This window comes from Cryptomeria japonica, chromosome 1, assembly GCF_030272615.1.
Source record: "Cryptomeria japonica chromosome 1, Sugi_1.0, whole genome shotgun sequence".
In the NCBI taxonomy this organism is placed as follows: domain Eukaryota; kingdom Viridiplantae; phylum Streptophyta; class Pinopsida; order Cupressales; family Cupressaceae; genus Cryptomeria; species Cryptomeria japonica.
In genome coordinates, this window is record NC_081405.1 from 455,783,892 (window position 1) to 455,855,980 (window position 72,089).

The 72,089-nt window shown below is 34.8% G+C and overlaps 1 protein-coding gene across 2 annotated transcripts; it reads right to left on the bottom strand.

The window, feature by feature from the left end:
• Nucleotides 1-37,291: 37,291 nt before the first annotated feature.
• On the bottom strand, nt 37,292-41,605 carry LOC131064431 (cellulose synthase A catalytic subunit 4 [UDP-forming]). Of its 2 annotated transcripts, none has more exons than XM_057998576.2 (9): nt 41,134-41,605; nt 40,690-41,014; nt 40,464-40,592; nt 40,264-40,383; nt 39,938-40,150; nt 38,667-38,748; nt 38,409-38,572; nt 37,971-38,324; nt 37,292-37,874 (listed from the first exon to the last, which is right to left on the bottom strand). In XM_057998576.2, the coding sequence occupies exons 1-9, from the start codon at nt 41,403-41,405 to the stop codon at nt 37,329-37,331; spliced, it is 2,205 nt and encodes a 734-aa protein (XP_057854559.2). In that variant the 5' UTR covers nt 41,406-41,605; the 3' UTR covers nt 37,292-37,328. The 2 variants fall into 2 exon arrangements, with proteins under 2 accessions (XP_057854559.2, XP_057854563.2); XM_057998580.2 differs by having other exon boundaries at nt 40,690-41,025; nt 41,134-41,233.
• Between the last annotated feature and the right edge of the window lie 30,484 nt (nt 41,606-72,089).

Here is a 72,089-nt window from a genome sequence, read left to right on the forward strand (position 1 = left end):
TTGACTACATGCTCAAGGTTGAATATTGCCGAAATGCTTGAGAGACTAAGAGGCAAGGGTTTGATTTTTGTTGGGGATTCCATTAATAGAAATCAATGGAAATCATTGCTATGCATCTTCTCAATAGTAGTGTCTCCTAATAGAAAGAGTTTTGGCCAGATATCACCTCTTTCCACCTCCTTTGTAGCTTAGGCAAGCTTTGTATATTATTTTAATTTTTGAGTTTTTCATTGGTAAATGTTTCATTGAATTTCTCTAAACTAAACTGTTTCAAATCCATGTTATATCTAGACTCTAGAGAAATTGCCGGTCCAATATGTGAACTAATTTGAGAAGGTATTGTATTTTATATTATAAATGTGAAAGCATGCAAAAGATGCAATCTTATAGACTATAATCCTTGTCATATGCGGGGTAAATATTTTTGAAAAAGCCTTGGTTATTTTTTAAGTGTTGCACTTGGAAAGAGTTAAGTCAAATACTATCAACCTTTTCCAAAGATTTGAGGATCTACTCGATAGTAGGTCTTATGAAGGAAGCAGAGGAATATGGATACTCCTTTGCTTTGAACAATCTTGGAATTGTTCATGACCAATCTTCTTTAGCAATTATGCTGGCCTCTTTTCTCTTTTTGGGAATAGATGTGACTAGTGTTCCCACATTTTAGTTGTTATATCTTGTTTGACTTACAACATGCAGGAATTTTGTAGTGAAGACAATTTTCTTTGTTCTTTCTTTGTGGTAAGAGTTTTAGGCCTGACTAAAGATTTTTGTTTAAATCTCTTATTTGAATAGAATCTTTGGTCTGGACTTCAACTCTTATATGCTACAAATTTCAACTCTTATATGCTACAAATTTGGTATTAGGTGTTTCTCTGAGTTAAATATTCAGCCATCTCCTTTGGAAGGCAGGCATAACAGCGATGCATACTATCTTCTCTTTTGTTTTATTGAAGTAATAATGCAAACCTTTCTTTTTATTTGTTAATGGAAAAATAAAAAACTAAGTATGGTAATGGAAGAATGATTGCTCTGTGAGGCTTATTCAATGTGTGTATTCATTCAAGATTTGCTCAAGAAATTGCGGTGGGAAAGAAGTGCAGTGGTAATAGGGGTGAAAGATGAAATCTTATAGGTTGGGGAAGTGTGCACGAGTTTCATTATCCAAGGTATTCTAAGGTGGACTATGAGTCAATGGCGGGAAGCTCGATATTCTGCTTCGTGAGTATGGTCTAGATGGCAGAGGTGATGTGGAATACAAGCGCTAGTTCTAAGAAATATATTTTTGGCTCTTTACCCTAAATTTTTTTTAGATTTTTACTAATTTTGAGTATGAGTTTGTGGTTTGAGTGTGCAGTTTAGATATAGGTAAGTCAATTTTTAGCCTCGGTGGTGTTGAATTTTTGCCTATAGTTTATTTTAATCATCCTATTGCTATAGATAAAATTTCTATTATAGAAATATTCGATGTGTTTCTCGTTAAAAAAATAAATGTAGGAGGAGAAACAACTACCCACAAATTTCATTATTAAGAAAAAGCAATAGGATAAATCATAACATTAATGAGTACAAATGCACATGTCAGATTACTATGGTTTTTCTCTCTTTTTTTATGGTTCCATAATTACTTGATTTCAATTTGGAATTATTTTTTAGTTTCAATTTAGGAAAACTTGATGTGCTACCGGTCATAATAAAACAACCAATACATGAGTTTGTGTCTTGGTAGTGAGTTCAATTAATTTTTTTTCTAAATGATTTGATCAAATATACTTTTATTCAAACCCACTTAGCATGTCTTCATGACAACCTTTTCTTCTTGTTTCCACTAATTAAATATGATTTGATTAAAGAGACCCCTCCATTAAAGCTATTAAGGCCAACCAAAGAAAAAAAAATTAATGTAGACCAAGAGAAATCAATGCAGAGCGCAAAAAAATTCTTAATTTTCTGTACTTTTTAGTTGAGTCTATTAAGTAAGAAGTCGCCATGGACCTGCAAGATTCATGGAGAACTAAGCTTATTTATAATATTGTTTGTTCTCTTATACCTTTCATTGTTCAGTCAATTTTGATTTTTTGCTCTTTTTTGTGCTATACTGGAGAAAATAAGTTCATGATTGGCCCTTTGAAAACCCCAAGATATGGTTTTTCCAAAGCTCAAATACCTTCAACACCTATTTCTATCAAACCACACAAATTTTTAGAGTGTGACTTACATCGAGGAAAATGGGTTCATGATGATTCATACCGACTTTATCGTAATGGAGAATGCACTTATATGAGCCAAGATTTTAATTGCAGAGCCAATGGTTGTAATGATTCAGACTACACAAAATGAAGAGTGACTTACCAAGGTATTCTAAAGCTTGTTTAGCTAACATGTAATTGATTGTGCTCAAGGTCGAATCTTGTTGAAATGCTTGAGAGATATTTCAGGGGAGAGAGGTTGATGTGTGTAGGGGACTCCATCAATAGAAATCAATGGGAATCATTGCTACGCAACTTCTCAACAATAGTGCCTCCAAATAAAAAGAGTTCTGACCAGACATCACCTTTTTCCACCTCCTTTGTAGCTCAGACAAGTTCTATATAGTATTTTAATTTTCAGTTTTTCACTAGTAGATATTTCATTGAATAAATAAATATATATAAAAGATTACAATCTGAACAAAAAACCAAAGATGTGCATTGCAATGGCATTACCCAAAGAACTACCAATTGAATAAATAGAGCTTAGAATGTTTTATATAAATAACCAAACAAAATCTACTTACCTTATTAGCTTAAATATCATGATTAGATGGATGAACTTGTGGGACACAATCTCCTTAACTACGAAGACCCATAATTGTTTGATAGAATAAATACCTTAAAGATTAGTAGTTTCTTGTACGATGCACTTCCTCCTCTTTTTCTTTCAAACTCATTCCAAGGGCGTAACAAAAGACTCCCCCCTTGTTGCCATCACCAAAGGGTCCCCTTAAGGCCTACTTCTTCCTCTATTTAACATGCACATGACAAAGGGAAACATATACTTTTTCCATGCATCTCTATTAATGCGTTTGTGTTGAGTTCCTTTTCTATAACTACCACTTCTTTCTCGATTCAGTAGTGAAAAGTGGTGATAATTCACATTATACTTTCATTTCCAACTAACTTACTCTCTTGGAACCCTCTCTTTTGAGTGTTTACTTTTCTTAGCTTTTAGTCGTAACTTTATTTAAGACTATTTTTTTCTCATGGTAAACTCAATCTATACTTACATGGAAAATAGGGAAGTACTTTTCTTTTACTCCTTTTTTCATTATTCAATAGTTTTTAAAATATTTCCATTTTATATTAAAACAGGAAGTCAACTAAGTTCTAATTTAAGACAGTAGGAATTTTATATTATTTTATATTTGAAAGCTCTTTAAATTTTTTTAAAAAAATTTACATAATATGAATAAAGTAACTTTTATTTAAATTCATAATATATGAATTACTTTTTCTTTTTATTTGAAATATTTAATCTTTGTAAATGTAGTAGAGTTGTGTCCAAATCAAGAATTCTTTATTTTGTTAGCAAGCAAAGACTCTAAACTTATTTTATATGATATCAGAAGTTGTAAAGAGCCCTTTCACAAGCTTGAGGGACATGTAGATCAAATATAAGAGATGTTTTCAAATTTATAGGTCAACATTTGTTGTCAATGGGATGATAGTTGCCACATGATGGTAGAGATCAAGGTACATCTTTTTATACAAAACAAATAGTGGAAGGGATCTAAGCAGGGGGGGGGGGTTTCTAGGATATGATGATAACTTGGTTAAGTCAATTGATGTAAATGTTATTCTGGATATAGAAAATGAGATCCTTGATTTAAAGGACAAGCTTCTTACTTCAATCTTTAGGGATCATGAGCTCTATGAGAAAGAAGGGGAGTTGGAAGGTTGTAAAACTTACAATGCAAGTTACAATAAAACCTAGGTCCTATATTGATACCATCACTAACCCTATTAATTCTTTGCAAATGTGGTGACTAACATGATTTTGGAACTTGTTTAAACATCCATGATGATTTCATCGCTAAATTTTTCATTCATGACATGCATTTACTTCCGAAAATAAAGCATTAAAAAATAAAAATACAAAACAAAATTGATTTGTTCTAACATACTTGCTTTAGCTGAATGATTTGGTTATGATATAGGCAATCCAACATGATGTTGTAGATGTTGTTGGAAGAGTGCTATTAAAGTTGTCAATTGTAGGAATGCATAAAAGCTATAGTATTTGTGAGGCAAGTGTGTTCAACTAATGCATTGGAATGGAAATTAAACAGTAAAATATAAAAATATAGAGCATAATTGATTTATTCTTTAAACATACCTGCTTTAAATGAATAATTGTAGATTCAATTTTAAAACCTATTTCTTTTAGCTTGAACAAAGAATACATGCTAAATGAATACATATAGAATTCTTTTCTAAAAAAAGCAATTTGCGGCCTTCAAGGAACAAATAGATTACTAAACTTAACAAACTAAATATTGAAATTTATTTATTTAATTTATTTAGTATTATGGGAAACGAGTTTAAATGGCAAGCACTTAATTTAAGTTATTTAATTTATTAACAGCAACATGAGTATATAATGACAGATGATACTTTCAAGTTGCTTGGTCATTTAATATCGTTTTGAATACATGGTGAATATAAATAAATTCTGTTTAAATTTGTTTTTTGAACATATCAATATTGTTAGTGTGATTTCAAATGAACCATCTAAACATGTCCTGTTTGAACTTACTTGTGCGTACCATCATCAATGGGCAGCTCATACTTGCAGACTGGACAGAAATTACCAACCCTCAACCACTTCACAATACAAACCCTATGAAACATATGCTCACAAGGTAACCTGTTCATTGACTCACCCTCTGTCATTATGTTTTGACATATACAGCACAATGCATCACTACTTCCTTCCATCTCTACTGCTGCTAAATTCTCTACTGCACTAAGAGCTGCTGGTGGAGGGGCTCTGGGAAGACTATTCTCAGCTTCAAACAGTTGATTAGCATATCTTTCAAATTGTTGGTCATCAACATAGTCCCCACCTTCATCATTATCCTCCACCTGGAATCGTTGATTATTAGGAGGAGAATCAAGAGAATAAAAATGCCACACTAAATTGGCAGAATCAGACTCCACAGCTTCAACTATGCCTTGCCACTCTATATCTTGGCCTATAATTTCCAGTTCTGATTGGGAGCACTTGTTCAAGAAACACCTTAAACGAAGATGAAGTGTATGATCTATAGAAACTACATTGTTTTCATGGTTTCTCTTCCCTTTTTCTCCTTCACTGCTATCTCTGAGATCATTTTCATTTTGCCTCCAATTCCCACTAATGACTGAAGCATAATTGGAAAAGCAATTGTTTGTACATATGAAAACTCCATTCACTGAGAAGTTCATATATGCAAAAACTTCATTCTCAGTTCTCCATTCACAAGGTGTATCTTCCCTCATTTGTGATGGGTTTGGAACATTTTCTTTGATGCAGGTCTTGACAAGATGCAAAAACTGGTTTTTATAGAAACCCATTAACTTTCCATCTTGTTTATTCACAATGGCTGTCTCATAACAGTCACAGTCTCCAGATGCAATATTAACAAATTTATCACACTTGAAGCACCTTAGAACTGGACTCCACATCCATGAATAAAAATGCCATGCCAAATGTAGCCCATTTCTGTCCATCTCTTGTTCTATCCATTGCCACTCTAAACCCTCCCCAACTATTTCAACTCTTGAATAAGGAAAAACCCTATTCCAATCTTGTACTAGGCGGACATGAAGAGTAGGATCTTGTTTCTCTTCATTCTCTGATTCCCCATTGCAGAATGTTTCAGGGGAGTTCTGGTTGGATTTTGATGTTTCAGAATGCAGATTGCTCTTCATATTAGAACTTTCAAGATCTACAACTCTGTCTCTGTATTTCTCAAACCTTGTGTTTAATTCAATCTGAACGCCATTCTTTGCATAAAACATGTCACAAATCCTTCTGGGTTCATCCCTAGCAAACTTATTATAGGCATTTCTTTCTAAGTTATCACAAGACATATGTTGGGTTAGTTGTGATGGATTTGGAACACCTATTTGTATCAAATATTTGATGAGATGAAGGAACTGTTGTCGATACAAGTCCAGATAAGTTTGCTGTTCTTCATTTCTTCTGGTAAGAATAAAGGCCTCTTGGCATCCACATATAGCAGAAGTAGTAATGTACTTGCCACAACCCTCGCAACTTAATCCTCTCTGTGTTTCCATACTTCGCTCTGATTGATAAAATAATAATAATGAGAATAAGCGTATATATACAATGATAAAAACCAGGAGGACCGACGCGGAATTTAAGTACATAAAATCTCCAGCTCATGACTTCATCTATCTAACATTATAAGCCGACAACCATCATTAGTATACCCTTCAATATGGCAGATTCTATCAATTTACAGTTATTTTAAAAATATTATTTTTAATATTAAATTTTATTATTTTGATATGTAAATGGTTGTTAAATTTAACGTAAAAGGTAAGAGTTTATACGTTTATGTAATTATACTCCACCTCTTGTTATCATTGTAGAATGTCTCTTGACATTAACAATTAAATAAATGTGTTCAAGAATTGTTGCCTTACCAACAATTTACAAATGGTAAAGATGAAGAGACGTATGTTCAATGATACAAGATTGTGTCCTCCTCTCTATAGGTTAAAAATTCCCACCATCCGACCATGTTTCAGTTCTTTCCAATGGAATAATTGCAACCACATAGTTTTTAATGGGCTATTAATCTTCACATTTACAACCAATTAGCAATTGGTGTTATTGTGAGTAAAATAGAAGAACGATGTTTTTGTTGGTTAATTGTACCAATTTTTTGCAAAATATTAATAAGATGGTTCTTTCTACTTTACATCATTAGACTTTATTATAGTTAGCATGGTGTCAACATAGATTAGTATTATTCACAAAAATTTTGAGGTAAGGTCAAATATTTAGATTTTTAATGTCTCCTTACACTTATTGGCTATTCTGATTGGCTATTCTGAATGTTGGAGCCTTATTTTACATGCCTAAAAATGCAAAAGAATTATATCCTTGCCCTTTTTAATTTAGTTGCCTTGTTTTAGTCCATCATTCATAATGGATCTAAGAGAGTTTAAGTGGGTCTCCATCTGCCATAATTGTCTAAGTGTTGTTCATTGTCATATCCCATATGCCTATTCATTTAGAGGCATGAAACCTATTTACAATTGCAAAGATGTAAAAAAGATATGTATCTACAAGAGAAACTAGGGAAGAACTCTTTAAATGAACATCAATAGTCTTTTTATTCATCTAGAGGGAAAGAGAAAAGATAAGACATATGGTTGGAAGAAGAAACCATAACAAATCTATTAAAAAATCCTAGATTTGTTGGCATGGAAATTCCCCTTCCATACTTGGATTGATAACCTCTAAATTTGAATGCAGGAAGGATGAATATTTCATACAAAATTTACAATCAAGAATGAGGATTTGACAAAAGAGGTGCCTGTAGGTAATAAATGAATTTTATGGACACTAAATCCCCTCCTCAAATCTATGCCATAAGCATTTAAGACCTTTCTATAGCTCCTAAGTACCAAGATTATGTGGTTGGAGGAGCCATTAGGCATTAATGGTGTTTATTCAGGTGGAAAATACACTTTCAAAGCCATCATTAGATTATCAATCTCAGGCCTACCATCATGCCAACAATAAAAACGTCCTCAAAAAACTATTTCCTATCAAGACTTGGGTCAATTATGTATCACCTATCATCATTTATTGAAGGAGAACATATTCACTTGTGATGCCCCAATGAGGCAATCTTTTGTTGAGAATTAGGAATCAATCGTGATGCTTGCTCGAGGGGAGGGATAGGTATGCCAAAAGTGTGATGAGTGGACTTAGAAGGATTGAAAAAGAGAAGGTGTTACGCCTACCATATATCACTTATTGAAATGGGAATAAGATTTAAAAAAGAAGCTCGAAGGTCGAAGGCCGAAGGCCGAAGGATAAGAAAATGAGTTAGGGGAAAAGTGAAGGGAAGATGTTGGGTGTTAGAAATTGGCAATCGTGCTTAATTCAAGCTAAAGAGTCCGATAAAGATAAGGGGGAATCATAAAGGCCAAAATTCGGTAGAAAGACTTGAGCATTTTTATTTATAGAAGGGCTTCAGGGATCGAGACAATAGAGGAATGAGGAATTGTAAGTGTTATATAATTTCAAATCATTAGATCAATAGAACCTAATTATTCATTTCTTTATTCGTGGTATCCTTACTCTTGAAGGTTCTAATGCATTATTGTCTTTGTAGATAGTGATTATTGTTAAAATACCAATATTTATAAAATCATATGTCAAGATAACTAGTCATATTGATAAGGTTAAAAAAACTTCTAATCCTTTTGTACGCAAGCATGTGTTATCATATTTTATCCCCATTAATGAGATTCATACTTATGTCTAACACCTCAACTTAATTGATTCAAAGATAGTAAATTAATTTTAACTAAATTGTCCAATTTGCACTTATTGACCTTCAAACACTACATATTCTTATGTAAAGGTAATTGTATATCATAATTGATATGAAATAATATCAACCATATAAGGCATATTCATGACAAAGCTTAGAATATAATAATTATATACAAGGTTTTGATAACTAAACCTATAACTACACCCTAGTATAAGATATTAAGTAAATCACTAATTCTCGTGTTCTAAAACATGCATGGAGTGGGTTGAATCAAACTTACTTAATGTTACACTTTTCAAGATTGTTTTCTATATATGTTTACTCCTCCAATTCCTACAAGGTTGTAAGGCTAATAAGATTAGATGAATATCTCATATTTCTTTTAATACTCTTATTCAAGAAGTCCAAACTCAAGCTTTTTGTTTAATAAGTTTAGCTCGCGTACTAATGTGCAAACACTTAACTAATACACTCAAATAGGTACGGATATCATTGACATCATTCATATATATATATATATATATATATAAAACACTTTTTTATTTATTTATTGTCTATTTACTTGTTATATTTGTGATTCAAGTTTATAGTATAACACTTAGAATCCTTTAGAATTTTTTGAGGAAACATCGTGTAATGATGGGAAGATGGGGTTGATCTCTACTAGGGTTTCAAGCAATGGTTCCGAGGAAGGCAGACTGGAGGAGGGTGGCCATGATGAAGCAGACGAAGCGGATGGGGTATAAATTTTGCCCCTGCTTGTTGGGATTTGGTTTGATGCCTTTTTCTCTACCATCCTGCTACGAGTTTGGATTGGTGTGCTTTGCAAGTGGTGTCGGTGTTGTCAAGGCTAAATTTGTACGCTTTTGGCATTTCCCAAGAGCATTTGGTGTTGGTAATTCCCTATGGTTGAATAGGATTTTTGCATGTAGATTGGAGCTTACTACTTGTGCCCTATTCCTCGACATCATGCTAGGGGTGCATTTGTCTAAGGATCCCATCCTATTGATGGTTTCTCCTTCCATCTGCTGGTGGGTTTTGTTTGATACCCCTAACCTTTGTGGTGCTTTATCTGCCACCCATTTATGGGTTGTGTTTGTTAGCCTTTGCCTTGTGATTGTTGATGCTAAGGAGTTAGTTTCTATCATCATTTTCCTCCTCAGTGTTGGGGTTTCGAACCTTGTGTTTTCTTTTGATAGTATGAGCTTAAGGGTTGATTTTTCTACGCTCTTCTCAGAGGAAGATAACATCCCTTCAGGAGTTGGACCTTTGATGTCAATTATAGGTTGGCTTTTGAGGCATGTTGAGGGCTAGTTACCCTATGGGCGATTAAATAGAGAGGACTCTACTTCTGATGTGCTCGTTTATGTGGTAATTATGGCTTCCTATGGATGGTGTTGTGTTCTTCTTGGGTCTTTGTGGTTGCCCCTTTCTCCTCTCGTCCTCCTATGTATCCTCTTGTGTTTCCTTTTTTGGGGATGTCCTCTGGGCCAACCCCTTTGGAGATGGGGAAGGATTACTCTAAGATTTGGGGTTTTAAAGACTTCTTCAGGGCTTGTGGTTTTTAGTGATACTACTGATAGCAAACCTATTGAGGTGGTCATTGACATTCTATCTTCAGTGATTTTCATTAGCAAAAGGTTTAGGGTTGCTTTTCTGTTATCCTTAATTTTGGCTTGCTCAAATTGTGGGATAACCCCTACAAATTTTGTCCAATTTGTCACCCATGTGTTCTAAGCACATTGATTGAGGTAAAATTCCTTTGTCTTTGTTCGTGACTTGGCCCTCAAGAAATTATCTCGATTTAAAGTCTTAAGTTGTCAATTTGACAGATTGAACAAAAGGCCTTTTAGGAGTTAGTTATATTTCATCTTTATTGAGTTTGGTGTCAAATCGGATCTTAAACCCGATTTTGCACTTGTGTTGTTAGTTTTGGTGTAAATCGGGCCTGTAGATTTGAAATGCACCTAACTATGCAAACCGGGTCTACGAACCCAAACAACACCATCACCATGATTTTCCCTAGTATATGTCGGGTTCATAGACCCGACCTACACTATCACATTATATCATTCGAAGTGTAAGTTGGGCCTATAATAACCCACTTATCTTAACCCAAAATTTCAACTAATTTTTTTTTTTTGATATATAAATATTAATTTCTTATTCTTTCTTATTCTTAATTGTGTTTGATTCAATCACATACTCAGGTACATCTATCCAAACAGGATAGGCATCCATCCAACCAGGATGGGCATCTAACCATGTGAGTTAGGCATCTAACCATATGGGTTAGCCATCTATCTATACGGGACTAGGCATCTAACCATACGGGTTAGGCTTCTAACCATACGGGTTAGGCTTCTAACCATACGGGTTAGGCATTTGTCCATACGGGACAAGAGGTTTCATCTATCTAATCTAGGATAGGCATCTACCCAAACAGGGTAGGCATTTATTCATAAGAATAGGGTATGCTCTAGCCAGAGACTTTAGACTCATCGGGACAATCTGGGTCCTGAGCCACTCTCTAAAGACTACACTCCCCTACTAGCAGTGCACTGAGGTCGTTGTCTTTAAGAGTATATAAAAATAATTATATAACAAGCTTGAGTTCCACCTCAAAATTCAGCCTAAAGCCTCGAGAAGTCAAGTGAATCCATACAGGATTCCTTTTGAGTATGCATTGAATTAATTTTAACCTTTCAATTAGTATTTGCACCATTTATTAAAATACCAAGGAGCTTCGAGAAACAACTACTCACCCAAAACCAAATCCTAATCCCCATCCTCGAATGCCTAAGTACAAGAGACAACTATGTTCCTAGACTGCCTACATACCCGTTTCAATACGGGATCAAGGCTTAAAGTATGTAGTTCTAGTTTCTAACTATGGTTTAATGTAAACTATTTTGGTGGGTACGCAACCCTTTCTAGGGTCAATGTCCCAGACAGTTTCACTACGGTTGCCACCCATGATGGTAGCTCTATAGAAAGAAGGCTTGAGATGGCCTTCTGCTTGTGACCTAAAACAACTAAGTCCTATTTCCTTTTAAATACGACACCCTTAATCCATTATCATCCGCTGAAATCATCAAGATAAAATAAATTCCAAAATCATCACACACATCCAAACCCTAATGGGGTTTTCTAAAGTTTAACTGATCGGATGTAAATTCATTTAAAATTTATCTTTTTAGATTATCGATCCAAGGGGGATTACCCGCCCCTTGGATTCTAACTTCCAAAGGACCCTTATTTCTCCTTGGCGATTTATAGGGATGATACCATAGACGTCGTTATTGCAGCTTTATTAGGCATTAATTGCACAATAGTTCAACATGAAGACATTACCCGTAAGCGTGACCCAAAGGCACCATAGATATCGAACACTGCTAATTTTTTGTTTCAACTCCTCTTGTTTAGTAGCCTAACTAGGAATTTAACTTTGAATTCATGAATCTTAAATGAAGCAATATACCGATACAATTATGAAAAAGAACCTATTATATTCAAGGAATTATGCTTGAAATTAAAAACTAAGGTATAAATTTTATGTAATTGAAAAGAACATAAACAAATCAACTACTTGGAAAAAGTGTTTTCTTTGAAGGAAAAACTATGATAATAATTGGAACTTGAACTAAATGCATGAAAGTATTAATTGCTTGGAAACTATGATACTTGTAAAGATAACTTATGAAAAATGATTCGAATTACTTGGGAGATATAATTATTTAGGAACAAAGCCATTACACTTTATGTATGAATCCTAACACTTGAAAGGTACTAAATTGCTTGAAAGAAAATTAAATGATTAAATAGGACTTTGGAAATGAATTAAACACTTACTTGTTTGAAGGAAACAAAAAAAACTATTAATAATAAGCTCAACTAATTCTTCCATTTGAAGTAACATAAATTTAGTCTTTAATTATCTTTACAAATGATAACCTTACTTTAAATATGAATCATAATACGTGAATGAAAATTAAATGATTAAATAGCAAGATGAATTTAATGCTTACTTGTTTGAAGGGAAAAATTATTTAATAATAAGCTTCAAAATAACCACATTGCTTTTAATTACCAATGTTTGAAAATAAGATTAGAATAGAGTCTAATTACTTGCGAATTAGCCAATATAAATAAAGCTCCTAAATAATTGTAATCAATCTTCTTCTAGCTGCTTTAGAACTAATGCCAAATCCTTTGCAAGATTATAAGGAGATAACTAACTATTCCTTCCACTTGAAGCAATGTTAACTCTACTCGTGGGTATTTCTACAAATAATCACCTTATCAATTTTCAACTCTTAGAAGAGAGCTAAGATTTGCTCCTAGATTTTTCCTCAATTAAAAATTGTTGTTTAGTTTTCTAATAGGTTTCTCAAAAACTCATATTAAGGTAAGAATCCAATAATAACAAATTATAGCTTATTTCATCTTCAAAGCTAAGTTTCATTAGACATTCACAAATGATGAGTACTAAATTTGAGATTCCGTAAGATAAGGTCAAGTTTAACAATATCTTGCAAAAATGATAACAATTTTGGTTCCATTTCCATTTGCTAAAAGCTATGTTGATTACAAATACAATTTATTTATATCCTAATTAATACAAGTGTTCTCCAAAATAGATTATTCCATTTAGGTTGTATTTAACTGTGAAATTATCCTCTAAGTTTAAATATTAATAAATCCATTGCTTTGTAATATAGATGTGATTACTTATTTTTACTAGTCTTAAGTGATTCTAAAGCTTGTCTACTTTCAATAGCCTTGTATACTCTATATCTTGAAAGCTAACCTGCGTAAAGACAAATTCAAATGTTCAACTTTTTGAATTGAGAAAATCTAAACATTTATTTCAAATTGGTTAAATTACATAAAAAGGGTATCACTTTTACTTAGAAGATAAATTCTTTTAATCTTAATACTTGCACTTATTGAAGTATACAAAAAAGAGCATTGTTTCATGTCAAATAAATAAGGAACCTAAATATTTGAGATGTATAGAATGTCTTGAAGGGAATCTATTTAACATTAGAATCTATTTGAGACTAACTAGTGATACTTGACGAAAAGGAACTGTTACTATGGAATGAGTGTATCAATGCTACAATATCATATCCCATTTCTTTCATTTTCTTAAGTCAACTAATTTTTTTATAAGGAAATTTAACTATGATATCTATATCCTAAAATAAATTATTTCAAGGAAATGGTTTTCTCAATGTTCAATTAACTATTTGAATTCCACATGTGTTATTTGACCCTTTTGCCATATGCATTATTTATCCTTTCAAAATCCAAAGGGCTTTTCCCATCATTGAGGAGATAATTAAACTATATAAAAAATAAAATATATGTTAAAGAGAAAAATAATCAAGATTTTTAAAACTTAAATTAAGACTCCATTAAGAAGACCATTAACTTGAGTTAGACCATTATACTTCTCCCTAAAGGATTAATTACCACAATAGTTTTTTCTCTAATATTCTAATTATCTAGTTATTATGTAGTAAAGAAAACATTTTATTAAAATACCTTCCCTTAGATTATGAAATTTTTTCAATGATTTAACAAATTTCAATACTAAAATCATAGATTAATTCTAATGCTATAAAATATCCATTAACTATGAAATGTAGAAATTAATCTTAATAATACAAATAAATTTTAATTATTTAAAATATGAATAAATTCAACTTTTGAATAAATTCTAAATATAAATTCTACAGTACCCTTTTTTTCACTCGGAAAATAACTTTTTAAAAATCATAACATTGAAACTAATAAAATAAATTTTATTTGTTTAAAAGAAAATTTTATTAGCTTAAATAAAATATATTTTATTACAAATAGGTATATTATGGGGAGGGATTTTTTCCTTTTAATTATTTAAATATTATATTTATTAGTTTATTAATTTGAAAAAAAAAAAATTGTTTTAATATTCTATTTTTAAATTTTGTTTAACTATTTTATTTATTTATTTTTCTCTTATTTAATTAATTCTATATCTATAGGATACATATATATATATAACCTAAAAAAAAAGTAAATGATATTCATGATATGGATTTTTCCTAGATAAACAAATAGAGATATGCATTCACAAATATAAATATGATCTTTTGGAGAATTTTTTTTTTTTTTTCCACAGAGATAATCAAACACAGGACTTTGTTTTATTCACAGAGATAAATGCATGTGATTTTTTTTTGTTTCTCTATCCTGGGTTTTTTTTTTTTTATTGCTAAAGAAGTATATGCTTATGTTATTCAATTCTTAAAAATCTAATTTTTCTTTTGATTACTTCAACAAAAGAAAATAATTTGTTCCTAATATTTTTTTATTTTTTTTTGTAAATCTAATTTTTTTTAAGAAGAAATAGATCAAAGTGAAGGAAATAAAAGAATTTAAATGCTATTCACATCTGAAATGAAGTCTATATAATCTATTCTACACAAATTTACGATGGAAAATGCATGCAAGTGAATAAAATTCTCTTTCCTTCAACTACATAAAATCTAAAGAAAATACATGCATGCAAGTAAGAAGAAAAAAAAAGGTTCGTACAATTTTTCTACCATCATAAAAATCCCCTTCCCTTTTCCATTTGAAAGAAAACAAGCGAGTAGACAAGATGGGAACCTAGATTTGAACGAAGAATTTGTTGTTGAATCCTCTCCAATTCTCCCAACTAACCTTCTTCAATCCTCCCTTGTAGCTTGGTAAGATCTCCTCAAAAAGCTTGAAAAAAAACCTATCTCCTACAATACAATTGTCTACAAAATCTTCCTACTGCTAACATGTTTTTGAAAGAATTCAAGGAGTTACTTTTCATCAAAAGCAATGCACTCCCCTATTTCAAAAATCTAGTGTACAATATATAGAAAAGAGAATCATTTCCCACAACCAAAAGAATTAATTGATTTTGAGATTCTTTTCCAAAATTAATTCCATGCAAAATGATTAATTGTCATAGTGGGGGTTACATGCAAAAAATTGAATTGAGATTCTCTTCTAGAACCTTCTCATTTCCTCCTACAACATGTGCTAAATTGTCATATTGAGAAAATAAGAAATTTCAATAATAATTTCATGCAAAAATGATTCTTGGGGGTTACACTTGACCATGCATTCGAAATTTAAATTTGAGATTCTTTTCCCCCAAAAAAGAATATATTTTCATGCAAGACATATTCCTTACAACTTGTCATAGTGGCGGTTACATTTGACGATGCATTTAAAATCTGAATTTGAATTTTCCTCCATTTTATCATAAATAAATTTTGTAACTCCTTTGTCATAAAAAAAACCATGAATAGAATTATCCTTGTCATAGAATAATTTTTTTACAACTCTCATGTCATGTATTTGCTAAATATAATATTATTCCTTAATATTTTGAATTTAAAATTTTATCTTCTAGAATCCTCTTATTTCTCCTACACCATGTGCTCAATTAGAATATTGAAGAAATAAATAGTTTCCAAGTAAATTATGACCTCACGAGTGTGTCACCGCTATTTAATATTTATTTTTTAAAAACTAATTCAATTTTCATCTCCAACTAACATTGGTCATAAAATTAATATCAATATTAATAATACTAGTAAAAACGATAATAATAATAATAATAATAACTGTAGTAGTAGTAGTAGTAGTAGTAGTAGTAGTAGTAGTAGTAGTAAATACACCGCCTTGGTTTCGTCTGGGTCCACAGACCTAAACTACACCAAGAGATTGGTAGTAGTAGTAGTAGTAGTAGTAGTAGTAGTAAATACACCGCCTTGGTTTCGTCTGGGTCCACAGACCTAAACTACACCAAGAGATTGGTGTCGTTTGGGCCTGTGAACCTGAAACACGCTACCTTTGGCTTTGCCCTGGTGTAGGTTGGTTTCATGAACCCGTACTACACCGTTGTTACCTGCAACCTTTTTGTGGTGTAAATTGGGCCCATGGACCCGATTTACACAAGCCCTTCCCCAATCTTTGAGGTGCAAATTGGGCCTAAAGACTCAACTTGCACTTAGAATTGATTTACCCTTGCAGGTGTCAATCAAGTCTATAGACCCGATTTGCACCATCCATGAGTTCTACCTTGGGTGTAGGCCTACAAACTCGATTGACACCTGCACTTAGATTTTTTAAGTGTGAAAAATGTTAGACACAAATTTTACTTATAATTTTTCTAAGTATGAAGAGGAAATTTTTACTCATGGAGGACTTTTGAAGGCATCTTGTACAAGGCCTTTTTAGTCTTCTTGTTCCAATGAAGATTTTTTGTGCATGAAGATGTATGGGCTAATTTGAAATTTTTTCTCAAATATATTGTAGTCAAAGTTTCTACCAGATATCATCACCCTCTTCAAGTTAGAAAAAGATGAAGTTCAAGAAGAAAGACTCCTATCCGATCTTCCCACCATCCTCAATGGCATCAAACATTGCAAACACCAAATGATTCTAAAATACGGGCTACCTGGCAACAATATGAATATTTTTTGAAGAAGGATGATCATAATAAAGATGTGTCTCCAAACAGTTAGTCATTTTTATGCATATCTAGTGTACTGGCATTTTGTAATTTCAATTGACACTTCAAGTGTCATTTTGTATGCATAGTTTTGTATGTAGGAGTGTACAAGTCCTAAGTCAAATCAAACTCTACTTTTGACTTAGTCATAGTTAGTCGAGTTTTTCCTATTTTTGCTCATTGCATCTCCTCTATATATGAGGTGCTTATTGCAATTATCTATCTTTAATTTTATGCAATGAAACTCTGCCGAAGTGAAGAGAAAAGTGAGACTTTGTGTTCATATTGTTATTTTTCAAATTTGATCAAATAAGAAGACATGTTTGGCATTCAGACTTTGTGTTGAATATATTGTGTTTTATGGTGAGAGTGTTCTTATGTCATTCTTGTTATAAAATCTTGTTTTGATCAAGTAAAAGCAATGTGAGGAAGTATTATTAAAGAGTGGATAAAATTTTGTCTTGTAAATTTATGTTACATTTTAGCGTTTGTGAAATAGAATTAGTACAAGAGATAGCTATTTGAAGACTTTGAACTTCATCTTGTTATTTCAAGAAAAGAATGTTAAAATTGTAATTAGATATCAATATGAAGACTTTGGGCTTTGTCTTGTTATCTTGAGAAAGTACATTGGGTTAAATATGTTATTTATCAAAGGTTGATAAGATTATAATATTTTGAAGACTTTGTGCTTAAGTACTATTTCCCGTCCCAGGGAAGCAACAAAAGACTTTGTGCTTTCATGAAAACTTTGCTTCTTGTTATTTGTATTGTTCATTAGCATACTTTAAGTTATTCTATAGTAAATTCAAAGTTGTATTAATCATAACTACTTTAAATTGTAATTTATTTTCTAAAAAAAGAGAAAAGAATAACATCTATTCTATAAGAGAGAATAAGATGATGTACTACCCAAGTTTAGATTAGAATTCATAGTTAGAGTTTTGTTCTATGTGGAGAAGAGTAGTAAGAAAAGGGGAGCCTTCCCTTATAATTAGGAGATATTTAATCTCTCTTATTGTGGCTGAAACCACAATTTTGTGAACTTCCCCAGTTTACAAAATTTTCACCCAACACTTTCAAAATCTTTTGCATTTTTTTGTGCTAGTCCTTTCTTTGAGCATATTGTTTGGTGTTTTTTCTAGAATGGCTAGGTGATTCAATTGTCACAAGGTTTTTGGGTGTCTCCAAAACCTTGTTGTCTCCCTCCTTGACTAAGATAGTCTATTTTCAAGGTGGTCCCTCAGGTAAAAGGTTGCAGCAAGCCTTTCAAAATCCATTGTTAGTTTCGTGTGTTCCTTGGATTATTTATTTTTAGTGCAAGGGTTTTTATCGAAAAGATGGTTTGGGGTTCTATCCTAAACCCCATTGTCCTAATTATGTATTTTGGGGTTGGGACCCTTGTTCCCACCAATTGGTTGCTTTGGTCAAAAGCCTCATTTAAAAAAGGGTCTACCCTTTTATTTTTGTGGTTTTGGGGGTCTCACTACTTGTGAGTTCCTCCCTTTCGTGTGCCTGTGTGGTGGTTTTGTAATGATTTGGGCCTATCTCGGATTTATCTAATCATAACATCATGTAATGATGTCCAAAATGAAATTAAATAATTTATGAACTTAATAATGTCATTATTGATTTATTTTAATTGACATATTAATACACTTTTCAAGGAGGATATAATCTTTTATGCTAATCATAACTTGAGACAACTACCATGGTTAAAACATGTGAAACCATATCTTAACATACTTAGATCTTTTATATATAGGGTAATACTTCCTTATTACGCTGGAGGTGTATTATACTCACATGTGGATGCAAAAATGTTCATCAATAAAAACTAAAAGCATTTAATTTGACATGTTTGTGACACTTAAATGCATGAAAAAAAAATTTTAAAAAAATTATTATTATTTTTTAATTTTCTATTATTTAATCTTCACTTTCACCTCTCAACTCCCACTCACTCTAAGTTTAACTGATCAATCAATTTTGTCTATCTTCATCATACAATAAGTTAACTTCATAATTATCTCAATCGATTCATCTAAAGATATAATGATGATGATGATGATGATGATGATGATGATGATGATGATGATGATGATGATGATGACGATGACGATGACGATGACGATGATGACGATGACGATGACGATGACGATGACGATGACGATGACAATGATGACGACGACGACGATGATGATGATGACGACAATGATGATGATGACGATGATGATGACGATGATGATGACGACGATGATGATGACGATGACGATGACGATGACGATGACGATGACGATGACGATGACGATGACGATGACGATGACGATGACAATGGCGATGACGATGATGATGATGATGATGATGATGATGATGATGGTGATGATGATGATGATGATGATGATGATGATGATGATGATGATGATGATGATGATGTTGTTGTTGATGGTGATGGTGATGGTGATGGTGATGATGATGATGATGATGATGATGATGATGGTGATGCTGATGCTGATGCTGATGCTGATGCTGATGCTGATGCTGATGCTGATGTTGATGCTGATGCTGATGCTGATGCTGATGCTGATGCTAATGCTGATGGTGATGCTGATGTTGATGCTGATGATGATGTTGATGATGATGCTGACGATGATGATGGTGATGATGGTGATGATGATGATGATGATGATGATGATGATGATGATGATGATGATGATGATGATGATGATGATGATGATGATGATGCTGATGCTGATGCTGATGCTGATGCTGGTGCTGATGTTGATGCTGATGATGATGATGATGATGATGTTGACGGTGATGCTGATGTTGATGCTGATGCTGATGTTGATGCTGATGCTGATGTTGATGCTGATGCTGATGCTGATGCTGATGCTGATGCTGATGCTGATGCTGATGCTGATGCTGATGCTGATGATGGTGATGGTGATGGTGATAGTGATGCTAATGCTAATGCTGATGCTGATGCTGATGCTGATGCTGATGGTGATGGTGATGGTGATGGTGATGGTGATGGTGAGTTGATGTTATGTTTCTTAAGAAGATTAGTTAACTCATCAACTTGATTTGTGTGGCATCGATGCTCATCATGACCATACTTCTTGCAATATGCACAAGTTGGTTTATCCTTCTTAGGTGGTGTCCCCTTCTTGGAAGAGGATGAAAAATCGCCTTGTGATGGAGAGGATGATTGTCCTTTTTCCTTGTGTGGCTTAGACTTAGGGTGCTTCTTCTTCTTGTTGGAATCTTTGCCTTGACTTCCTTGATTCCCTTGATTTGCCACCAAAGCCTTGGACTTTGAAGACTTGAGAAGCCCCATGTTCAACAACTTAGATTGTTCCAATATCAACATTTCTGTGAAAGCATCAAATGAAGGCATAACATAGGAACTCCCCACTATCAAACGATGAGTTTGGAAGCTAGACACAAATGTTGCATATTCTGGTGCAAGCTTGTCCAACAAGTTGAATATCAACTGAGCATCCTTTTTGTCAATTCCACAATCCTTAAGCTTTGCTCTTATCATTTGCTTTGGTGACATAATCTTGGATTGTATCAAAACTCTTGGGATCCAAGTTGGTGAACTCATTGTCAATCTTATAGCCTCTGATTTCATCAACTTGACCATATAATTTCTGAAACATATCTCAGGCCTCTTTGATTGTTGTACACTTCTCAATGTGAAAAATGAGGTCATCTGATACATACTTGCGCAAAGTTCCAAGAGCCATGCAATTCTTTGTGAGCCATTCTAACTGAGCATTTGGATCAGCCTTAGGATTAGGTGGTGCTGCTATTGTTCCATCTATGTAATGTGTGAGACCCTTTTCCATTAATTTACTCGATACTTTAATTTTCCATGATGCATAATTATGTGGAGTTAAAGGTGGAAATTTATGAGGACTCATTGCAACAAAAATGGAAAGAGCACAAAGAGAGGCACAATCACACAAGACACCCCCCCAAATTCACTCAATCAAAGAACCCCCCCCAAAAGTGATGATTTGGCACTTTATACTTAGTGCGTATACAATGGGCCACTTGCAAAAAATGGCAAAGTGGACTTCTGATTACAATTTTTCAACTAACTCAATAAGGCCAAAAGAGACTCAAACTGATAATGCAAGAGATCTAAACTAATATCCAAGCACTTTACAAGTACCTAATAGGCCAAATAAGACCAATATCTGAAAGTACAATTTCCACTCAAAATCTCTAAAATCTGATCATAGATTATGAAAGTAGACAAAAAAAATTGCACTTTCAAAAAAAACGGCACCTGAAAAGGAGGTCGTATGAGCTCAAACGAGGCCTTTGAAGTTGCAAAATTGAGGATTGGACAGGTATAGCTGAGAGAATCCAAAAATTCTGAAAAACCTATGCACCAAAATTAGAAAATAACCACACCACTACGAAGATCATGAAATTTTAGCCCATTTCAAAAAAAATTGCACTAAAAAAGGAGCAAAAATGAGCAAAATATGGCCTTTCAAAGTTGGACTGCAAAATTGAAAAGGTCAATGGAGAGGGGGTCAAAAAATTTCAAAAGTCTGCTGATGTGGCGCTGATGTTAGCAATTTACAAGCTTAAATTTGATGGCTATATGACCGTCATGAAAACTTCACTGCCCTACTGACTGAGCGTCCGTACAGTATGGACTGCTGACTGGGCGTACAAACTGCTAACGTGGCACGGTGACTGGGCATACGGTTGTTGACCGCGGGCCAGTGGCCACTTGCCACGTGGCGGGCGTGGGTCCATCAGTTTTCTTGCTGACAGGGCCCTCGGATTTGGCTGAGGTGGCGGGAGCTCTACCGGCGGCGAAGGGTTGTGCGGGCGGCGGGCCCTGCTCGGGCAGTGGCGGGGCGAGCGGCCACTGTGCGACGGGGAGGAGAGGTGCCGTCGGCGGCGGTGTGCGGAGCGAGGCGGCCGAGGAGAGTACACAGCGGCTACGGCGGTACACGTTCATGACAGAGGCTGGAGCGGGTGCAGAGACCGGGGAGTACGGGCGACGCAGCCCATAAAAAGCTGCAACAAAAAACGACAGAGTACGGAAAGCATGGGGTGGGGGTCTGCAGACCCCCAAAAAAAAAAAAATTTGTTTTTTTAAAATTTTTTTTTATCGCTTTTTTTTCGAAAATTTTCCAAATTTTTTCCTTTTTTTTTTTTTCGGAAAATAATAAAAAAAATTTCGAACTCCGTACAATAATAGCCAAAATGGGGAAAAAAAATTTCTCACCAAAATAGGTTGACTTTATAGTCGAAATTCATGGAAACGGCCTCCCGGATTCAACGGTGATATCCAAATCGTTGTACGACGCCCCCAAAAAATGAAGATCCCCAAATCCGAAAATAGAAGCCTTCCACGATGTCTCCAAAAACCAATCAATGAAGCCCCAATGGCTTTGATACCATGTAGTATTTTGCCAAGATCTAGGGCACAATGAAAAGCATAAAAGAGAGACAATAGAATGATAAGAACAAACTGTATTCTCATCAATATGCAAATGATCAACTGGATTAACCAATACAATGAATATAGGCCTGCTTATATAGGCAAGGCCATATGGATGTATGAGCACACAATTATGACATGTGGCTCAATGAGAAACAAGGGTAGGTAAGAAATACTAGGGGTAGGTAGGAGAAATAATATAATATTCCACAAGAGGTGGATGACCCACCGAATGTGGAGTGTAACAGCAAAATAAGACCACAAAAGGTGGAATTTCTCCTACAAGCTCTATCTCTATGTGCACACTTCTCTAAGTGTCTCAAATCCAAACTACGAAGAGATGCATTATCCTAAGTTAACTTAAGTAAAGTGTAATAATATCCAAAATGAATATTTATTTACACCAACAGTGATGGTGATGGTGATGGTGATGGTGATGGTGATGGTGACGGTGACGGTGACGGTGACGGTGACGGTGACGGTGATGGTGATGATGATGATGATGATGATGATGATGATGATCATGATGATGATGATGATCATGATGATGTAGTTTTAATAGATTTGTTTGATTTGGTCACTAGATTAATTAAATATAATAATATATAATTTTTTAAGTACAATAATGAACAAATATAATATCTTCTCCATCTTTATGTATATTTCTTTAAAAATAGATATGCTAGTAATATATGCCAGATATATAAACATAAATAAGCAAGAGGGAACATCGCCACAAGGTGGATAAATGATCCTTTTTATGAGATCCAAAGAAATAAATTACAATAAGGCTATGGCCTTATCAGTTAAACAAAGAAAAATAATACCATTAATTATCCCGAGGTAAAATCCGTTCAATGAGAGTATGATTAACACACAGTTTAGACTTTATAAAATGCAATGATAAAATTAATCTTAACATACATAATGTAGACACCTAAAATTGTCCCACACCTATAAACACTGATTTTACTAATTATTCTTCTATATTAATTAAATAATTTTAATTATTTAATTAATCTAATTTAATAACCATCATTTTTAATCACAAACTAATTAACTAGCAATTGCACCTTGGTGTGCAATGGGTACACCGAATAGGTATGGAGGGTTAATGAGGGGGGAAAGGAGATATAATAGAGATAAATATAGAGATGGAGAAGGAGATGGAGAGATAAAGAGATAGAGGAGAGAGGGATAAAATGAGAGAGTGAGAGATAGAAAGATAAATATAGAGGTACAAGAAGTGATATATAAGGAGGTAGAGAGAGGGAGAGATATAAGGGTAGAGAGATAGAGAGATATAAGGGTAGAGAGATAGAGAGATAATGAGATAGATAGATAGAGAAAGATATGGGAGTAGAAAAATAAACTTCTCTATCTGAAGGCTGGCTTCCTTCATGGTGATTTGTAAGTTAAAAAAATAAACTTCTAACTTTAGGCTAATTTGTTGGTTAAAATTAGAAAAATAAACTTCTCTATCTGGAGGTTGGCTTCCTTCATGGTGATTTGTCAATTAAAGTTAGAAAAATAGTAAATACTTTTAACCTTTTCTATCAATTGTATTTTATATTTGTGTACTCAATCATATTATCTAAAATAATAATATATTGATTATATAATTAATAGATGAATACTTTTCCTGAAAGATTTGCCTTGGGCTCAATTTAGTCTAAATGTGAGATGACCACTATGTGACATTGATTTGTAAAATGAAGCTTCAAAACAATTTGACAAATGTTATTTTCCCTAATTCTTCAAAATTAAATATAATATAATCAATATTTTATGATAATCACTCACCAAGGTTGAATAATAAGAAAGGGGGATCATTCTTATAGCTTGATAGTGAAAGCATTTTTACCATTTTAATTATGTTATGTAGATGGTGATGTAGAGAGAGAGAGAGAGAGAGAGAGAGAGAGAGAGAGAGAGAGAGAGAGAGAGGGGGGGGGGGGGGGGGATAAGGAGATATAGATACAGATGGGGAGAGAGGGAGAGAGGGAGAGAGAGCGAGGGTCAACACAAGAGAGAAAGGAAGAGAAATATATGGAGAGAGAAAGACAAAGAAAGGTTGAAATTTATTTTATTATATAAATTAAAAAAATTCAAAATATGAATTTTCTACAATAATAAAAATTTGAATAATATTTAAATAATTATAAACTAAATTAATTCTAATAACTTGTAATTATTATTTTATAGTTTCATAAAAAAGAAAAATAATTAAAATAAATTTCAAACTTCAATCTTTTTAATGTGTATAATTTTTTGTTTTCTATTTTGATATTAAAATTATTAGAAATCAAATTTGAAATCACTTTTATATTCATCAATATTTTTTATTTTTAAATAAATTAATATTAAAATTCAAAATATATTTATTTTTTAATATTCAAGGGCTAGTGTTGTTAGATTAATTGAACATGGTTGCACTTGAGTGACATGGTTCACTTATGTTACCAGATACAAAAAATGAAAAATCGCAATTATAAAAATAGAATATTTAAAACTACATGTAAGAAATAAACTAACAAAATCATATAAACTAATAAACTAAATTTTATGAAATGAAAAAATCTAATTAAAATAAAAAATATTATATATTACTTTAAATGATTTAAATTAATTCTCAATTAAAAAAAATATATATTATAATTATTTATAATATATTTATATATAATATTTTTTTTAAATATAAATAATTATAAAATGTTTTTGATATTAAAAGCAGCCAAAACTAGGGGGCTGACCCAGATACAGTCACATTAACAATAGAAAAACAACAAAGTCATAGCCTCCTAAAAATTTCCTCTATCAAAAACCTTAAACATACTAACCATATTAACAGAGTTTAAAAGAGTCATAGTAAATAGTAAAATATGTCATGCAGGGCTAAAGATAACCAAAGTTCGAGATTAACTGACAGAGATTATAATTATGTTCATAACTAAAAACACTAAGGCCACAGAGGCCATCCAAAAAATCAAAAAACCACCAAGTAGCAAACATCCTTATTTCTTTTAGCCATGACTGAGCTTGGGTAGGAGCCTCCTAGCCCATTCTTTGGTGAGAAATTTAAAGAGGTCTTTGTAATCCTCTTCCTCCTTTTGTTTTCCTTTCTGGGTGTTCTCTTGCAAAAGACAAAGGGCGGTTGTAGAGCTATGCATGACTTTCAGCGTAAACCTGGTGACCTTATGGAGCCTTTTTTCAGTGAATTCTACTCTGCTGACAGTTTTCTGCATTTTCTCATTCAGGGCGTCCACTTTCTTTTCCAATTACAATAGCTTGTCATTCGCTTCCTCCTTGATACTGCTAGCTTCCTCCACAACAACCATTTTCTCGATCCTAAGGGTTTGGGACAGAGAATTGGCCCGGGAATTGGGGTCAATAGCCAGGTTCACTGAGTTGTTAGGGCTTTTAGAGACATGGGTATATCTTTCAGGGTGAGGGGTCAAGGTGGAGTGGGATGGGGCCACTTTTCTAGAGGGGTTGGTATCATCTCTCATGTTCTCAGAATCACTCGTGTCATGGGATGAGGAGGGGTCCTTCAAGGGTTTATCTTTTTCAGGGGGTTTGGACGCCAGTCTCACAGAGTGACGGGGGTGTTAGCTTCATCAGTGATCTCCACATCAGAGTCAATATGTTGAATCTTCACCTTCTTGGGCTCAAAGGGTTTAGAGTCCTCCAAGTGGCAGGCTCATTTTTTGCTTTTCTTGTTGGAGGGACCAGGTTCAAGCAAAAGAGTAGGGTTTTTTTCAGGATTAGTAGTGGCCATGGGTGGGGACTAACTTTTGGGCATATTTTGAATAGATATTGTGTGGGTAGGGCAAAGAGCCAGGTGGAAATTATATAGGCGAAGGATAAGACCTTGATGGAGAATAGTAAAATCCTTATTTTCTTCTTCGCTTTAGCAACATCTTTCACATTAGCAGCCATAAAATGCAGTAGAAAAAATGGAATAGAAATAAGATCCCTATTCCTAAGATGATTGAGAAAAGGGAAATGGTAGTAGTAGAAAACCCCATACCACCCTTCGAGGGTAAAATATTTCATAATGATGTAGCACACCTTTTCCCACGACGGTGGAAGCTCCTCATGATTGAACCCACCAGTCCGCTTCACAAAGTTCTCACCATCATGGAAGAATTGATTCAGGCTAGTGGTGTCTAAGATACGACTCTTCATTTTCCATTTTCAACCCTCCATGAAAAGGCTTGTCGCCTGAGCTATAACCTCCTCATTCACTTCAAACAAAATGCCCCCCATAGTGACCCTTCTATCAACCCAGGAAGCCACAAACTATTTAGACAGTCCCTCATCATTGCCTTTCATATTCTCCATGAATTTATCTATCCTTCCTTCCATGCACACAAACCAAACCATCGGCTTGGCTTTGAAATCATCTACCTTAGCAGGTTCAAGTCTCAGTCTGTCACCCCCCATATCCACTTCCTCCAGCTTAATGGTAGTAGTGAGAAGTGGGGAAATGGAAATGCAAATCCGCTCAAGAGAAAAAGAAGAGTCCAAAAACAAACCCACCGAATTCCAAAATAAGGCAGTGCAATAATTGTTGTGATTATTGCAAGTCGTGTTTAAACAAATATCCCAAGCCTGAGATCTATTTCACTCATGTGAACCATCAATCTACCAAGTGTTTCTTAGGCGAGACAGGTTGTTGCCTTCATCACCACCAATGTCATTCGTCCGGATGATTAAAAAAATACTACCTTTCCCTATATCGGTACTCCACAAGGAAATAAAATCTTTTTCCAACCCCCTTGATTTATTTCGAGAATAATGACTAGGCCATATGCTGCCACGTGGGATATCCATCCAACAATTGTCGAGCTCCAACTTCAAATTCAAAATTTGAAAACTTATAATCATCATCAGATTACAAATGGTTAAGAGGTAAAGCAGAGGGGGAAAAAACATTATTAGAACTTAATCTTTCTCTATCAAGGATATCCTTGATGGTCACTGGCACTAGATAAACATTCCTCTAACACTGTAAGCCTTCTTGCAGCATGTCGAAAGAAGTCATGGAGTCAACAGCCGCATTCCCTTCTCTGTAAATATGGCGGATAGTGAAACTGTCAAGGTTAGCTAAGAGCATTCTAACATCCGTCAATATCGCTACCACTTTCCATCCTGCCGCACTTCTTCCACTAGAAGCCTCCACAATTATTTTTGAATCACCTTCAATTTCAAGTTGTCTGATACCTATAGCAATGGCGAACATCATTCCCCATAAAAGGACCATTCCCTCAGCTTGGTTGATGGTATGGTTCCTCAAGCTATCTTAACTTTAATTATAATCCGTAATAAAAATAAAACTAATAATGTTAATAAAATACATTAATAAAATAAAAAGATTTTAAACAATAACATAGATTTGTTTTGCATCTTTTAAGAAAAGACTTTAAAGAAAGTTTCAAAGATTTCAAAAAAAACTATACGTAAATATTAAATTAAAGAGAGTCTCGTGGCTTCTTAGAATGCAAAAAATACTTGGTTCTCTATGTCAATGACATCACATGGTGACCTAGAAACAGTTGTTTTAAACAAAAATAGTGTTTCGCCCATTTTGAGGGTAACAGGGGAAAAAACAACGAAAATAATCTGACAGTTGTAGGCATCTGTATAGATGTGACCATTGATTTGGCCACTTGAATTAAACCAAGCTTTCATTTACGATGGACGAGAAGGAAAAACAGCAAGAGATCGGAGGGAAAAATGATGATGGACGAAAAATCAACGGTCAACGTGTTTTCAATCGCCTTGCACGCTTCTAGAAATATGTAAACTGTAGATTTGTAAATTTAGTCCATCTTTCTCATATAAGGAATGCCTTCAGTGTAATTATTCAAATTTCCCTCAAATCACTTAATCATTTAACCTTTCTTTCCTAAAATTAATTAAATAATTTTATTATTTAATTAATTACCATTTAATAACCTTAATTTAATAATATTTATTATTTAATTAAGTCCAATTTCCCATAAATATATAATTTCTTTAAATTATTTAATTATCTAATTAATTTCTTCCAAATTAAATTAATTTTATTTCTCTCCACTTTCTAATTAATTTAAATTTCCTCAAATTCGAATGTTCTCCAATTTCAAATTAATTTCATTAAATATGCATGTCATTTCATATTTTTGAAAATCAAATTCAAAATTAAATGCAAATTCATGCCAATTTCCTACAGCACATGACTAAATTTTAACAGGGCCACTTACTCCAAGTTCAACTCCCAATCACATTTTTTTGATTAGGCAATCAATTCAGTCAAGTGATCAGTTAAACCAATTAACTCTTCAATCACCTTTTCTAGCTCTCAATTAGCTTGTTCGAACAGACTCGTAAATTCAATTATCTCATCAATCTATCATGTTCAAATGATCAATCAAGCTAGTCATCTCCCAATCAATTCAGTCGTGCAACCAATTCTCATCGTAATCACCTCCAATCAATTCTATCTCAATTAATCTTCACCGTTAATTGATTCAGTTTGCATATCAATCTTGATCATTCAAATCTCCTCTTTGAAATTTATAAATTCAGCATCATTCTTGCATTTTCAACAACCACTATCTTTGAATTCTTGTGCTAACATTTTGTAGGTTTTCAAGCGTCACTCTAAGAGCCATCCAACCACAAGATGCATAAAAGAAAGGGAAGCGAAAGATTATTTCAGCAAAGGGGGTTTCATTTGATATGATTTCATTCTTTATTGAACTTAATTAACTTTCATTGTCATTACAGATTTGATTTAAATAGATTTTTATTTTTGGTGGTTAAACTCAACAAATTTGATTAATTATGGCAAAGCATTAGGCCAGGTGAGAGGGAATGACCCAAGCGGTATTAATTCGGTCTACTATATAAATTAGGGTGCAACTAAAGTCAAGCCCGTTGGTATTATTTCCTACTATTCTTTCTAATTCGTAAAGGGTTTCATACCTCGAGTATGATTATCTTGGAGCACGTAGAGTGCTGGCAACCCCATATTCTGACTAAAAACCTTGTTATTAGTGGCCAAAATCCCTACATTTTATGGTTAAGGGAGTGCAGATCGTACCTTGTAGATACCTCTCATGTACCCTTCAGAATGAGATAGGAATCCCCCAATTATAAGATCTCCAGATCTTCTAGGTAAGAGAATCTGATATGCCCGAGAAGTGAGTGTCGTGGTGGGGGAGCTAGTGTCACCAAAAGATCTATCTATACGTTCTTATTGAGGCATTTTATCATAGAGGCCCCATCAGATGGTTTCCATTGTATCCTGAGTAGGCATGTGCTTGTCTTCAAAGTGTGTAAAAACTTCGATGTGCTAAACTAGTAGAGTCAGTCTAGATTTAGGCCAGTCTAGTCTCTTTCACACGTAACTTTGATTTTCAAAGTTTTCAAACAAAGTCCACTAGCCATACTGCCTATATTGTTTTCTGACTGTTTGATTTTCACCAACTGACCAAAAAAATAGAAATAGATAAAACATTTCCCAAATTGAAATCAAATGCCTCAAAAGTTCGCATTCGCTTAGCCATAGTTTCACATTTGTCTTGGTCCAAACTCACATCCGACTGGTAAACTAGTGCCTAGTTCCTCTTTTTAGAGTTATCTTTAAACCCCCAAAATCCAAAAACATAGGTGCATTTTAGTTGCATTATCATCCAAAATCCCCAAAAAGAAAAATAATCTATCAAAACCAACTATCAAGATCACATCCAAAGAGTCATCCTCTTGATCTAAGTCCAAAACCAATCGAACAAACATCATGGAATGGTGCTACGCATTTCGTAGGGAAGACAAATAGTTTATCCTTTCTATCCCTATTCCATCATCACCCTCATAAATCCTAGCACAACAAGTCTACATATTACAACAACAAATAATGGACATTCAAAATAGCAAAGCCAAAACCTCCTCATTTCCATTACCCCAATCCCAACCACAAGACTCACAATTCACAAATCCATTCTACCAACGACCCTACAATCCAACACCCATCTCACAAACCAACATGACAAGCCAACTTCAACCAAGTCCCATGTCCCAAGTCAAAACCCATGCAATCAAGACCATAACGAAAACCAAATTCATTACAACCCAACCCAAAATCACAACCCAACCATGTCGAAGCATCAAAACAATTCACACGCCCCTCCAAAGAATAATTGTATACTAAATATTCTCACAGAGGATTTCCGAGACACACTTTCCAAGCAAGATCAAAATCATATACTGCAATGACTCATCCTCTCATAAAGAAATTGACTCTCAAGTAGTTCTCATATCTCCCACATTTTTCCATTCCATGATCAATTCTCACCATCTCCATCAAACAATGCATCCAATGATGAAACCTTTCAAGGGCTATCCAAAATAGAAATCCAAGCTGATCCATTTCTTCATACTAATCCTTTATACCATTCAAATATCATAGATCCAATGCCTCCATATGCTCCTTTTCCAAGCAAACCCACTTTAGAGAGTCCTATTCAAAATCCTTTCTCATCATGCTAGAATGTTGAATCCTTCCAAGAGTCCCCCATACATATCCAAACTCCTCCCCCATGTCAAGAGGATAATCCAAAGTCAAAAGAAACAAGTCATGGAATAAATCAAGATCAAGAACAAACCCTTCCATCACATCCAATTTTTGATCAATGTCCCACCTATTAAGAGTCTTATAATGATCCCCTCATCCCTTTTTATTCCATCCAAGATGATTGACTTCCATCTTGAGAGCAAATTGTCCTTCCAACTCCCATTCAACACCCACCTCCTAAGCAAGATCATGAATATCCCTTCCATCCCCTTCAATGATCCAATTCAAAATCAAGATCAAAGCATAAACTCAAACAATCCCATTCCAAGTCAAGATCAGAGTTTCCTTTCACCTCCATGTCATAATCCTCCATATCCACCTAAAGATCCCATCATCCCTTCTTATCCCCCTCATGGTCCTAATCTTCCACAAGGTCTCATTGCATCTACCCAAGTTGTACATGAATCCCCTATGTATCAAATGGGTTCCTCCACTTTCATCCAATCTAGTCTACATCATGATCCTGTCATTCCTTCCATACCACATCCTCCTCAAAATAGACTCGCATCTTGTTTCAAAAATAATAAGTATCCCATTGCTAAAAATATTTTTTAAAACATGCATTATCAAGGCAAATGGTTAGGTCTACATGAACAAGGTATATTAGAACCCCTTCATATCAAAACAAATCTCAATGATCATGGCCTTGGCTACACAACTCACTCTCAAAACATTGATTTCCCTACTAAATCCCACATCCCTTCTTCCAAATTCCAACATTAACATGCCCCTTCATCCTTCAAATCCATTTTGGGTCCTTTTATCCCAAAATAAAGGTCTTCCTCCCTTCCATCTATCTTATGACACTACATCCCTCCATTCAATATCCATATGACCCCTAGCTCACAATCCAATTACCCTGTCATACATCAAGATCAACAAAGGCACACATGATCTATTAGCACCTTCCAACCATCTACCTGCAACAACCCATCCAAACTACCTCTGTATCATTCATATTCATCCATGGATCCCATTCCCTTTGGAAGAAATTTGGATACCAAGCATAAAATCCACAAGTCCAAAAATCCACATACATCCAAAGGTCAACATGTCCAATATGAAAGACACATCAAACCAAGGAAAAATTTGATCCAAAAGAAAATAGTGATATCCAAAAGGCCATAAAGGTCCATTAAGAAAAAAGAAAAAGAAAAAATTATGTGGATTCCTAAGTCGCTCATAGAATCAATGTGTTCCAAAGAACCATAAACAAAAGAAAAATCAAAATCAATGTGGATTCCCATAAAAGCATTGCATTCCAAAGAAAAAATCAAAATTGGCATCCAGACTTTCTATTCCAAAATCTTCCTTCAATCGTCCATCTACATATCTCCCACTTTCCAAATCTATTCTTCCATCATTTTCTTCATCCATTTTGGGTCCTTATGTCCCGAATTCCACATCCACTCCTCTATCAAAATCTCAAAATACAAGATCCACTTGTCTTCCATCACCCCACCACCTTTCAAGGTGTGTGCTAACGTTGATCTTGAAGACATTTCTATCTATTCTTGCAAAAATCTTCCAACATCTTATCCATTATCCAACACCTATTTTCCATCCTTCCATCCCTCAGATTCAATTCTTTGCATAAATCTTTTTCCCATTCCATCCTATCATCCATTTCATTTTCATTTACCATCACCCTACCAACGCGTTTGAGAATTCCTTTAATAACCATGATACAATGTGGCACATGTTTCAAGGGTACCATCCAAACAACGAGATGCTTGAGCCCTTCCCCCATCTTCTATCACACATACATTGTCTTCAAAAATTAAAAAAAAAATCTTTAAAAAATCAAATAATGTCCTTAAAAAATCCCAAAATATCATAAAATGTCCTGAAAAAATTCAAAAAAATCATAAAAAGTCCTAAAAAAATCCTTAAAAAGTCATAAAAAATCCAAAAATATCATAAATAGTCTAGAAAAAATCCAAAAAAATCATAGAAGTCCCGAAAAAATCCCAAAAAATCATAAAAGTCCTGAAAAAATCCAAAAAATAAAATAAAAATTCTTGAAAAAAGCCCTAAAAATTGAAAAACCCAAAAACAAAATCATGCAATAAAATTGTCTCGCTGAGATCAAACACTTGAGCAGATATCTAGTAAACAATTTACACGAAGTTCAACAACACACAAACTATTCATTCAAATTAGGTTGTTTGTTTTTATAGGGTTATTTTTGCAATCAAGGAGTTAACATCATTATTAATCCAAAGTTTGCTATTTGCCCATAGAGGATTATTTTATTGTTAATGGGTTAACCCTATAGTTACAATCTTGAAACTTGCATTACAAAAACTCAAATTTAAAATTTGGCTCATTAACCTCTTTAGTTTTTTCTCTAACCAACTAAGTGTATGTTTGCGCGCTATGAAGGCTTTCGCTACTCATATGCGAGCTACAGTTAGTAGAGCAAGGGATGGAGGGAGAGTACCACCTTTACTGTTCTATGGCTATGCCACCAAGTCGATGTTATGTGATTTTATTTAAAGACATTTATTTCACATCTACTTATATTTTGAGCTTCATTTACATAGCATATTTGCATGATAACATATCAACTTGTACGATAAAAGGAATCTAGATCTACAAAAGTATTATAGGAACACATGCATGTTTGAAAAGTGTTTTATTTTGTTAAGATCTTATAAACAGATTTTTATGAGTTGAATAAGGAGAAAATACCCTTAAAAAAATAATTAAAACTCTTCAAAGGTATCTCTAAATATCACGATACCTTAGATGTTCAATAGAATAACTAAATATTTGATCAAGTAAATAATATATAAGAATTCCACATTATGTAGGGACAAATTTGAATGTAAAGGATGAATTTATAATTATGGGCTTGACCCAAATGCACAAAATTGATACTAGATAAATAATATATTCAATACAAGTTTTGAGGCATTTCATCACATAGAAGCAATATTTCATATTTAGTAAGCATATCATCCATACATCTTATGATGGTTCTTCTCAATTTAACTCGCTTGATTCATTCTTGCTCAAGGAACCTATTGTTGCATTTCTAATGATACAAAAACTCTCATTAACTTAGGATTGCCTATTTATGATTATGACCCTTTGATGAGATTTGTGACAATCGTACTTTTTCTATCACTAATGTTATGCTTATACACAATAATTTTTCTTCACCATCACATGATTTTGCTAGTCCTTCTCCATCTTATGCCTCATGGTATATTAATAATATATTCACTAATAAACATAATGACAAGCTTCTATCTTATCATGCTGAAGATGATGATTATGTACCTTGCATATATCTAAAGGACCCTTAAGAACTCTCATATGTACTTTTTTAATGCATCATAATGACATACACCTTTTTGATATAGATAATCAACATGCAGACCCTACATAAGATAATTTAATTATGGATTTAAGTATTGTTTGGACCAATCTCTATGTCTTTGGTTTATGACAATCCACTAAGTAAATACACTCACGTGAATAATTATAGGTTTTTAATATGTCTTCATGTGACATACCAGTGATTATCTTTCCAACTAGTGTGTCTATTGTGTTTGTTGACTTTTCTTGTATTACGAAGTGTCAAAATTTAAGAAATTGAACACATAATACAAATAAAGTTATGCCCAAAATTGTGATCCTATAAGATAGGACAATGTAAAATGGTTGGGAATTAGAACTCAAGAATACCACCTAACGCATTCAGAAAGGAAAACCAATAAAGGTATTTCCACATCTCATAATACAAAAACATATACAACATAAAAATTTAGAGATCAAAGATTAGGGATACTATTTTACTCATACCAAAACAAAAACCAATTAAGCTATGTTCATATCTTTAATTTTATTTTTTAAATGTACAAAATAAAATGTCAAAATTTAAGGATTGGACATATCAACTAACTCATACTAAAGACATCTCTAAATATAAAAACATATACAACATAAAAATTTAGAGATCAAAGATTGGGAATATTATTTTACTCATACCAATTGAAAAACCGATTAAACTATTTCCATATCTTTGATTTTTGAAAAATGTACAAAATAAAATGTCAAAGTTTAAGGATTAAACACATTAGCTAACTCATACCAAAGACATCAAAGTATATTTAAATTTTTAACTCTAAAAAAATATACAAGCAAAATATATTGGACATCAAGGATTGGGATGCCTCATAACTCATAACTCTTGGAAGCATTCAATCGATGGGGTGGAAAAATTATGACTCTAAAAATAAAATTAAAAGAATGATGCTTTAATTATGGAAGTCAAACATTAAGGATCCCAAAGAATTCACCCTAAATTGTAGGATGATGAGGAAGTTTGATGGAAAGAAAGGGGCTTAAAGAATCATGATGTCATCTTACGTAAAATAACCTTAAACATTGAAATAGATATAAGTTAGACAATAGAAGTACAATTGGAACAAGCAAAAACTAGAAAATGAAAAACAAAGAACACACAACAACAAAAAGGAAACTGACACAATTAAAAATAATAAATGCCCTAACATACACTAGACAAAGCATACAACACACAAATAAAACAAACAAAAATAGAAAATAAAATTAAAATACCATTAACAAATTAGAAGAAAAATCCTACCTAGTTAATAGCATAAAGAATGGTGAGCAACAACCGTCTTTTTGGTTTGATGGCTTTTTGCCAGTCGTTTTGTAAGCGGTTTATATGCTCTGGACTTTTAGATGTCTTATCTTAATCTCCTATGTTAAAGGTTTTGGGTCCTGAAAACCTATTTTTCTTAATTAATCAGAACAACTATCACTAAAAAATCATGAGTAAATCATTCATGAGAATGCTAGAGAACCAATAAAATCACTAGAGTTCAAGGATGCATGAAAATACAAAAGCATTGTGATGAAAAGACAAGCTAAATGAGAACACAACCCCAAAAGTGCATACATGAAAAAAAAAATCTTTTAATGTAGAACTAAGGGTAGATCACATGGAATTTGGAAACCATATCCTATTCCAAGGATCGGGTTTCAAATATTCTTTTACAATTTTGTTAGGAAGATTGACTCTAAAAGTCTGACAAATGTGACTCATCGAACCCCCAACTACCCTAATGTAAAAGAAATGTCAGAATTTAAGATATTTATTTATTATCATCTGGGATGACAAACTCTAAAAGTAAAGCAAGAGGCAAAATACTTGAAACAAATAAAAAGACAAAAGGGCAATGCCAAACCTAGATCATCAAAACAAACCAAGAAAGTAGCAAAAGAGGAAAAATGGGGTCCTTGTTTTGTTGAGGAAAAATGGGATGTGTGTGCACAACATTATCTTACAAACTATGATCATGTCTTACAAACATGCAATTATCTCCTCTTCTAAACTAGGTTAGGTTTATAACACCTACAAGAAGACTTTATCTAGTGTAAATTGGAGGTGGCTCTAAGAAGCACAATGGGGCAAGCCGTGATAAGGTTGAAGTTTAGAATTGAAGCTGAAGAACTTTATCATGCCATAGTCAAGCCTTATAACTAGTTTAACAACAAAGCAATAGAATGTCTATGAAGGTTCTTGTCAAGCATTAACTTATAGAGAGGAGTTCATTGTGTTGGAGCTACTAAAAACAATATAGACATGCAAACATTTTCTTATACTTTGATTCAATGATTACATCATTAGATCATGAAATGATCAAAGGATGGTTTCTTTAAATACCTTCCTTGGACACACAACTCAAGACTTATTTAAAAGCAAAGCCACTAAAGATATACACAAATACAAATTGGTTAATTCTAGAATGACCCCATTAAAACATATACATATATTTAAATCGATGTGAAACTTTTTGGAAAAGAAGTAAATTGGCATGCACTTTTATGACACAGAAATATAATTGTATTTGTAAATTAAGATGTAATACGATTATAAAATGAATATATTGATTGTACGTAGAAATTAACTTATACATTATATTGTTTATAAATGATGCCATCATTATGTTGTTTTTTAATAATGAAACATACTTATAGATTATATTAGGTTAATTTAATGATCCATTTGACATGTCATCACACCATTAAAATTATAAAAAAGATAAAAAACTTCAACTTCAAACTAACTTCTTTTTCATAGAAATCATGCTCTTACATATAAGAGAATGGTAACAATAAAAGAGACTAACATGACAAATGATGTCAATGCTGTGTATCCCTTTAGCACTCTTATCATCTGACAAACAATAGGATACAGTATAAATAGACTCCACATGCCAAACAATAATTCCCCTCCCATGTACTCAAGTGCTTCTACACCACCCCTAAACAGATGAAGTGTGGTAGACATCATGGCAAAAAGGATGAACATAACTAGAGTCATAGGGAGAATGAATAATAAAGAAGCATTAATAGAATATGGAGTTTCACTTTTCGATTCAGATTTGGAATTCAAAGTCTTGGGAGTGATTGTAAATGATGATTCTACTAGTCCAATTGACTTAAACAATGCTTCCAATGTACCCAACACAAAACATGATACATTTGATACAAACCAAAATCGCTCTTCATTCCACCACTCTCTTACACCAAACCTTTCATTCTTAGCACCCCACTTGTACTCTAGAAAACTCATTCCATGTTGAAAACAAAGAGCTCCAATAAACCATATGGTTTCGTACTCTCTTGCCTGCATAAATCAATCCATTGTTAACCTATATATTACAAAAAGGCGCAATATAACATATACAATAACATCACACAATATTTAGAGCTTGATGGGTACCTTAGGAGTAAGTGATTTGGATGAAAACAAGCAAGCCACATGCAACACCATATACAACATTGCAAACACTGAAATACCAGCATAAAACATGCAATTGTAAATGTAGGCAATTCTCTCCAGAAACATGAGCCTAGTTTTTGGATTGTAGAAGAAAGATGAAGATTGCATTAATAACATCGAAACCAGTCCAGCAGCTATTCGTTTCCTCTGTGCCAATCGATCGGGAGCAGTTGATGGAGCCATTCCTTTAAATGCTGGTGGAGTAAGCCACAAGTAAATAGACCTCCATCCCAAACAATGTATTCCGTATCCTGTCAATACATCTTCTGTACTTGACCCATAGCTCCATCCCACCTGAATTCAAGAACATCTTAATATCTGGACTTTTATGCAAACCCTGATTAAATATAACAATGTCTAAAGAAGTTTTCAAGTCACCTGCTTTCCCCAAGCAGTGCCCTTTTCATGGTTGCAGCTGCATAAATCCAGAGCCGCTTCCTTTGAAACCCAAGCAATCTCGCCTTGATCATGTTTTGTCAGGGCTGATTTCCCAAGTTCCAGTCTACAGTCCTCTAATAAGCTCCCTTCTTGGGTTCCAACTCCTGTTACTCCAAGCTAATGTAAGAGAGTTCTAGTTTATTTATCTCTACATCTAAGCTAGTTTTGGCAAGAGATTTTCACTGTTTATGACCATACCATGGAGAGCTGTTCTTCGGAGAAAACAGCCTGTCCCACAGTAATAAGGACCTTGAATTCCGTCCAATCCTTTGAGCAATACCTGAACATCTTAAATCTCACATTTGAGCTCATTCAAATCAAAATACAGCCAAGAGAGAATTAGAAACATATAAGCTGACAATAACTGTTTATGCCTGTTTTCCTACAGTGGAGAAATGTAATGCCACAGAAGCTCTCAATTAACATAGTTAAATTTTGAGCTACCTGTATAAATTCAGGTGGGTGTTTCCACTGATAATGTTTAAACATGTAAGATCGCTATATAGCAAGATTTTGAATTATAAATTCTTATACTTATCAACTAGAATTGAGAGGTTTTCAATAAAAAATGTTTTCTGAAGGTAAAATAAAAGAATAAATATAAGAGGCACGTAATAGAATGAAAATTTTCTATACTAGGAAAAAGGATTGAACTTTCCATTAGCTCTGAATTGTATTACTTTGTTGATAGGCTCTATTCAGATAGATTTTCCTCCTATTTATGTTCTATTTGTTTCTTTTTATTAATTAATGTTGGATACGTGTTGTATGATTTCTACGTTTATTAGTTGAGATGGAATTTTGGGTAGTGATTAGATTTGCAAATTTCTGAATTCAAATTTTTTAAGTGTTATTTTGAGAATTTTTTTTTAACTTGATTTTTTTTTTGAATGTTGTTTATATTTTGATATATTTAAGAGTTCAGTATTGTATTGGGGAACAATTAATAGTTTGTATCATTCAGAATTTTAAGGTGTTGAAATCTTTATTCAAAGACAATTATTATGTGAAAATATTGTATATTATCTTTGCTTTTTATTTATTATGTTATTATTTATGTTCTTACTGTACTATTTTTTTATATTATTAGTTTAATGCTGGATAATTATTTTTCTGTATATGAATCTAGGATGACTTATATAATATGAGAGTATCTCATACTTTTTACAGGAGGCACCTATCTGGGCTACAATAGAGCTATAGATACCTTAACCTGCGCTACAATAGAACTATAGATACCTTAACCTGTAGAATTTGAACTTGTGACCTCTCTTTTAAGAACAATTTTATATAAAACTGCTTTCAATATATCTATTTATATTTTGACATACCTAAAAATAAAATAAAAGAGATTCATTGCTATTGCTATATAAGTAAGCAGTTAATTTTTTATATTTGTTCTGTTTATTTCAAATCTTAAGTTCACTATTTTATTCTCAGAAATATTGTTTTCACAGGTAATTACTTACATCGTAGAGAAAAACAAGCCGATTTCCGTGAACGTCTTGCCTGTCAAGATTGTCAAACACTTGTGGAAACTGCACAAAACCCGCATTGTATCCAAGCTTTGTGTCCATAAAAACACACATGGCATGTCTGAGAGCGTTTGAATCATTTATGTACGTATCACAGTCGAGATTTAGAATAAAAGGGCTGTTGCTTAATATTCCTGATACTCGCATCTGGATCATGATTTAAACACACTCTATTTCAACTGTAGTGCACTATAATCTCATTCAAACTCAGAATTCCCTCAAATCTATCAACATAAATGCAAAACCAAACAATAACAAACCAGCGCATTCAGAGCCCCAGCCTTGAATTGATGTTTATATCCCTCTCTCTTTTCCCGCGCAACATACACAAGCAAGGGAGCATTCCATTCAAATCTATCAATTCCAATGTTATTCACAACCTGCACAGGCACTGAAAATATTAAAAAATCGAAGCCCTAAGAGAAAGATATAGGCTACATAAGAAGTAATTCCTCTGTACCTCAACTATAGGCTGGTGGTCATATGGATTATCAGATGCCCAAGATGTGTACCGCCGCGCAATCTTTAGGGCTTCCTGAGGCCTCTGTGCCAAATCGTTAATCCGATTCTCCAACTGCTCATATTCTTCCTGATTTCAACACATTAATGCATAGTTACCTCATTACCCCACAATAAAGAATCAGTTCATATTACCAGGCTATAAAAGAAAACGTGTGAAATGCTACCTTCAATTCATTCCCCTGTTCAAAAAGGGAAGAAGCCGTGCGGGAAGAAAATAATTTAGCCGGGGAACGAGGCTCGATAGAATGTGATTTGCAGAAAGGCACCCATTTTTGAGCAAATGTGAAAACCTCCAACATCATACAGAAAATGACAGGGGAAGCAGAGTCATCAGAGACATAGCAGGAAACCCTGTCGGCAGGGTAGCCCACCGCTAGCACAGAAAGAATTGTATTTGCAGTGATTAATGGAGGCTCCTTCTGTGGATCCGCCGTAGTTATGAAAATGTCGACAGGATACAACTTGCAGGGTTCTCCACGCTTTTCATACCTGCAACACCGCTAATTTGAAACAAAATTTCTGTATCAAAGTCGAAAAGCTGCAATTTAAGACAAAATTTCCTTATCAAAGTCGAAAAAGCTAAGTAAATGGGATAAAGTAATACATACCTGGCAGACAGAGTGTGGGGATCTGTCTGCCTTTCAACTGGTCGCCATTTGAGGAGAGAGTAGATAATGAAATTGAGCACAAAAAGGCATTCACAAAAACCTGCAATCGCCCAGATGATAAAGGCATCCTGTAAAGGATTGTTGAAACGATATTTGAGAAGCAAGAGAAGGCAAACACCCCTGCACAACGTCAGCACCCGGTCTATTTTAATGTTTTTTCTTGTTTTGGGAAGGATAACTGTGGCACTCAGAGGAAGTCCGTCTCCTTCCATGGGCACACGATTTCTGTGTCTAGCTTCTTCCCTGACCTGCTTTTGAACTAAATATTTTGGTTGCAGAGAAGGCTTAGAGTTGAGAAGACTAGTAGAGGAGGTCTACAGTGGAGAGGATTAGTAGATGGCCTGGAGTGCAGGCATTTTAATATCATCAATGTTGACAGAGTCAATTATTGGGAGAAGGATCATTAGGTAATATCTGGGTATCAATCCATGTTATAGTATGTAGACAAAATGGGCTCAAAAGTGGTACACTAAAAATGTCATGTCAATGATTATCTTCAAATATGTATTTCTAAAATTTAAAAAGTAATCAACATGTGATGTCACATCAGTGCACAAGTAAACATGATTTAGTGTACATTTGGTCTTATCACAATTTGGAACCATTTTGGACGCTTTCACAAAAAATGCATGTTGATGTGACATCATATTTGACCATGTGTACTTGGAAATGAATTTTTTAAGTAAGGGACTTGACAAGTAAGCTGTTGTACAAAATTGAGAATAATTTGAAGTATTCATATAAGATTTTGAGAACCCTGAAATTAGGGTGCACACTTATAGGACCGTCTCCTCCTTAATGACATTAAAAGGTGAACTGCAATGTTGTAATGTGTGAACAATTAAGATAGATATCTTCATCTATTTAAAGAAATGTGGAGAGATATCAATTGGAACTATTGTATTTATTTTAAAATAATTGTTTACTACAAATAAAAATAATTATTTTTTTTCCTAATGCAATTTAATTTAATTAGTTATTTTCTACAAATAATTTAAAAAAAAAATATTTGCTACATATTGTATTTATGAAATGGTAGATTTTTTTTAAAAATATCTCATTTTTTATTTTATGTTTATATATCTATCTAAAATTTATAATTTTGATGAGGGTATATTTTATTTTATATGGTGTCTATTTTGAAAATATTATGTTTATAATAATTTTAATATTTTGACATGTGAATGGTTGTCGAATTTAAGCAAAAGATAAAAGTTGACATTAACACACTCACACCATTACACTTCATCCCTTGCTACCATGGAGAATGCCTCTTGGCATTAAAAACTGTCATTTTTTATCTTAAATTTGATAGCAATTTAATAGCTATTTTGACATCATTAATGTCAAGAGGCATTGTACAATGATAGCGAAGGGTGGAGTTTAACGTGAGTGTGTTAACAAAAACATTGCCATGTCAAAATATTAATAGTTGATAATAAATATATTTTCCTAAAATAAATAACACTTAAAATTTGTTCCCATCAAATTAATATTTAATAATAAATATATTTTTTCTAAAATAAGTAACAGGTAACTAGGATACCTATGTTAACATGAATCTATGAAAAATCTATCTCAACTAAGGTATACGAAGAAAGATTGGTAGACCCCTAAAAGTGAGTTTTCCTAAAATCCTTGTAAGATAAGAAACACGTGTCTCCACAAAGAAGAGAGAGAAGCTCAATGCATAATGTCACATGCCAAATGTTATAACCAATGCCTTCATAATAGATTATGTATCTTCCCTTTGGAAGAAAAAACCTTGAGCTATCAAACTACTAAATCCCTACTCAAGTGGAATGTAGAAATGAATTAGGATGTATCAATCTAGAAATTTCTCATGTGTCTTGATGCTAATGTTGAACTGCTACGATGTCATAAAAGATTTGAGAATAGTGACCACTAAAGTGTGAAAACTATTGTCACGTGAAATTGCACCTTGTTAGAGACAGGTCTAGCATTCCAATAACACAATGGGATCGATCTCAAGTATGGGACTCTTGCTCTTGAGAACATACCTTCAAACAAGGTTGGCTTCCTCTCTAAACTAAATTCACTAGTGTTGGTCCAACCCAACGTTGAATAACTCTAGACTAATCCTACAACTAACAACCCACATAAGGAAAAGGAGGAAGAAAAAGAAATACAAAAAACAAAGGGGTGGTGATACACCTAGATTGAAATGGTATCCTCCTACTCACTAAAACACACAAAAGAGTGAATAGAAAACCAAAAGAACCCACACACATTTCTTACTTTACCAACTTATAGAGGGATATATGGAGGTTAGGGTTCGATAAGGTAGTAAAAGGGAATTGATGATCCTCAATCAACACTTGCAAACAAGATTAACACAACATAAATCTATAGAATAAAAAAAATATTCATCCAAACATGGAGGCAATGAAGATTACATTGAAAATCAAAATGAGAAGAGGTGAAAAATGAAATTTCTATTCATTCAAAGGTTTGGAGCCTATTTGTAGGTGCAAGGATGCAAAAAAAAACATGCACATGCAAGAGAAACTAGGGAATAACCCTTTAAAATAAGGCTTAATAGCCTTTTTATCCATCTGAAGGGCAAGGGAAAAGATAGGGCATGTGGTAGGGAGAAGAAACCCTAAACAATCTATTAAAAAATCCTAGATTTGCTTGCATGAAAATCTCTCCAAAATTTCCCTTCCATACTCGCATTGATGACCTATAAGTTTGAGTGTAAGAAGGATGAATATTTCCCACAAAATTTACTATCAAGGAATTGGGCTCTGACAAAAAAGGTGTCTATAGGTAATAAATGAAATATAGGTTATGTTACCCTCCTAAAATTTATCCAAAAGTATTTAAGACCTTTCTATAGCTCCTAAGGACCAAGATCTAGTAGTTGGAGGAGGCACTGAGCATTAATGGTGTTTATTCAAGTTGAAAATACACTTTCCAAAGCCATCATTTAAGTTTCAAGCTCAATTATACCATCGTGACAATGAGAAAAATATTAAAATATTCAAAACACCAAAAACCTATTTCATATCAAGCCTTAAGTTAATCATGTGTACCACTTATCATCATTTCTGGAAGGAGAACATATTCATTTGTGATGCCTCAATGAGGTAATTTTTTTAGCATTTGGCATCAATCATGATGCTTGTTGAAGGAGGGGAGGAAAAGGTACATCGAAAGTGCAATTAGTGGACTTAGTGTTGAAATGTGGCGACTGATCAGCAAAGTACTATACATTCAGCACATATCCTTGTCATTTTTTTGTTGATGAAAACCGACATTGTAATAAAACCCTAAAAAGGCTGACTTTGTTTGTTGCCCTAAAAATGAATGTTATAAGCGGCTGGGATGCTTAAGGCATGTGAATGTTGATGTACTATTTTTGCTGGATAATAAGAAAGATTGGACGGCTGTGTATGGTGGACGTAACCCATTTTGGGTGAACCACGTTAAATCTCTTTGTTTTGTGTCCTATTTTATTCCTTTATATTTTGTATTTAAATCTGCATATAATTGTTAGTTCATATTTGCTTCGGATCTGCTTGAAACCCTAACAATTGGTATCAGAGCAAGGTTTTCTATAAATTGGCAGGACTTTCAGATTTGAGTGGGAGCAATGGAGGATTCCAAATTCAAGGTTGAAAAGTTTAACGACCAAAATTATCAGTTATGGAAAATGCAGATGGAGGATTACTTGTATCAAAAGGATTTGTGGCGGCCATTAGAAGGAAAGGCAAAGAAAGCGACCACAATGTCAGATCAAGAATGGGACATTTTAGATAGAAAGGCACTAGGATCCATTTGATTGTGCCTTGCACCGTCTATAGCTTTCAATATAACAGAAGCGAAAATGACTGTAGATTTGATGGTGACATTGGCTAAGCTGTATGAGAAACCCTCGACTTCGAATAAGTTATTTCTTAGGAAGCGTTTGTTTAATTTGAAAATGAGTGAGGGAGGATCTGTAGCGGAGCACTTAAATGAATTTAATACAATTACTAGTCAATTGTCTTTGGTAAAAACTACTTTTGCAGAAGAGGTTAGGGCTCTCTTGATTTTATGTTCTTTGCCAGAAAGATGGAATAGCTTTGGTTATGGCTGTAAGTAACTCTGTCTCTGGAAATAATACTTTGGTATTTGATGATATTGTTGGTGTTATCCTAAGCGAGGAAATGCGAAGGAAAATCACAAGTGAGACTCCAACATCATCAAGTAGTGTTTTGAATGTGGAGAACAGAGGAAGATCAAAGGAAAGAGGAAAAGGCCCTTGGAATGAGAAGTTACGAGGGAAGTCAAAGAAAGGACGCTCTCAATCTAGAGGAAAGAAAGATTGCTGGTACTGCAAAAAGCCTGGTCATCTAAAGAAAGCCTATTGGTCTCAGAAAAACAAAGGAGACAAAACTGAAAATGACAGTAAGGAAGCTAATATTGCATGTAATACTTTACAAGATGTTTTAATCTTATGTTTGGATAATGTTAATGATTCTTGGGTAATAGATTCTGGGGCTTCATTTCATGCTACACCCCATAGAAAATATTTTCTAGATTATGTTCAAGGTGATTTTGGACAGGTATATTTGGGTGATGATGAGCCCTGTCAAATTGTTGGAAAAGGAAAGATAAAGATCAAGTTGCAAAATGGAAATGACTGGTTTCTACAGGAGGTAAGACATGTTCCTAACTTAAGAAGAAATTTAATTTTTGCAGGGCAACTAGGTAGTGAAGGTTGCATAGTTACCTTCTCGGACAGTATCTCAAAGGTCACTAAAGGATCATTAGTAGTAGCTAAAGGTGTGAAGGTAGGCATATTATATCTGTGTATTGGTAACACTTACTCTACCTTAGCTGCTACACTGCAGGGACAACAACAATAGATGTTGCAAGAATAGATTCGATAATGTGGCACCATAGGCTTGGGCACATGAGTGAGAAAGGGATGAAAATACTTCACTCCAAAAATCTATTGCCAAGACTAAAGAAGATTGATTTAGAGTTCTGTGAAAACTGTGTTTATGGTAAATAGAAAAGAGTCAAATTTCTCAAGGTTGGGAAAGAGAAGAAGAGTGAGAAGTTAGAGCTTGTGCATTTAGATGTATGGGGACCAGCTCAGGTATCATCTCTTAGTGGCTCTTGTTATTATGTTATTTTTATTGATGACTCAACCAGAAAAACATGGGTATATTTCCTAAAACAAAAATTGGATGTTTTTGAAACTTTTAAGAAATGGAAAGCTTTGGTTGAGAATGAGACAGGAAAAAATTTGAAGTGTCTCAGATCGGATAATGGAGGTGAGTATTGCAGCAAATCATTTGAAGATTACTGCTCCTTAAATGGGATTCGAAAGCAGAAGACAATTCCAAGAACTCCACAGGAAAATGGTGTGTCAGAGAGAATGAATAGGACTATCATGGAATGCGCGAGGAGCATGAGATTGCATGCTGGATTGCCCTTACATTTTTGGGCAGATGTTGTACATACTGTTTTCTATTTGATAAAGAGAGGACCTTCAACCCCTTTGGATGGTGGTATTCCAGAGGAGGCATGGACTGGTAAAAAGGTAAATTATTCTTTTCTGAAAACCTTTGGTTGTGAAGCTTTTGTCCATGTTGATAAAGAAAACAGAACCAAGCTTGATGCTAAATCTCAGAAATGTACCTTCATTGGATATGGGATAGATGAATATGGCTATCGATTATGGGATTTTGAAAATAAGAAAATAACTAGAAGTAGAGATGTTATATTCAATGAGAAGGTTATGTATAAAGAACAGATGCAGGAAAAGAAGCATGAACAGGACAAGCAAGAATATGTGGTGTTGGATGAGATTCCTGAAAAATGAAATGCCATAGGTACCTGATGCTCAGCAACAACAGAATGTCCCACAAACTCCTACAAGTGTTAGACGTTCTACAAGGTCAAGTAGACCCCCTGAAAGATTTTCTCCTTCTTTGTATTCTATATTATTAACTGATTTTGGTGAACCAGAAGAATATGAAGAAGCAATGCAGGTGGATGCCAAACAACAGTGGGAGCTAGGCATGAAAGAAGAGATGGACTCCTTGATGAAAAATAAGACTTAGGACTTAGTCCCTTTACTTGCAGAAAAAAGAGCCTTGCCTAACAAATGGGTTTATCAGCTAAAGGAGGAGGAAGGAGGTCAGAAAAGATATAAGGCCAGACTTGTGGTAAAAGGTTTTGCATAGAAAAAGGGTATAGATTATGATGAAATATTTTCTCCAGTTGTAAAAATGACTTCAATTAGAACTGTACTTAGTCTTGTGGCTGCAGATGATTTACATCTTGAACAATTAGATGTGAAAACAACTTTTCTCCATGGAGATTTGGAGGAGGAAATTTACATGTTGCAACCACAGGGATATGAGGTCAAAGGTAAGGAGAACTTGGTGTGCAGGTTGAAGAAAAGTTTGTATGGCCTAAAGCAAGCACCCCGACAATGGTATTTGAAATTTAATAGTTTCATGGCTGAACACAGTTATCATAGATGTCATTCTGATCATTGTGTATATTTAAAGAGATTGGATAATGGCAGTTATATTATCTTGTTGCTTTATGTTGATGACATGCTTGTTGCTAGGTCTAACATGGAACACATAAATGATCTTAAACATAAATTAGCCAGGTCATTTGCTATGAAGGATTTGGTGCAGCTAAGCAAATTCTAGGTATGAGGATTACACGGGACAGAAAAAATAGAACCTTGAATTTGTCCCAAAGTGAGTATATAAAGAAGGTGTTGAAAAGATTTAACATGCAGGATGCAAAAGCAGTTAGTACACCTTTGGCTAGTCATTTCAAATTGACTAAGGAGATGTGCCCAAAGGCACAGGAAGAGATAAATAAAATGTCTAACATCCCGTATTCATTAGTTGTTGGCAGTCTGATGTATGCAATGGTATGCACAAGGCTAGATATTGCACATGCAGTGGGAGTTGTGAGCAGGTTTATGAGTAATCCAGGTATGGAACATTGGAATGTTGTGAAATGAATCCTTCGGTATTTGAAAGGAACCACTACGAAGGCATTATGTTTCAAAGGATCTAATGCTGCTCTGAGTGGATTTGTTGACTCTGATTTGGTAGGTGATATTGATTCACAGAGGAGCACTACAAGGTATGTTTTTACTATAGGGGGAACTGCAGTCAATTGGATTTCTAGGCTGCAAAAGGTTGTTGCACTTTCAACCACTGAAGCTGAGTATGTTGTTGCTACAGAAGCCAGCAAGGAGATGATTTGGTTACAATGTTTTCTGAAGGAATTGGGTCAGACATAGGAGGATCGCCCATTGTATACTGATAGCTAGAGTGTCATTCATCTTGCGAAGAACTCTACTTTTCATTCAAGAACAAAGCACATTCAGCTCAGGTACCAATTCATCCGGATTGTTTTGGAGGAGGGTCAGTTACGGCTTGAGAAGATTCACACAAGTGAGAATCCTGTCGATATGTTCATGAAGGCAGTTCCACAAGAGAAGCTGATTTCTTCATCAGTTTCTGTTGGTTTTCTTGATTGATAATTGTGGAATTTATACCAGTCAAGTCCTAGTGTTTTATCTAGCGGATATTGCATGTACAGTGGTGTCGTGTAGTATCAGTCTCCAAGTGGGAGATTGTTTAGTGTGGAGCCTCATCAGTCTCCAAGTGGGAGATTGTTGAAATGCGACGACTGATCAACAAAGTACTGTACACTTAGCATGTATCTTTGTCATTTTTTTGTTGATGAAAACCGACATTGTAATAAAACCCTAAAAAGGTCGACTTTGTTTGTTTCCCTAAAAACGCATGTTATAAGCAGCTGAGATGCTTAAGGCATGTGAATGTTGATGTACTATTTTTGCTGGATAATAAGAAAGATTGGATGGCTGTGTATGGTGGACGTAACCCATTTTGGGTGAACCACGTTAAATCTTTGTGTTATCTGTGTCCTATTTTATTCCTTTATCTTTTGTATTTAAATCTGCATATAATTGTTAGTTCATATTTACTTCGGATCTGCTTGAAACCCTAACACTTAGAAGGATTGGCAAAGGGAAGGTGTCAAGCATTAGTTGTCAAGCCTACTATATATAGCTTATTGATATGAGAAAGAAGCCTTAAAAATGAAGCTCAAAGACCGAAGTATGAAGAAAATGACTTAGACGAAAAAGGAGAAGGGAAGATGTTGGGCATCAAGCATTGGCAATCATGCTTAATTCATGCCAAAGAATGGGACAAAGATAAGGGGGAATCCTTAATGCCAAAAATCAATAGAAAGAATAAGGTATTTTTTATTCTTGGTGGGGGTTCAAGGATTGAGAGAATAGAGGAATGAGGAAGTGGAAGTGGTAGAGGGATAAGAAGAAGACCAATGATTGAGGTTCCAAAGGGGGTCAACACTTAGGCCTTTTAGGGACCAAGTTTTGGGGGTCAAGGGTTTGTAAAAGGAGATGAGTTAAAATTGATAAGGAAACAATGTAAAGATTGAAATCTCAAAGCCTAATTAGATTAATATTTAGGAACTTTGGGGCTCAAGTTTTAGGTATTAGGGGTGTAAATAGTGAAAGATATTGAAAATGGTAAAGATAAAAGGCATATGTCAATGAACCAAAGCCCAATAGGGTAGCCTCACTAATTGTTTCAAAGGGAACAAGGTGGGCCACAAGGTTGATAGAAATGACATGTAGATACAAATATATGTGAAATCTCAAAACCTTTATAGGCTCAATAGACGTAGCCAATTTTGTATTTTACAACTAGGGTAATTGGATAAGGTGAGAAAAGAAGAGAAAAAGCAAAGGACTAAGGCACAATTTATGAAAGGTGGTCCATTTAGGATCCCTTAGATTGATAATAATTGATGGACCACAAGGGGACATAAAAATGTCAACAATAAGTAGACCAATGTGAATCAAGAAGTCTTGAGTGAGTAGAATGATGTGGAAAAGAGAGTAAAAGAGAATCCAAAATGGGAGATGAAGCAACTTGATGAAATTTATCATCAAAGAGAAGAAAAATTTCCTTAATATTATCATAAATATTTAAAATTTTAGTGTCAATTAAACAAATAAGAATGTATAGTAAGTAGTTATCCCATTAAACTTGATCGTATAGACATCAAGAACCTTATTGTAGAGGATTGTTGGAAGCCCTCAAAGAAGCATTTATAAACTCTAATAAAAAATAAGTGATAGAGGAATACCATGTAATAGGGAGGTGGAATTCTTAATGGTATCATCTAGACTTGAATATGGAACTCTATAAAAAAAAAAGATATTTCAAGTAGGAATGTGTCCCGATAAGTGTAAGGAAAGCACAGTGCGGAAACGCCTTCCTAATGTCAATTAGTAGGGGAGATCATACAAGAATGCAGTTTAAAATTTCTACAAAACGTTAAGAATAACATAGACAAAAACAAATAGAATCGACACAGAGATAGAACACCAAGAATTACGTGGCAAAACCCTTTTGGGAAAAAACCCACCACCAATAGTTGAACACTTTATTTTCAGTAAATAAATTTACAACAAAGTTTCAGTCTGCAACTACAGGTATTCGTTCTTAGATTCTCACGAACTAGACACTCCAATCGGCTCACAGAATCAATTATGACTTATCAATAGAACAACTCTCTATCTTTGAGTTTCCTCTTGGCTTCATATGTATTTTCCATGTCGATCGTTCAACTGTCAGTTTGCACCAAACGGTTAGAAATCTAGGTGTTTGCATTGGTCTGCATTCGTGAGAAAACAATAATCCCACATGCACTAGGAAGTCGGGTCGGTTCGTATTCATATACACCGACAAGACCATCTTCACATCCGTAGTCATTCTCTACTCCATTGGCCATCAGAAAGACCACAAATGCATTTCTCTGATCTCCCGATGAACCAGTAGATGACTCCATTAATGCGGCTCCAAACAGGTCGGCTCCATCGGATCATCAAGATAGCCTTCAACAGGTAGACCTGATCTCCCGATATCATAGAAGTCGATCAAGGAGGATCCATCAGATGATCGACATAGCTTTTCACAAGTCCCCCTAATATCCAATCAATCCCCAATCGCCGAAGGCGATCTCATCAGTCATCGGTATAACAATGATTCGGCTCTCCTGATAGCCGATGTCAACCCGATCTCCTAAGGAAACTTCATCGGGTATCGGCGTAACACCAAACAATTCCACCCAATAGCCGATACTACCCTGATGATCGAAGACGACTTTGTCGGGTCATCGGGATGACTTCAAACCTGCTTCTCCGAGCTCCGTTACACTTCGAGACATAGGAAGACGAACTCATCGGGTATCGATATAGCAGACTGAAACCACTCCTGATGGCCGATACCTACTCTGATATGTCGAGTTCATTGACAGAGGTTATAACGATAAAGCTCACAAATTTTATTCACATGGTTTCATCGGCCAAAGTTAATCCGATCAGTATGAGCAAAGGTCAAGTGAATTAGAGGCACATTTCCAACAATAAGGTAGCTATAGAAGAAATATAATAATGTTGTAAATAATCACTAGAAGTTATCAAACAAATAACATTGAACTCTAAATTAGAAATAGGCTAGGAGATATGTCCTTAACTGTAGAAGCAAGAGAAGAGGAGATAGAATGTACTCCAATCAAGAAAGTCACATTTCCTTGATCTTGGATGGGTTATTAGGAGGAGGAGGATTGATATCAGTATCATCCATATGTGAAAGGTTCACTAAGGAAGAATCATGTTTAGGTAAAGAATTAAGGTCTCCATATTATTGTTAGATGAAGGTCATGAATTTCAACATATGCCCCCTTTAATCTATATTGATATATTTTCTTATTTTCTTAAATCCTTTTCAATTGTGATTGTTAAGCTTCTATTGAGGTCTTCCCATTCATGATATTGGTTCTCATAACTAGCTCTCTTGACTTGCTTCCTAATCATATGAATAAAATCTTTAGGGTTGTACTGTCTATCTTTATCCAATCCTATAATATATTTATATAAAATATACTCAAGCCTATAATATGCCTCAATTTCTAAAAATAACAAAATAACAATAACTTAAAGGGGCAAGATACACTTTCTCTTTTGTATTTTAAAAAACTCATAGTTAACATTATTCATTTGATACATGGCCTTTAAGTTGGTAGTTTGAGTGGAATGATGATGACTTTGAAGGATTTGATAATCATATATTTTTCATGGAGGGACCAATCCCCCCAATGTGGACCTCTATTAGATTTTATTTGAAACCTAAAGGCCTAAAAACCCACAAAAAACCTATGGTAACTCGGGCATTTTAAATCTAGCCTCCTCAAAAAATAGTTTAATAAAATATTCCTAAAATATACAATAATATACCTTGGTGTCATGCATATTGAGATGGGGAATTCACAACTAGACATTCTTTTGGGCTCCCTTTGGAAGCTCCTATGAAATAAAATCCACTTCTAATTGTTTTTCCTAGTTACCTAAAAATACATGTAAATAAATGTGGACAATGGTGAGTATTGTTCCTTAAAGACTTATTCTACTCCCACTTCTCCACACTCTCTAATCCTTCTTGCATATGCTTAGCTAAGAAACTCCTATAATCATAATGTGTTTAATTGGGATGTTGGATATGGGAGGCCAATGCCAATGTTTCCTGTGAAATTATTAGTTCTACATCCATTCCTATGTTTGGTAGATGCTCTAACATCCTCTGTGAAAAGATCCTATTTGATAGCATCATCACAAGTGATCGGTTATTTTAATATTTTCACATGCAAAATAAAAATTCAAACATTAAACATAAAATTAATTTAATTCAACTTGCATTCTATGAAAAATTATATTTCTATATCTCACAATTAGAAGCAAACTTTCCAACAACAAAAATTAAACAATATATTTTATTCTCAAATGTATATAATTTATTGAAATAATAACTACTATTATAAAACAACAAAATAAAAAGAACTCTTATCTACATATATCCAGTACATAAAAAAAAATTAATTACCTTCTTTTTATAATTTTCCTCTATTCAATTAATATATAAATCATTCCTCCACACAGCATGAAGATCCTATCTAGTTGTTCAATAGTAAACAAATTCTTGTTTTCAACCAAAAAGGTGTTGAAAACTTCCATATCCAGTTTTACAATCCCTTTCTTGAAAAGGGTCCATGTCTTTTTCATTTTACCTTTTTGCCTTCAGCTTCCAACTCAAATAGAGTAGCTAGTTTTCTAGTGTGGGGATTGATCTACACAAAATCCATTCTCTCCATGGTGGCTAAGTAGTGCTCCCTTGCCACAATTTCCCTGATCACGCTCATACCCTTCATGGTGTTTCCAACTACTTGGATAATGGGGATGAGCAGTCTTTCAAATAGTTCCCCATCGTGAATGTGACCATATCCTTGTGCCCATGCATTAGGTTCGAGCACTTCAAGGATAGCCTCCTTGGCCTCAATGCCCTCTACACAACAGAATAGTCTGGCAAATCTGGAGTCCAACTCTTCCTCAACGCACCTGCATGTTACACTAGAAACTCTCACGATTTTGATTAGCTCTATGAGAAACAAAGGAGAAAAAAAAACATAGATAATGGTGTTGGCAACAAGGCAGAAAACTAAGAGGGTGGGGGGTGAATAATTTTTCTGAAAATCTTTACTTAACTCAAACACAATTTCAGATTTGATAATTAACAATGAAAGCACAAATCAACCCCACATCAATAATAGACATTACACCAAGATTTTTGATGTGGAAAACTCGGTCAAGGGAAAAACCATAGTGGGAACCTACCCACAATATGATGATACCCTGTTAGAAGTATATGAAATATTACAATGGGGAATGCACATGCATTCAATCACACTTCCTAGAGCTCACTACTAAAAAATAAAGAACAACAAGGGCTACAACCCTGGGGAAGACTCACTGTGTTAGAAAACCATTCAAATTACATTCAAAAGATTGTGAACTAATAGAGTAACATCTTCTTATGTCTGGTTACAGTTCTGGTTAAGCACATAACACATATTTTTCTCCTTCACACTTCTTCACACTTCTTCACTGCTTCTGAAAGATTAAAGAATTATTTGCACACACATATCACTCTCTCACATGAATATTACATTTATTTATACATATCATCAACCTATCTTTCAAGGTCGGCTCTGTTGGTATTTTGGTATGGTTTTGTCATTGATGTCAACACCTGCTAAATACACCTACTTTGGAGATTCAACAACATTCACCGGCAAACAGTCACCGGTATATGGTTAACTGGCAAGATATAATTTTCACCGGTACCTTCATTGACATGGAAGACACTTGGTAATGTCAAAGACATCATGTGGACACTTTAATTTGAAGTAACAATCATTGGTACATTCTCATTTGCATATTTGCTTTTACCGACAAATAGGTCCAGGTTATCTAGGGTTACACCGGCAGGTTTATCTTTTCCAGATCAGCATGGCATGCTATGGAGATGATTTATTATTGTTGTAAATGCATTAAGCCGACATGTTCAATCGGTTATTGCATCAAATATTGTATTATTTGTAAAATGTTTTTATTGTAATATCTTGTAGAGCCGACCTACTAAAATTGGTCTTAGGGTATGGTATAAATGTAAGATCTTATTTGTAAGATCAAGGGTGGAATGCGAAAAAGATTTAAGGAAGGGTATATGCGAGATCAAGCAAAGATATACACGAAGACATCATTTGAAGGTGAAGTTAGGTTTTTGTAGAAGCATATCAGCATTACACCGATACTGAATCCAGCATATGAAGATGCTATTTTGTGCAGTACATTCTCATTGGATTTAACCATCCAACTGTAGTCAGTGTGACTCCCATTTGTGATTGAGCAGTGAGCTCTAGGCTGTTGGCCTTTCTGCATGTGCAGACCCCTCTTTGTACACTTACTATCTGCAGTAGTATCATTTGATTGTGGGTAAGGTTTCCCATCGTGGTTTTTCCCCTTACAGGGTTTCCACGTACAAATATTGGTGTCATGTGTTGTGGATGACTTTATGTTTATGTTTCATGCATTAATTCTTACCGGTATAGCAATTTTCTGTTAACACTGTTTACTGGCATACTTAACTGTCTTACTGTTATTAAGCATTAAGTTGGTTAATAAGATTTTGGTTTGAATTTATTAGACAACTGATTCACCCCCCCCCCCCTCTCAGTTGTCTATGGGACCTACAAGCTCAACACACATCACACATTACAAACGTATAACCATACATGCTACAACATTACATGCAGACCAAAACAATGTTGGGTAAGACATACTATAGACCTAAATCAACACCTCGAACATGAAACACCTCCAATAATTATGCCTCAAACATTAGCAACACACTACAATCATCATGTCAGCCAAGAACATGAAGAACACCACTAGATCAAGGAAAATCATCCATAACGCGCACAATGATCAATGTAGACCACTAACACGGATAGGAAATTATCTAGAAACATACACAAGCATCATGAATTACCACAGAAACAATCACACTAACACCACTTACTATAATATCCATCATCATTATACCGAACTTCAAGAACACTAACTGAACTGACTGTCAAAGTGAAAGATTCACTTGCGGATATCCAAATCACAAACCATCTAAATTGAGGACACACCAGAATGTCCCAAACACTCTACCAAATCCATAAACCAAGATATTGTAACGCGGAGCAATGTAGAGCAAAATCCAGAACACTGATCAACATTGAACAATTGAAAAACCAACCGCAATACCAGATCTCATAACTCAATCAAATCTCCATGCGGACCACTAAAACTTTAGTTGAATCAATTAGAGATACTTATCTCAAAACCCTTTAATCTGCAACAACTCATTTGCAACACATTGGCCAAACCAACTCACATAATCTGACTGCAACACTGGAACACACAGAGGAATATGTTGACATCAATGACAACACATCACTCTGTCAATCCAAAAACATATTTGCACATTATCCCAACAATCTCCAAATACATCTAACAATCTCCCCCTTTTGGCATTGATGGCAACATATTATGTGAAAAACAATCAATGATAAAGAAATCAACAAATCTCAACAATCTCCCACAAATATAAATATTCTCTCCCCCTTACTAGATAATCTTCCCCCTTGAGATTATTACACAGGTTATCACATTATTCTCTCCCCCTTTGACATCAATACAAAAGGCACATATTTGCACCATAAAATCTCATAAAACTGAACATCTAAACCACAACATTGTCTATTCCCCTTGAGTAGCAGCCACCACTCATCAATCTGGATCACAAGATATGACTATGAAATCCACCAAACTGATGCAAATCCATGCATCTTAGTTATTTTCAGGAGAGGAAATCACCCCTAGCTTCTCCTTGAAATACTCAAAAGAATCCTTAGGCAAAGGCTTTGTGAAGATGTTTGCAATTTGTTCCTTTGTAGATACATACTCCAATCTGACTTCCTTCTCATTCACCTTTTCTCTTAAGAAATGAAACTTGATTGATATATGCTTAGTCTTTGAATGCAACACCAAATTATTAGAAATGTTGATAAAACTTGAATTATCATAGTATATAGCAGTAGGCTCATCATAAACAACTCTGATATCCTTTAACATCTGCTTCATCCATACCATATGAGTACAATTTCTAGCAAAAACAATATACTCAGCCTCTACAGTAGATAAAGAAATAACATTCTACTTCTTACTCATCCAAGAAACCAATCTCTTTCCCAAGAAAAATGCACCACCACTAGTACTTTTCTGGTCATCAACATCACCTGCTCAATCAACATCAATAAAAGCACTCAAAGTAAAATCATCATCTTTAGGATACCACAAACCAAAATCAACTGTCCCTTTCAAATATCTGAAAATCCTTTTCACGACTACAAAATGAGATTCCTTATGATCAACTTGAAATCTAGAAACAAGACATACAACATTCATAATATTCAATCTAGTCTGAGTCAAATATAACAATCCAACAATCATAGATCTGTATCTAGTCTGATTTTCTTTTGAAGAATCATCATCCTTTGTCAACTTAAATCTGGTCACTATAGGGGTACCAACTGGCTTTGAATCATCTAAGCCAAACTTCTTCAAAAAATCCTTCACATACTTGGACTAAGATATAAAAATGCCTTTATTCAACTAAGTAATTTGCAATCCTAAAAAAAAATTCATCTCACCAATCATGGACATCTCAAACTCATTTTTCATTTCATCAACAAACTTCTTGTACAAACTATCATTCTCTCCAAAAATAATATCATCAACAAAAAATTCAACAATCAAAATGTTATCATGGTCAATCTTGAAATACATATTACTATAAATAGTACCTTTGTTGAATCCAAGATTCAACAAATACTTATCCAAACTGGCATACCAAGCTCTTGGGGCTTTCTTCAATTCATATAGTGATTTCTTCAATCTACAAACTATATCTCCTTGATTTGTCAAATAAAATCCATTTGTTTGCTCAATATACATTTCCTCTTCCAACTCACCATTATGAAAGGCTGACTTGACATCCATCTGATAAACTTTGAAATCTTTGTAAGCAACATAAGCAAGAGAAACCAAGCTTCAACAAATACTTATCCAATCTGGCATACCAAGCTCTTGGGGCTTTCTTCAATCCATATAGTGATTTCTTCAATCTTCAAACTATATCTCCTTGATTTGTCAAATAAAATCCATTTGTTTGCTCAATATACATTTCCTCTTCCAACTCACCATTAAGAAAGGCTGACTTGACATCCATCTGATAAACTTTGAAATCTTTAATTTCTCCTGACTGGTTTTCTAAGTATAGCTGCTCCCTTGCTTCTGTTATCAAAATTGGGTCTAACCATTTCCCCATCTCCTTTACCGCCAACTCTTTTTCGGCCAAGAGAAACTTCCCTTTCAGATTTGAAAAAGCTTGGCTCTCCCATCCTTCTCTAGAAGCTCGTATTGCTGAATGGTGGAATTTTGAAGTGGAGGGTATGACTCTTTTTAGAATTGCTAAAAAGCTCAACATCCTAAAAGCTAAAATTAAAATCTGGAACAAAGAGATTTTTGGTGACATATTTAAGAGCAAAATTCAAGTCAAAGCCAAAATAAAGGAGGTTTAGGATAGAATCAAAGAGGTTGGGCTGTTTGAAGATCTTAGGATGGCCGAAAATGATCTTTTATCCAAATACCACACCATCATTTCCAATGAAGAGATGTTCTGGAGACAAAGATACAGAGCCTTGTTCCTAAAGGAAGGAGATAAAAACACCCAGTTCTTTCACTTAACTGCTCTCAAGTATAGGGCAGCTAATAGAATAGCTAGATTATCCTACAACAAAGGCATCCTAACAAAGGATAGTGATATCAGAAAGGAAGCTCTCGAGCATTTTAGCACCCTGCTAGGAGATGTGGATAACCTGGATTTCAGCAATCAAAACACCCTTTTGTAAGCTATTCCTTCAATCTTGATGGAAGCTGATAACAACCTTTTATCCTGTATCCCCTCTAATTTGGAAATCAAAAAGGTGGTGTTCTCCTTTTAGGGTGATAAATCCCCTAGACCAGACGGCTTCCCTATGTTCTTCTTCCAAAATTTTTGGCACATAGTGGAGGTTGACATCTGTAATGGTGTCAAAGAATTCTTTGGCTCTAGAAGACTCCTTAAGGAGATGAATGCCACCTTCATTGTCCTTATTCCAAAGATCCCCGGAGCTAACTCTCTCAACAAGTTCAAACCTATTAGCTTGTGTAGCTCTGTTTACAAGATCTTATCCAAGGTTTTGACTTCCAAGTTGCTGGAAATTCTCCCTAGGATTATCTCTGTCCAGCAGAATGGCTTTGTCCCCAAAAGACATATTTTGGACTCTATCATATCCGTACATGAAAATATCCACTCCCTAAAAGTTGCGAATAACCGGGGCTTCTTCCTAAAGTTAGACATGGTTAAAGCTTTTGATAGAGTTAACTGGCAGCTTCTCCTTAGGATCATGAAAGCATTTGGTTTTGGTGACAAAGTTATTCAACTCTATTCTCAACTCATGGAAACTTCCTCCTCTGCTGTTATTGTCAATGGTTCCCTGTCCAGTTTCTTCAAAAGCTCTAGAGGTCTTAGATAGGGGGACCCCATATCCCCTATCCTGTTCACAATTCTAGCTGAATACCTGGGCAGATTTATTCTTAAAAATGTGGAAGATGGTAATCTTAAGGGTTTGAAACCTTCTTCCTCCAATGTAGTTTGGTCTCATGAACAATTCGTTGATGACTCTATTACCATGGGGGAAGCCACCATTCTAGAAGCTAAAAACATGAAGAATATTCTAAACATTTATGAATCTGCCTCTGGCCAAAAAATCAACTGGGATAAAAGTTCTATGTTCTGCATCAATACCCCAGTCCAAAGGAAACTAAGGATTGGAAGGATTCTTGGCTGCAATATTTCTGAGCTTCCCTTTACTTATTTGTGGCTTCCTCTGTGTCTCAAGCCCAAGGATTCTTTCTGGAATAAGCTGATAGACAAACTTAACTTGAAACTTGCTGGTTGGAAAGGGGCCGTCCTTAGCCAAGCGGGCAAAATCACTCTACTCAAAGCCACTCTCCAAAATCTTCCTGTTTATGCTCTCAGCCTGTTCAAAATTCCCTCAAATTTTGCGGAAGCCATTGAAAGAATCCAAAAAAAGTTCCTTTGGTCGGGGGTGGAAGTCAAAAATAGAATACCCCTTATTGCCTGGAATAAAATTTGTTCCCCTAAGACCTCAGGTGGGTTGGGCTTAAGGAACATTGGTTCTATGAATAAAGCTTTATTAGCCAAACAAATATGGAGACTGAAAGGTGAGGAAAGAGAATGGAACTCAATCTGGAAAAACAAATATCTCTATATGCAACCCTCTGAGGAAGAATTCCTTGATAATTCTTTCATTGTTGAAGGATCTGCTATATGGAATGTTGTTCAATCTACTAAAAGTTGGGCTGCTGCTGGTAGAACCTGGAACCTTGGGGACGGGAGGAGAATAAGATTTTGGGAAGATAGATGGATTCTGGATAAACCTCTAGAGGAAATTCCAATCCTTAAAGATTGAAAAGGCTGGTTCAAAAGAAGGTTTGGTGAGTTGGTCAGAGATTACTGGAGAAATGGGAACTGGATTGATTTTAGCCAGCAGTGCCTGGGGCTCAAGTTCCTTCAGATAGCTCTCTCTGCTAAAATCTGTAGAGACAACAAAGATGACAGATTGATATAGAGGGAAATGGATGAATTTCCCATTCAGAAAAGAGGTTTTATTTTTCCTAATAGGTGTTCTCTTTGTTGTAGGGAAGAAGAGACGACTAGCCATATTCTCAATCAATGCACTTTTAGTCAGGATATCTGGAAAATCATCTTGAGCAGGTGGAACCTAAGTTGGGTTTTCCCAAACTCCCTTGATGATTCTTGGTAGCAATGGCAATCCCCTAACTCTAATCCTAAAATTGTGGAGACTTGGAGAATCACTCTGCCGATTGTAATATGGAATATCTGGAAAGAGCATAACAATAGGATTTTTAGGGATAAAAGGGCTAATCCTGAAGTGGTGGCAGATAAAATTTTTAGGAGTATTTTTTAATGCCTCTATGGCACTAATCATGGACCTGCAACTAAAGATGACTTCAAAGACAGGTGGAACCTCTCTTCCACTACTACCAGCAAGGAAACTGGAAGAGAAGGTCTCATCTGGTGTTTTCCTCCTTAGGGGTGGATTAAGGCCAACTTTGATGGGGCCTCTAAAGGGAATCTGGGTAAAGCTAGATATGGGGGCATAGTCAAGAATTTTGCTGGAAGTTGTTTAAAGGCGGTGGCTCGTCCTTTGGGGAATCAAACTAGCCATTTTGTTGAAGCCTCTGCCACCCTGAATACCTTAATTTTAGCCAAAAATCTTAATTATGATAACTTATGGCTTGAGGGAGATTCACTTAATATTATTAAGTGTTTAAAGGGGGAATCAGAGCCTTCTTGGTCAATTGAAAATATCATCATGAAAGCCAAGGAGATCATTGCAAGTTTTAAAGAAATTATTATTCAACATGCCTTCAGAGAGCAAAACAATGTAGCGGATTGTTTAGTGAATATAGGAGTTAACTCTGACTCCCAATCGATTTGGCATAAGGAGGATCTCAATTTAAACATAAAAGAGTTCCTTAGAAAGGACCCTCATATGGGGAGAGAAGGACAATTTAATCATGACAAGTAAAAAGAATTATTTATGCCTTGATGGAAAGGTCGTCATTACTTGGCAAAGCAGCAGATCTCCAACAATCTTTAATAATTTGCCGCACTCTTTGTGGGTAACCCAGTTCAAAATCTCAAGCAACTTTGGGAAAGAAGGAATTAGCTTGCAGAGAAATAGAGCAGATAGCCTGAATCCAAAGATGGGAGGTGACCTGAGGCGGGAGGAACCAGATAATACATTGACTTGGAAAGCGATGCCAAAAGTCTGGGCGAAACTGGAAAAGGGTTCTCTCACCAGCTTCATGGAGAAGCTCATGGACTATGACAAAGGTAGGGTTAACCTCATCATTTCCAAGATTTTTGAAAACTAGTCTAATGGCTCTTTTAAAATCTATGGAGTTAAGTTTAAACTGGATGTTGGGCTCATATCTACTGTTACTGGAATGCCCCACACTGGGCTTAATTTCTTTCGAAACCTTAAAGTCTCCAACAACGCGGTCAATCTGTTCCCGCGAAAAGAGAAAGAAAGGGTTAAAATCGGCAAAGCTACTGGGGGCTACTACGAAGCTGCAAACATCAAGAAATTGTGGGGCTGGGTTCTGAATGCAATTATAGAATACATCATAGTTGAAGGTCATTTCTCCAGGGGCCACACCTACCATTTCTTTCTCTTAATCCATTTTAGACACGACAAAAAGGTATCCCTACCCTACTACCTTTTTAGGTCTCTCTCCAGGTCCCTCAATAAACATAGGAATAACCCTTCCAGCCTGATTCTCCACTGCGGGCTTCTGCTGCTCATCTATGAGCATTGCAAAACCCTCGCCCTGCTAGAAAATAAGAGGATTTCTGCCTCTCCGGGCAAGAGAAAGATGGAAGAAGGAGACCCCAACAAGGAGAAGGCATCCTCTAGCAAAAAAAGGAAAAGTGCCTCTGGGTTGGAAACAGAGGAAATTGAAAAGGAAAGTAGCGAAATGGAGACGGACGACTCCAACGGTGAAGACAACTGGAAAGATGAGGAGCTGGGTAATGAGGAAGAAAGTGGTGATAATCAGCCTGGTCATGAAAGCCCTATCCTCAGTGATTTCCCTGGTAAGGACAATAGCCATCTGATGGAGGAAGTGGATTTCAAGGATAACGAGGAAACTGATGTGAATTCTGAGAGGGGAACAAACAAAGATTCTGAAAAGGACCTGACTAAGGACATAGTTAGCAAGGACAAGGAAAGTGCGGGTAAAGGGCTTATCCTGGATAACCTCAAGAAACTCTTTGAGGTGAGAATGGACTACGACAGATGGACCTATGAGCACCTGAAGAACCTAGACAAAAAGGGGAAAAATATGGACGAGAAGAGGGAGGATGAAAATAGAGAGCAGATAAACTAGAAGCAGAATATGGAGGATAAGGTTAATTTGCTGGAAGATGGGAAGGAAGCGATGAAAAATCTTATGGGTTTTATCCCGAGTTTCCTTTCTACTGTCATTAAAAACCTAGAGGATATCGCTAAGGTTTTTGACCAAACCTGCTCTCCAAAACCGGTTGTGGAACTTGACTTGGATGAAGAGACCATCTAGACTGGTAGCGGTGATGCTACTCCGGTGGGTGGCACTGTGAAGAGGACCAGGGCTAGTGTCAAGAAAGTTGTGTCTGCTACTACAAAGGATCTCCCTAATCATAGGGATAACATCAAAGAGCTACATGAAATTAGCAACACTCTGGAAAAAGCTCTAGAAAAAATCAACTAGTTTCTCTTCTGGTCTCTGGATGGCTTGCTGGCTTTGTGGGGTTTTTTTCTGGTTTTCTATGGTTTTCTATTGGTTTATCGCTGGTCTGTTCTTTTTTGTTTCTCGTAGCTTTGTTGTTTAAATTCTGCTTGTAAAGGGTTTCGGGGCCCCTTCAAAACTTGCTTTTACCTTAATCAAAAACATAAGCAAGAAATAATCTAACAACTTCAATTCTTGCAACCGAAGAAAAAGTCTCCTCAAAGTCAACTCCTTCCATCTAAGAATATCCCTTAGAAAAAAGTCTTTCTTTATTCCTAACAACCTCACCTTGTTCATCCAATTTGTTTCAGAAGACCCATTTAGTGTCAATTACATTTTTATCCTTAGGTTTGGGAACAAGAATCCATGTATTATAATTTTCAATCCGGTTCAATTTTTCTTCCATTGCTTTAACCCAATTTTCATCTTTGTAAGCTTTATTAACATCTTTAGATTCAATCTTATAAATCAAGAAATATTCTTCAACAATTCTTCTTCTAGTCATCACACCTTTATTATTATCTCCTATGATCTGATTTTCTGAATGATTCAACCTCACATACTTAGGAGTCTTAGGATTTTCTTGATTTTTCAGACTCTTGAGTTCTTTCTTTTGCACTATCAATAGTCTCTATTGGATATGGTTGTTCATTGCTACTTCTAGGATATGTTGTTGTCATTGATGTCAACATATCCCTGTGATTTATTCCAGTGAGTTTGGGAAGATCTTCTGATCCGGTTTTGTAGTTTGGTCTTGTTGATCACTGTTTTGCAGAGTCTAGTACTTCCTCTGGTATATTACAGTGTGATCAAATCTCATGTTGATACTTTGGGATATTGTTTGGGATAGTCTTGTGTATCTTCATTTTAGATGGTTCATAATTTGGTGTTCTGCAAGTTATCTTTCTTCATGATAGTTGTTGATTGGTTGTGTTCTTAAGCTTTCTGATGTTGATCGATGAAGATTCGATAAGTGGTGTTGGTGCAGGTGTTAGTAATGATTATAACATTATTGATGGTGTTTCCTAGTCATGTTCTATTTGTTTTGGTGATCCGCATTGATCGTTGTGTGATTTTTTGGTGGTTTTCATCAACCGGTGATGATTTTCATGTTATGAGGTATTTTTGATGGTGTAGTGTGTTGCGGTTGACCTTGGCGTGATTTCCAGTGGATGTGATCATTTGGAAATTTGAATTAGGTCCATGCTATGTAATGCCAATCATTATATTGTTCCGGTGATTGATCTTTGTATCGTGTAATGTATTTTTTGTAATTATGAGTTGAGGGTTGAGGGTTTAGCTGACCTTGTTATCAAGGTTGATGAATTGTATATATAGGTGAGTTATTCACTTACTTTTGTTGTTGGTATTGTGTTTGCATTATCAGAGAGAGGTGAATGTGTGAACAAGAAATTTATCATTCAGCGAAGTGTTGAGGTGAGACTGGTTTTGCAAAGAAGGCAATTATGCTTAACTGGAACTGTCATCAGGCATTTGTAGATGCTATCATTGCAGTTCATTTATTCTGGATTGTAGTCAGTGAGAATTCCTTGAGGGTTGTAGCCTTCTAGGAAAATATCTTTTGAGAAATGAGCTCTAGGCAATGTTCCTGAATGCATGTCCATTCCCCATTGTAATATTTTTCACATATTATTGTAGAGTATCATCTTACTGTGGGTAGGTTCCCACCATGGTTTTTCCCTTAACTGGGTTTTCCATGTCAAAATCTTTATGTTGTGTTGTTAATTTTCTTATCTGTTTATTGCTACAGTTTATCAGTTTTTGTTTTGGAGTTTAATTTTGAGATCTGGTGAAGAGTCAAGACTGATTCACCCCACCCTCTTAGTCTTCCTTCTTGATTTTTGCTAACAATTGGTATCAGAGTTAGATCCTCTAGTAGAATCCTAATCGCTTGAGGAGATCCGGGATGGCGGCTCAAGGTATTCTTTTCAAGAAGGACAGTTTGAGGTTTTATGGAAGTAACTATACTGTATGGAAGAGCTGGATGGAGGTGTACTTGAAATGTCTTGGAGAGGATTACTAAGAATGTCTATGTTGTTCCTCAGAATGGACCATCTACTCCTGATGAAGTTAAGGAAGAAGAATATAATATCAGAGTGAAGGAAGCATTGCTTAGTGCCCTAACTGATTCTGAAATGACAAATGTTATGGGACTTCAGACCGTACATGAGATCTGGGAGAAGCTGGAGATCCTGTATGAAGGTGATAATCAAGTGAAAGTTTCTAAGTTGCAGAGTTTGAAAGGGAAGTATGAGACATTGATGATGGGAGATGATGAAAACATACATTCATACATGACTAAGGTGGGAGATGATGAAAACAGACATTCATACATGGCTAAGGTGAATGAACTTGTCCTTGGTATCAGGTGCATCGGTGGAAAGATTGAGGAAGATGAGATTGTTGCCAAGGTGCTAAGATCTTTGCCTCTTGATTATAAACATAAGGTTGCTTCTATTGATGAGATCTGGAGTGTGACTACAGTAACAAGAGATGTGTTGGCTGGAAAACTTGCTGCATTTGAGCTGGGTGAATTTGGAGAATCACATGGAAAGTCTGAGATTGCATTCGGAGCATCAGCATCTATATCTAATAAATAAAAATATGATCTTGATGAGTGCAAGATATCCAGATATGAAAGAGAAAGAAGAGAAATAGCATAGCAAGAAAAAGAGCTTGAGGATCTTGAAGCATTGATTGCTCAGAGATTGCCTAAAGGTGCTGATAAGTATGATGGAAAGTTGCCCTTGAAATGTTTTTCTTGTAATAAGATAGGACATTTTGCTTCTAGATACCCAGAGAGAATAGCTAATTATGATAGAAATGATAAGTTTTATAAGCATGATAGAAATGATAGATATGAGAAGCATGAAAAGTATGATAAGCCTTATAAGTCTAACGAGAAGTTTAGGAACCAGATGAGTTGTTATTATGTTGCAGATGAAGGTGTTATAGATGATGAATTAGAAGGAGATAAAGTTGTGTATTATCATTAAAGAAGATAGACATACCTATTCATTCCAGTAGTTGTTATATTGAGGAGAAAGATTTGGCTGCTAAGGTAGAAGAAAAGGGTGAATGGGTTATTGACAACGGTTGTTCACATCATATGACCGGTGATAAAAGGAAAATTTGTAAGCATGGAAAAGTATGATGGTGGAATAGTTAGATTTGGAGATGAAAAAGCCTGTGTGATCCATGGGATAGGTTCTATTTCTTTTGATGATGGTTGATAAGGGTTATGATCTACAATTCAAGGATGGAAAATTCAAGATCTTAAATGCCTCTAGTATAGATTGCATCCGGGATTAAGGCCGAAGGTAACATTTTTCATTTGAATGCTGGTGAGAAAAGTTGTTTGATTGATAAGATAGATGAGAGTTGGTTGTGGCATAGAATAATGTGTCATGTAAATTTTGATTCACTGATTAAGATCAGTTCTACACAAGTTGTTAGAGATCTACCTAAGATTGTTAAACTTGTTAATCCGGTATGTAAAGAATGTCAGTTGGGTAAGAAAACAAAGATTTCTTTCAAGAGTAAAGAGTATACATCCGATGGACTACTAGATCTTGTGCATACTGACCTGTGTGGACCTACAAATCTTAGAAGTGTGTAGGGTGATAGATACTTTATGCTGCTAATTGATGATTATTCCAGGATGATGTGGGTTGTCTTTTTGAGGGAAAAATCAGAAGCATTTGATAAATTCAAGATATTCAAAGCTAAAGTTGAAACTAAGTCTGGGTTGAAGCTGAAGTGTCTGAGATCTGATAGAGGTGGAGAATTTTGTTTTGGTGAATTCAATTCATTTTGTGAGATGCATGGAATCAAAAGATAGCTATCTACTCCTAGAACCCCACAATAGAATGGAGTTGTTGAAAGAAAGAACCGTACTATTCTGGATGCTACAAGAACTATGTTGATTGAAGGAAATGTTCCGAAGGTCTACTAGAAAGAAGCTATTAGCACTGCAGTCTATACATTTAATAGAGTTCATATCAAAGGTGATATCGGTAAGATCCCTTTTGAGATTTGGTTTGGTCATGTTCCTACTGTGAAATATTTCAAAGTTTTTGGTAGCAAATGTTATATCAAGAGAGATGAGGATATTGGAAAGTTTGATGCTAGAAGTGATGAAGGTATCTTTTTGGGATATTATACAAAGAGTAAAGCCTATTAGTTCTATAATAAGAGACTGAGAAAGATAGTTGAGAGTGCAAATGTGAAGGTGGATGAGAACCTTGGGAAAGAGATCGGAGCTTATGATGATGGTCAACATGTTGTCTTAGCTCCTATTCATTCTGAAGAGCCTAAGCAGAATGATTCGGTAGAGACTGTTAATTTGGATGTTGTTGTTGTTGGTGATGATGTGCAGGAACCTAAGGATCATAACAAACAGAAGACTCCGAGGTATGTTAAATTGAATCATTCTGAGAATCGGATTATTGGTGATAAGAATAAAGGTCTGATGACTAGAAAAAGGTTAGCTGCGGAAGAAGTATGTTTAATTTCTAAAGTTGAACCTAAAGATGTTGTTGAAGCCTGTTAAGATGATAACTGGATAAGAGCCATCGAAGAAGAGTTAGATCAAATTAAAAAGAATAACAAAGTTAGATCAGATTAAAAAGAATAACACTTGGGAACTTGTGCCTAGACCTAAGGATAAAAATGTTATTGGTACTAAGTGGGTTTTTAGGAACAAATTGAATGAAGCCCATGAAGTAGTTAGAAATAAAGCTAGACTGGTCTGCAAAGGGTATTCATAGCAAGAAGGAATTGTTTATGAAAAAACTTTTGCTCCATTTGCCAAAATTGAAGTTGTTAGACTGTTACTTTCTTATGTTGCTTATAAAGATTTCAAGGTATATCAGATGGATGTCAAATATGCATTTTTGAATGGTGATCTAGAGGAAGAGGTTTACATTAAACAACCTGAAGGATTTTCTTTATCAAATGATGGAGACATGGTATGTAAGTTGAAGAAAGCATTTTATGGATTAAAACAAGCTCCTAGAGCTTGGTATGCTAGATTAGACAAATACTTGTTGAAATTGGGATTTACTAAAGGTGTTGCTGACATTAATTTGTGCTTTAAGATTGAAAATGATAACATTCTAATTGTTGAAGTCTTTGTTGATGATATTATTTTTGGTGGTGATGATGATATGAGTATGAATTTTGTTGATGATATGCAGAAAGAATTTGAGATGTCTATGGTTGGTGAGATGAAGTTTTTCTTAGGCTTGCAGATTGCACAGACAGAAAAAAGGTATCTTTATATCTCAAACTAAGTATGTGAAGGAACTATTGAATAAGTTTGGAATAGATGATTCCAAGCCGGTTGGAACTCCTATGGTGTCTGGTTGTAAATTGTCCAAAAATGATGAATCTCCGAAAGCAAATAAGAGTTTGTATAGATCTATGGTTGGTGGACTGCTATACCTTACTCAGACTAGACCTGACATTATGCATGTTGTGTATAGCTGCTAGATATCAAGCTGACCCGAAGGAGAGTCATGACACTATAGTTAAGAGGATATTCAGATATCTAAAGGGAACTGTGGATTATGGTTTATGGTATCTGAAGAATGATGATTTCATGTTTTTTGCCTACACTGATGCAGATTGGGCTGGTGATGTTGATGACCGAAAGAGTACTACTGGTGGAGCATTCCTTTTAGGTAAGAAATCGGTTTCATGGGTTAGCAAGAAACAAGATTCAGTATCCTTATCTACTGTTGAAGTTGAGTATATTGTTATTGCTAGTAATTGCACTTAGATAGTTTGGATGAAGCAAATGTTGAAGGATATTAGAGTTATTCATGATGAGCCTATTGTTATATACTGTGATAATTCCAGTTCTATAAACATGTCAAATAATATGGTGCAAAATTCAAAGGCTAAGCACATATCAATCAAATACAATTACTTGAGAGAGCAAGTCAGTGAAGAGAAGGTGAAGCTGGAGTATGTACCTACAAAAGAATAAATTTCTGATATTTTCACTAAGCCTTTTCTCGTAGATACATATTTTTACTTGAGAGACAAATTAGGGGTATCCACCCCTCCTGATGAGAACTATATGTATTGAGTTGCATCGATTTGGTGAATTTCAGAGCCTTATTCTTTTACCTGGATTCGTGTGTTGGTATTGCTCCTCTACTGGATTAGTCTGCTGATTTGGTTGTGTGTCCCAAGGGGAGAGAGATTCATGTTTGTATTTTGGGGATCTTTGGCATTGTTGTCAAAGGGGGAGAGAGATCATTTGAAAAACTGCATTATCTATCTTGATCTTAGGGGGAGTTTGCTGGTGATATCTTCTTTCTTTGCATTGATTATTTTTCACATTCATATGTTGTCATCAATGCCAATGGGGGAGATTGTTGGATTTTTTTTTTCATTGATGTCAACATATTCCTGTGATTTATTCTGGTGAGATTGGGAAGATCTTCTAATCTAGTTTTGTAGTTTGGTCTTGTTGATCACTGTTTTACAGAGTCTGGTATTTCCTCCGGTATATTCAGGTGTGATCAGATCTCATGTTGAGACTTTGGGATATTGTTTGTGATAGTCTTGTGTATCTTTTTTTCAGATGGTTCATGATTTGGTACTCCACAAGTTATCCTTCTTCATGGCAGTTGTTGATTGGTTGTGTTGTTGAGCTTTCTGATGTTGATCAATGAAGATTTGATAAGTGGTGTTGTTGCAACTATTGGTAATGATTCTAATGTGATTGTTGGTGTTTCCTAGTTGTGTCCTATTTATTTTGGAGATCCACATTGATCGTTGTGTGAGTTTTTGGTGGTTTTCATCAACTGATGATGATTTTTGTGTTATGCGGTATTTTTTATGGTGTAGCATGTTGCGGTTGATCTTGGCGTGATTTCCAGTGGATGTGATTATTTGGAATTTTGAATTAGGTCCATGCTATGTAATATAAATCATTATATTGATTTGGTGATTGGTCTTTGTATCGTGTAATGTGATTTTTGTAATTATGAGTTGAGGGTTGAGGGTTTAGCCGACCTTGTTATCAATGTTGATGAATTGTATATATAGGTGAGTTATTCACTTAGTTTTGTTATTGGTATTGTGTCTGCATTATTAGAGAGAGGTGAATGTGCAAACAATAAATTTATCATTTAGCGAAGTGTTGAGGTGAGATTGGTGTTGCAGAGTAGATAATTGTGCTTAACTGGAACTGTCATCAGGCATTTGTAGATGATATCATTGCCGTTCATTTCTTCCGGATTGTAGTTTGAATCATATTGTAAGTCAGTGAAACTTCCCTGAGGGTTGTAGCCTTCTAGGCAAATATCTTTTGAGCAGTGAGCTCTAGGTAGTGTGCCTAAATGCATGTGCATTCCCATTGTAATATTTTTCACATACTACTGCACAGTATCATCTTACTGTGGGTAGGTTCCTACTATGGTTTTTCCCTTAATCGGGTTTTCCACATCAAAATCTTGGTGTTGTGTGTTGTGTTGTTAATTTGCTTATTTGTTTATTAATGCAGTTTATCATTTTTTATTTTGGAGTTTAATTTTGAGTTCCGGTGAAAACTGATTCACCCCCCTCCTCTCAGTATTCCTTCTTGATTGCTACTAATAGTCTCTCCTTGATTTTATGAATTTTTTGGAACAATCTGAATTAGGTTCTGGGTATGCACTTGCTTTCCTTTATCAAAACAATCATTCTAATCATCTTAATCATATCTAGAGCATTTGGGCTAATACTCATTACCTTCACCAACTTTCACATTAGCACTTTCAACTATTCTCCTCAATCTCTTATTATAACATCGGTAGACCTTTCTCTTAGTAGAGTAACCAAGAAAATTCCTTCATCACATCTAGAATCAAACTTTCTTATATCTTCATCTCTTTTGATATAGCATTTACTTCCAAAAATTCTGAAATATCTAACTATAGGAACGTGACCAAACCATAACTCATAAGGAGTTTTACCGGTATCACCTTTGATGCCCACCCAGTTAAGAGTGTATACAACAGTATTCACAACTTCTCTCCAATAGATATTCATAACACTTCCTTCCAAAATCATGGTTCTAGTAGCTTCCTGAATTGTTTTGTTCTTCCTCTCCACAACACCATTTTGCTGAGGATTTTTAGGTGCAGATAATTGTCTCTTCACTCCATGCTCTTCACTAAAAAAGTGAACTCACTGGAAGAGAATTCACCACCTCTGTCAGATCTTAGACACTTTAGCTTTAATCTTGTCTCTGTCTCAACCATGGCTTTGAAAATCTTGAACTTCTCCAAGGTTTCAGACATCTCCCTTACGAAAGTAACCCACATCATCTTTGAATAGTCATCAATCAACAACATGAAATACATGTCTTCGTGCAAGCTTCTCACTCGAGAAGAACCACATAGATCAATATGCACAAGAACCAATATTCCATTAGAACTATACTATTTTCTTTTAAAAGTAACTCTTGTCTGCTTCTCTAACTGACATTCCTTGCATACCAGATTAGTAGGCTTTACCAACTTAGGAAGATCTCTTACTACTTGAGTAGAAATTATCTTAACCATGCAATCAAAATTCACATTACACATCCTCCTATGCCATAACTAGCTTTCATCAATCAGAGCAATCAAACAACTTTTACCACTAGCATTCAAGTGAAAGATATTACCGTTAGTCTTTGTCCCTAATGCAATCTCAGTTTCAGAATCACTTAAGATTCTACATTTGTCATTCTTGAATTGTAAATCATATCCCTTGTCAACCATCTATCCAACACTCAAAAGATTTTTCTTTAGACCTTCTATATACAAGACATCATCAGTATTATACTTACCATCAAGAGAAATGGAAACTCTACCATGGATTATACTAGCTTTGTCATCTCCAAATCTTACTACACCAC

Excerpts from the sequence above, each read along its gene's own strand:
- LOC131064431 (XM_057998576.2), bottom strand. The coding sequence starts at position 41,405 with ATGGAAGGAGACGGACTTCCTCTGAGTGCCACAGTTATCCTTCCCAAA. Across the intron at positions 40,151-40,263 it reads CTGGGGCTCTGAATGCGCTG|ATGCGAGTATCAGGAATATT; the intron begins GTTTGTTATTGT and ends ATCATGATCCAG. Across the intron at positions 38,573-38,666 it reads CCGAAGAACAGCTCTCCATG|GAGTTGGAACCCAAGAAGGG; the intron begins GTATGGTCATAA and ends TTGGAGTAACAG.